The sequence below is a fragment of the Gymnoscopelus braueri genome (assembly GCF_963280865.1).
Source record: "Gymnoscopelus braueri genome assembly, chromosome: 2".
Classification (NCBI taxonomy): domain Eukaryota; kingdom Metazoa; phylum Chordata; class Actinopteri; order Myctophiformes; family Myctophidae; genus Gymnoscopelus; species Gymnoscopelus braueri.
In genome coordinates this window covers 43,079,233-43,151,321 of record NC_137604.1, presented here as the reverse complement: position 1 = coordinate 43,151,321, position 72,089 = coordinate 43,079,233, and the positions used below count along the sequence as shown (strand labels likewise).

The window sequence follows — 72,089 nt, the reverse complement described above, 5'->3', positions numbered from 1 at the left end:
ATTGTCCAAAATAAATAGCCTATAAAAATGATACATGAGAGACACAAACGTAGCCTATCTGGGTATTGAAAACCTCAAGCGATCATAGGGATGCGTCCGTGACGTATATACCATGCAACCACTTAAACCTTAGATTTCAGATGCTAGAACTTTTGAGACACTGATGGAGAATATTATAGTATATTGTGGGTTGTATATTGAGATGGCAGGTATGTCACATTAAAAAGGACAAATCAAACAAATGGGACACTTTATTAAAACACAAAAAAGATCGCTACAGCCTCAGTAGTTAACCAGTGAAATTACGGTATTTTACAATGCCTCTCATAGAGATTGCATTGAGAGCTGCAGTTCATCGTTCTAAAGGACCTCGAGTAGCGGCGCTGTGTCAAAAGTCGGCGTGAATTTGTAGGCGCCCCTCTTCCGGCCGTGTATGTCTATGGGGTAGGGAAGAAGGATGGCTACTTGACAAAGAACAGCATCACCCTGACATAGAGAGCCACTGTCCTGAAACTATTCGAGTAGGGCTTGGATGCGAGCAAAGATCTGAGAAGATTGAATAGCTATGAACACGTTTTTCGCTATCACTCAAAGTGGTGGGGTACTTTTTTCAATCTAAGAGATAATGCAAAACTAAACACTGAATGCATGAGGATGGAATAGAAGTTTATCAGGCCAAGAGGCAGAAAAGTGTGGTTAGAATTTAATTTCAATTTAATTTAATTAAAGCATACAGTTAATTTAAGAGTATCCATTAAGTCTAGTGCATTGTCAAGGCCCCGTACGTTGTTCTTTATTACTACATTGTTCAGTGGAACAGGGAGCTCTTGGCTTTACTGCTGGTATGGCTCTATATCGATTTTTATATGATTTAGTTTTACTGGTATGTGTTCCTGTTGTCTCCTGACAATGTGAGCACATTATTTATGTTTTCTTTGTCTCATACCTGTCCTAATGCTGCTACCTTTGAGCTGTGATCTATGTAGTAAAGGTGATCCACAAATAAAGATTTACTATTATAATTATAAAAATGCTAGGTCTGGTTCATGGCTGTTTTAGTACACGTTGCAGAGCAAATCAAGAGAGCTTCTCTTTTCTTTCTTATCATATGACGTAAATGACACGATTGGTAAAAAAAAACAGTCGTCAACAGGAATCAGTGTTACACTCTTTAGAACACATAATTCACTCAAAGAGAGTACATATTCTCTATCCAACATTTGTCTGAAACTAGTCTTCTATTAGACAATGTCTGATAAGCATTGTGAAAGAGGGAGTAATTTGAAATGTTTTATTACTAAAAATGCGTTGTTCTCAACTCTGGCCCTGAGGATCCAGATTACTGTTGGTTTTCATTGTATCAATCTAAATTTAGACCTGTAATACAGGGGGAATGTAATTAACTGGACGAAACACTAGTGCTAGTTTTCTAGCTAAATTATTCTGGATTGCAGTGGTCTAGTTCCAGGACTGGAGTAGTGAGTCTCTGCTCTAAATGATGATGTCCAGTAATAACTTCAAATGGGAATCAGGTAGAACTGACATACAAGAAAATGTGCCCGTAAGATGCACACATGGAGTGTTAGCAACTGAAAACCTGATAAACTTTGTCCCCCGGGGGTTCTATACTCCTGTTTTCTCTCTACACTAAATATCTTCACAGAAAATAGCCACGCTTGTAGATAAGCTTTTTGACAGATGTTTGCCTATTTTCACTGAATGTTCACCTATTATGACATGCCCAGAGTCAGACTGTATGCTAGTTCATGTGGTTACATTCTAGAGGACCATACTCGATCACTGTTGCATCTGCATACATGTTGTGATTGTTCCTGCATGCTTTATCTCATAAAGCTGAGATGTTGTCTGACTGCTGTCTGCACAATTTCCGCCAAATCTCCCGGACCGGATCTGATCAAGAAAATATGCTAGAGAAATATTACAATCTGACCTCGTAGATCAACTGTTTTCACTGAATAGATTTAGTGTAGAGGGAAAAAAGGAGGGGACCAAGTATAGACCCCATGGGGGAACCTCGGTCAACAAAGTATATAGGGGCTAAATTAATCAAATAAATTAAGAAAAGCCAACATACCGTATAACTAACTTTCACCATCAATTTCACTCTTATACACATACAGGATGGCCGTGTGCACTGCTGTTTGCACAAAAGCACATCAACAAATACCATTTGAGAAGCCACCAGCACCAAAACAAACCAAATCCAAACAAACACAACAACTTCATCTTTGTCACTTTCTGTGCCTTTGACCAAGGTCCCTAATTTTTTCTAACAATTTTTGCATACGGTACTTGGGAATAATCGTTTTAAGACACCCATTTGCTCCAGACAAATGATACCAGTATGTTTTTACAAGCAGCCTGTGTTTCCTGTTTTTGCCTGTTTGTCAGTAGGCCTATGCTGTATGAAGAAGTTTCTAGACCAGTTCAACATCCAAGTAATTTTATTCACTTAGTCCTTCTCTTTCGATGTATATTTATCAATTGGAATGAATAATTTGAAAAACCTTTTTTCAAAATTCCTCCAGTGTCATATCACAGCTGTGACACCTGCTTTAAATCAGTGACAGTGAATTTAGGATACAAGATATATAGAGATCAACCTTCCATTTTATGTTATTTAATAAAAAAAACAAGAACAGAGATTAAACAGGGAGCTTCTATGCACAGAGTTCCATCTTTGCACATCATAATAGAAATGAACAAGGTAAGACTTTCTTTATCAGCACGAAAATGAAAAATAATCCATTGAAAACTAATCTGAAAAAATTAAGAAAAATCAATATTGCAATAATATAAATAAAAGGCCCCCAATACACCTGATAAACATATACCAAATGCAATGCGACTTTTAGTTAATTGCACAATATCTTGTAAAAGTGAATATACTGAGTGACAGTAGGATATGTATTCCCTTGATCAGTACCAGCACAGTACTGGTTAACATCTAGACTTCATTGTGGGAAGTCATACGACTGCCATTAGAACAAATATACATGCATTTCACTATATTATTGCCTTTTGACTTTTTAAATACTGTTTTTTATAACATCATCTATTTCTAGAAAATAAGTGTGTAGTTGTTCATTTTCTTAACATATCTATTATTTCCTACTTTTTTGTCCTCTTTCTTTAAATCACAAACATCACACACAGGCGTCTCTGTAGGCCTTTATACTGTACACACTAAAACATTCCAGTATGCTCACAGGAATAGCTGCTGTACCATTCAAATTTCACTTGGCATCAATAATCATCACAAGGAGAAACTGTAGGAGGCCATATATTTTGACCTCTGGGAAAGAGTTAATGGGAAGTAAAAGGTTTTAACATAGGCTACCTGTGTACTTCACTCCTGCACAGCGGAGGGAGGGGGGCGCACACAGCAGTTGGGCCGTCTGACATTTCGCAGCATTGACCTAAAAATGTTCTGCTGCCTCCTCTTTTTCTTCCTGCCATGTCGCGGAGAATCGCCCGCAGAGATGGACTTCCTGATCGAGGACTGGAGTTTCCTCTCCTGCTCCTTGATTTTACTTACCAGATGGCTCTGGATGGCAAAGCCCAGGCACTCTAGGTCAACACCAGCCCCATACACCTCCCACGTCATCCCTTGTTCGTCCCAAACCACGTCTTGAACATTATTTTCTTTGTCATCCACCTCTTCTTCCTTTTTCTCTGGCTTCAGCTCAGTCTTGCCAGGATTTTTTCCCTTTATCGATGCTTTTGCTCCAGCCTTGGTCTGATCTTTTGAACAGATAGACTTTGGTTTGTCATCCGTTCCTGTCAAAGTGGTCTTGGCTGTAGATATAGACTGAGACAGAGCATTGCTGTCACCAGATTTGGACTTGCCACTACTAGCTGCCACTTCTAATTGTGACGCGCGAGCTTGCTGAGCAGTGGGTGTCTTGGCAGACTGCGCTGGAAGAGACATTACTTCAGATATTGTGGCCTTAGGCATACACTGGGAGTTGACCGTCTCCCCTTGATGGGGACCTACATTGGTCAACTGTTCCTTTTGGCCACTGGGTTCGATGTTAATCTGATAAACAGGATGCAAGGGTAAAGGACCTCTCTGGATGTTGCATAGAGCTGAGCCAAGCTCCTTAGGCTTGGCCCCTAGCCTGAAATCCTGCTGCATGGAAGTGGCCTCAGTGTGGAGGACCACACTGGTGTTTTGATTGGGACACAGCTCTGCCTCTAGGGTGAGTATCTCCGACCTAGGATCCATAGAGGTGGGTGGTGAAGCCATAGGAACCTGCAAGGGATCCATCTGGTGTAGGCCCACACTGCTGTCCCCCTGGTAAGCTACAGCCAGGCTCAGAGTGTCCTCCCTGTTGATATCCCTGGCGCTGGGCCTGCGAGGTTCTGCAAGAGGCAGCAGACTGGGACTGGTGGACACAGCCTTATTGCAAGTATTAGCTACTGCCTGCACCGCTACATCCTGCCATTGCTTAGTAGGGGTGCATGACAGGGAGGTCATTGTAGAGGCCTCGCTATAGAACTTAAAGGAGGACTGACGCTGCTCCGCAGAGACATCAGTCTCAGTCTGTCTGGATTCCTCAGCCACCAGCCCATGTGCTGGTGTGTGATGTTGAGCCTGGGGTGGTGAAGAGGAACCCTGTTGTGAAGACATCGGCTGGTGTTTATCTAAGGAAGTGTGTGCATTTTTGACAGGTCGCAAGTCCTGTGGTGTGTGTGTGGAGCTTAAATTCGTATTTGTAAGTCCTGCATTAGTGCCGAGGCTCCTGGATGGAGGTGTGTTGGTAGTAGTGGTGGTGGTGGTGGTGGTGGTGGTGGTGAGCAGAACTGCAGACTCCACATTCGGTTTAGTTTGAAACATCTCTTGCATTTTGTATTCCGTTTGAGGAGGCGCTGGGGATTTCGTCTCAGGGGTACAAGCTTTAGAGGCCTGCGGGGGGCACTGCAACTGACCAGGGCTGATGGCTGAGCTATATGAGGGGCTATTTATACTATCGGGCTCTTTAGATTTCAAGGGGAGAGCAATGTCCTTGTTTGTGGAGGATGAAACCCCCTTTGCGCTACACTGCTGAGGTGTCAGCACTGATGCAGTATGTTTTGATTCACAGGCTTTGTCGAGCTTTTGATTATTTGAAGAGACATCGCTGTTGCTATTCCCCTTAAGTAATTCTTTTTCTAAGGACCCTCCACAGCCCTGCGGTGTAGGCTCTGCACAGATCTCCTCTAGCAGGCTCGGTCCTTTCACTCTGAAGTCATTTGACGGCATGTCAACCTTTGATGATGTAATGGCAGGCGACAGGGCAGCATTGCAGATATCCTTCTCCTCTTTCGGGGTTAACATCCTCAAATTAGCATTACTATCCCTCTGGCTCTCTCCCACTCCACTCACATCTTGACCTGCCAGCAATGACAAGTCTGGTATCTGTTGGCTGAGGCCCCCAATCATGTGTCCAGATTTCTCCTGGTTTTCATAGGCAGGGGTAAGCGTGTCTGAGACTACACCTCCAGCTGATTCTGCCCCCTTTTGGGTAATTGAGGTGTTATTAGTAGTAGTAGTAGTAGTAGTGGTGGTAGTCGTCATAGTGACATGTACGTTATCCTGCCCGCACTCTATAGAGGAAAGGGTAGAGGTTGGACAAACCTGTGTAAGGTTTAGGTTAGGTTCCTTTGCCCAGTTGGCATTAGACTCCTTATTACCCAGAGCGTCTACAGCCAGCTGAGGCACCATCTGGACTGTCACTGTCCTTTTTGGGTTAGTTCCCATCCTGAATCCACCGCTTTACAGTCTCTGTAGTTAATCCAAAAAGTTGAAAAGAGGTGTACGATATCCTAGATTCCCTAGAGCAGGAAAATATAAACATTCTTAGTTTCATAAAGCTGAGTGTGTTTCATTACATCATACACAAAATATTAATAACATTCATCACATGTACCAGACTATATTCACTGGTCAACAGGACCATCATATCACTTCTATTCTGGATAGTTTTGCAGTGACAGTCTGCATTTGGAAGATCATACTCATTAGAATAGAGTATACAAAGGACAATATGAATCCACACATATCAAACTCTGATCTGACCAAACCTATTTTCTATTATAATTCAGTCTCCACAGCCAAAAATGACAGTTAAGTCATTTGTGTTGACAATCTGACTGAACTGCTGTTGGGCCACACTGAGAGAAATGTAATAGTGTCCCACAGGTGTCTTCTAGTTCAAAATAGATAACACATGTATTAATCATAATGTATTAATCATAAATGTGACTGGTGTCATTTCTTAACAGCCCACTTTAATTATTTTCTCTCTCTTGTTGATTAACATGCCAAGAGTGTGTTGTAGGAACTTGTGACGATGTTATTACAGCAACATAAATATGCAGTATGTACATCATTGATATAAAATACAATTACATTTTTTACAATGCATTGTATTGCAACTTAAAATAAATCCATAAAATCCCTATAAATAACACACATTTTGCCATGCATGGTACAAATGACATGAGGCATCAATGTTTCTGGATATCCCTTTGGCTATTATGTTGCCATTGTCATGTCAGATTATTATTTCTTCCATAGACCTAGTGAAAAATGCTTTATAAGAACGGAGCATTAATTTCAGCAACCTGTCCTGCCCACCTCATTAGGGACTCGATGTTACAGAAAACTCCAAAACATAGTGGTATGAATACATGCAAATAAGTAATTCATGTGCAAGAGATATCTGAGTATTCACTACCCACATCACAGTCACACAACCTACACATACTGTAAAGAGAAGACACATCCTGATTCCTACACCAACATGGTGCCTTGCTAACCTGGTGTTTTACATCCAGAACCAATTAAGAATTTTAATTCAATTGCAAGTATTGATGAGTGATCAGTTCCACCCACTAGCCTTAGCCTGTAAGCCAACTAATCGAACAAAGAACACAATCTCCTCCCTTGACTTAAATCCCGTTTGCTAACAAGAAATTGTCAAGAATGCTTGTCTCTTGGCAGCCATACATAGAATAGGTTTTGTGTCATAGGCTAACATGCTGTAGGTAATGTCTAACTCAGTGAAAATAATTATATTTATAATTCATTAATAATCCACGTATGGACAAATGCATAGATTAGAAAGCATTTGTAATTGTGAAATTAACAAAAGAATGAAACAGACTTATTTTCAGCTAAGCTATCTATATTCAATGTAAATCGTCGCCTACTGGTAAAGGCCATAAGCTACATTTAGAAAGGACCTCCTGACTATACATATAGCCTTAAAGAACAGAATCTCCGCGTGTAAAGAGCGACTGGAGCAGCAGACAGGTCTATGCCTATACACGCTATTAGCCCCGTTTGGAACCTCACTCTCCACGATAGCGCAAAGATGAGGTTCCGCTGCAAAGTGTCCCGACAGAGGTAGAGTCTGGCAAAAGTCAGTGAATATTACCCCTTTTGCAACATCGTATCCAAAAAGTAAAAGGCAGTCCGAGACACCTACAGATGTTTGAAAAATAGTCGGTAAGTTAAATTTAACCTCCGGGGTGAAACAACCGAATAAATCGCTCATTTAGTCAGCCTGTGCCATGTTTTCCCATTGTAGCCAAATCGGGAGCAGTACTTGCACCTGCCGTCGGGGGGTTCACCCGGGTTGAATGGGAAAACATGGCACAGACTGACGAAATAAGCAATTTACATACTTATGTATGTATGGGGTTGTTTCAACCCCGTCGTTTAAATGTAACTTTCCGAATACTTTACAAACATCTGTTGGTGTCTTGGACTACCTTTACTTTTTGGATACGATGTTGTGAAAAGGGTAATATTCACTGACTTTTGCCAGACTCTACCTCTGGCGGGACCCTACGCAGCGGAACCTCATCTCGGCGCTATCTTGGAGAGTGAGGTTCCAAACGGGGCTAGTCTATGTCTATGCCTATATCCTATAGCCTTCACATCTCAGCTACATGTGTCAGTTTAGATATATGATGATGAGGACCACGGACTCCAAACCGATAAGATCAGACAGCGACAAGTGATGCTGATGAGCTCGCCGTGCCAATTAAGAGCAACGCTCCGCAGCCGCCCATCAGCCCATCCTACTCTCGCAAACATTCCACGAGCGCCACCGATCCTGTTCTGATTTGACCTTGCGGATGCGTTCGTTCATCGTCAGACACAATAGAACAAGACTGACGTCGGATGGATAGAAAGGGACACTTACCTCGAGAGCCGTTACGTCCTGTTCATATTATGTAGTCTTGGAGTGTGCACTGGAGATGGGTGACAGTATAATAGGATCCTATCGTGCGCCACCGTGTCGCCGTGCAGGTTGGTTGGTCTCCCCGAGAAGTGGATATCAAGTCAGTGTCGGTGACATCAAGCCACGCCCTCTATCAGAACCGGTCTGAATGTGGGTCTCATGTGGGAAAAGGTAATGATGATAATTGGGTCTAACATTCAGCCAGCCAGGCATTATCGATTCATTCTCTCGGGAAGAGTGCGAAGCTCTGTGGTGTAATAAAGTAACTAAGTACATGTAGGCTACATAAGTACTGTACGTAAGTAAATTTTTGAGGTATTTTGTACTTTCTTCAGTATTTACAATTTTCAATACTTTTACTTCTACCCCACTACATCTCAGGGGAAAAGTGTAGGCTATTTTTACTCCACTACAATTATATGAAAACTTTGTTACTAGTAGTTACTTTGTAGATTTGGATTATTATTACAAAACACACTAACCTAATAGCTACAAGCTACTGAGCTTGTAGCTATTTTCAAAACAATGTTTTACACATTTTGAGCTTTTGAACAGAATGGTACATTCTGCACAATAAGTACTTTTACTTTTGGTACTTTAAGTATATTTTGATGCAGATACTTTTGTACTTTCACTCAAGTACATTTTGAATACGGGACTTCTACTTGTAGCACAGTATATCTACAGTACATTGCAGTATCGATACTTTTACTTAATTAAAACATGTGCTCTTCCATCACTGGTGAAGCTTGGACCGTGATGCATCTGATCACCTCTTCACATTCGCTCTGCTTACTTCACCAATTAACATTTTATTAGAGATATATTGCAGGCTGTATGAGAAAAATCAATGTCACCTTTCCGGGGTTTGTGCTGTCTGCCCACTATACCCACTTACATGATTATGTCTTAAAGTTCTATAAATAAAAAACATCACGTGGATGCACCCATGGGACGTATCATCAGTGTTATAGCCTGGGGTCGACAGGTGTTTCGGATCTCGCAACATACATCCTCGCCCAGTTGACCCAGCTCGGGGTTGATCAAGCCCCCGACTTACGTCCCAGCTACCCACGGTCAGTCCTCTTAGGGCAAGACAGGGCCCCTCAGTCCGCTTCTCCGTGGTGGTACTGAAGGCCTGAAAGGCCCTTCTTAAAGGCCTCACCATGGATTTGTTGGGCTTCTTCCTCACAGAAGACACAGGCTGGGGCGCCAACCCATACTGCTCCTGGGTACCGTCTACATTCCGGCTGTCAACCGTCTCTCCGGTGGTTGCCAGACTGTTCCTGGTTGTCACGTAGTCTATTCCTATGAGCCACTATAAATAGAATAACTATAAATAAAAAACATCACGTGGATGTTTTTGGGACCTATCATCAGTGTTGTAGTCTGGGGTCAACGGGTGTTTCGGGTCTCACAACATACACCCTCGCCCAGGTGACCCAGCCGGGGTTGATCAACCCCCGATTTACGTCCCAGTAGCTACCCACGGTCAGTCCTCTTAGGGAAAGACATCCTATAACGCCCAGATGTCTGCAGTGTGTTGACTGATAATAAAGCCCTTTAATATTTAAATAGGACTATTGGCTACACATGATGAGAGAAAATGCACTGTGCGTGTTCAACGATGCAAACGGTTCGTCCACAGTCCTCATTGGGGCCCTTTTGATTAAACCGTTATAATGAGGTTGATACTCTGAGGCTTTGTGGCTTCCTTCGAGGAATTAAGTATAGCAGCATAGGATTGATCTTCTACCCTTGAAAGCCCCAGGGAGGTGATTAGGTGAGACTGAGTACACAGAGCCTTTCCTCCCTTAAGTCTGGCCACACCAGACCTTAATTACTGTCTATTACACCAGTGGTTCCCAAACTTTTTAGCTGAAGACCCAAAAGAGAAATTAGGCATTTACCTGAGACCCGAACTAGTGAAAATAGCAGATCTACAAGCTCACAACACGTCGCATCGTGCCTTGTTGTGAACTTGTAGATATGCAATTTTCACTCATTTTTAAAGTCTTCCCCCCTCTAATGCATGGATTTGTTTAAATTTTTTATGGAATTCTTTTGAAAAATAAATAAATATATATTGCTTTTGAAATTTGTGGTGATGTTATACTTTGAAATCATAAAAATTAAAAACAAAATGTAGGGAAAAAAAAATTATGCTGTATTTACTCTCGACCAAAAAAATGGATCCTGACCCACTGTTATGGGGACCATTGTATTACACAACTGGTGGCCAGCTTAATGTATGCACTGTAGCCTAGGATATCACAGCATTCAAGTCTTCCATGTGCTTTAGAGCCTGAGCTTCTATGGTGGAAAAAACTAATGGTTTCACGATGTAGAAATATTGAGGTCACTTTGTCATGTAACAAGAGAGTCATCTTGTGGTGTGATTAGGAAAAACAGCCTATGAAACAATTAACTGAAAGCAGGAGCGTACACACACACACACACACACACACACACACACACACACACACACACACACACACACACACACACACACACACACACACACACACACACACACACACACACACACACACACACACACACACACACACACAGCTTTTATTTAATTGTTATCGATAAAAGGGGGTCTTTAACCATTTTTGGCATCAATAAGTGGGTGCTGAACATAGTTCTTCAGAAAAAGGAGGGGTGGAATTTAACATTATGTTCTGTTAGAAAGTTGAAGCAGTAGGCCTATAATGTTTTTGAATTAATTATTATTAATAATAATAATTATAACTAGAAGGTACTGTTCCTGAAGAAACAGTGTGGGATCGCTAAGAATGTTGATGGTATTGAGTATTGATAGTGTTAGTAGAGTTAAAGGTTTGAAAGGTTTAAAGGTTTGAAAGGTTCTAAAGTTTTGAAAGGTTCTAAAGGTTTGAAAGGTTTAAGAGGTTTGAAAGGTTTGAAAGGTTTAAGAGGTTCTAAAGGTTTGAAAGGTTCTAAAGGTTCTAAAGCTTTGAATGGTTCTAAAGGTTTGAAAGGTTTGAAAGGTTTGAAAGGTTTGAAAGGTTTGAAAGGTTTAAGAGGTTCTAAAGGTTTGAAAGGTTTGAAAGGTTTGAAAGGTTTGAAAGGTTTGAAAGGTTTAAGAGGTTCTAAAGGTTTGAAAGGTTTAAGAGGTTCTAAAGGTTTGAAAGGTTCTAAAGGTTTGAAAGGTTTGAAAGGTTTAAGAGGTTCTAAAGGTTTAAGAGGTTCTAAAGGTTTGAAAGGTTCTAAAGGGTATTTACTTTAAATTATTTTTAGTCACTTTATTTACTTTAAAGTATTTTTTACTCATTTTTACAACTTTTAAGTATTTTTACTATTTTTTTCAACTTTTAAGTATTTTTACTCATGTTGAGTACTTTTAAGTATTTTTACTCAGTATAAGTACTCTTAAGTATTTTTAATCAAGGTACTTACTTTAAAGTATTTTTAGTCACTTTATTTACTTTAAAGTAGCTTTTACTAATTTTTACAACTTTTAAGTATTTTTACTCTTTTTATCAACTTTTAAGTATTTTTACTATTTTTTTCAACTTTTAAGTATTTTTACTCATTTTGAGTACTTTTAAGTATTTTTACTCAATATAAGTACTCTTAAGTATTTTTACTCAAGGTATTTACTTTAAAGTATTTTTAGTCATTTTATTTACTTTAAAGTAGCTTTTACTAATTTTTACAACTTTTAAGTATTTTTACTCTTTTTATCAACTTTTAAGTATTTTTACTATTTAAAAAGTGAAATATCTCTAAAAGTACAAATTATTTCAAAAAATTCTAATGGTAGCCAATATGTCCTAAGTAGGCTGAACGTTATAGATGGGTTTCCGCGCGACGTCATCACAGAGCAGAGTGCGCAATCTACGCATGCGCGGGGGAGAACGAACCGGAAGCGCCATTCACTCTATTGTTATTTTCGGGATTTAGATAGGCATAATGCTGCTATTATAGGCATAATAGGCATAATGCTGCTATTATATACAAACAGATCCAACTTCCGACAAATCATTTTTATTGAGTAAAGAAGATATTACAAACTGCATCATTTAATCTACTTTCATTAAACCTGGTGAAGACCATTTATTTTATGGGTAATAGGGTATAGGATATTTTTAGGGTAATAGCGCCCTCTACAGCAGGGGTGGGCAACTTTGTAGATGGTGAGGGCCACAAAATTTCCTCAATCACTCTGGGGGGCCGCATTGTTTATCGGCAGGGGGCCGCATTGTTTATCGGCAGGGACCCCCCCCCCCCCCCCCCCCCCCGGTTGACAAAACGGTCCGGGGGCGGTGCGCCGGTTCGGACCAAAATGCCAGGGCTGAATTTTGGTCCCAGCCCGCCCCTGTTTATCAGCACTCTCGCCAGTAGTACCCCATTACTCAAAAAGCCCATAATAGTCACATATGTGATAAATAAGGGATATTAACTATTATTATTTGTTATAACTTTGTTTTTATTTAGCATTTAGTAATGCTTCTATCAACTTACTACAGCTGTACTGCTAAACAAAACTTCACATCTCTGAGTATGCCTTTCAGAGTATTGCTGTAACCTTGGCTTAAAATATACAAAAATGAACACTAGAATTATAGTTAATAAGGCTGAAGCCTTATTAATTTTTAATTTTTAATTTTTAATTTTTAATTTTTAATTTTTAATTTTTAATTTTTAAGCGCTCTCGTTTATTTTAATAGAACTATTAAAATAAACGAGAGCGCGCTCTACTGGTGGACTGTTGTAATTAAAATGGTTCATGGAAAGTTGCATGTTTGGAACAGTTGAAGGCAATAGTTCACCATTTCCGATATGTTTAGATTACTTTGTTTTTCTTTGTGATAAAAAAAAAAACTATAAAAAAAAAAAATAAAAAAAAAAACTTTTTTTTTTTTTTTTTTTTTTTGGATTTTGGCCTGGGGCCGCATTGAGTGACGGTGCGGGCCGCATGCGGCCCGCGGGCCGCCAGTTGCCCATCCCTGCTCTACAGGCTCATCCCGCCACTGCGCGCGCATCATCCTCTCATGTTTACAAACAGGAAACCCATCTATAGAGTTGGAACGGAGTTTCTATCTAAAAGTATGAATTTCTCCATTGAAATGAATGGGAGTTTTTTAGAAGTAAAAAGTGAAATATCTCTAAAAGTACAAATTATTTCAAAAATTCAAATGGTAGCCGACATGTCCTGAGTAGGCCGAACGTTGAAGAGTTGGAACGGAGTTTGTAGCTAAAAGTATGAAGGACTAGTTAGGGGCCAAAAAACGGTGTTGACAATAACAGTAGTGTGATCGCTTTAGCGATCCCACAATAATAACTATAAAGGTGATCACCAATGAAAATCCAAAGATAGCCGAACATTTTAAAGTTTAAATTAAGTTTCTAGGTGAAATTATGAAGGAGTAATTAGAGCACAAAATAAGTGTTCTACAAAAATGGGCACTTTTCCCCCTAGACTCCCATTATAATTAATGTATTTTCTTTATTTTTAAAAAGTTAACACCATTCTACATATAGCTGAACATGTTAAAGTTTGAATGGAATTTCTAGCACAAACTATGTGGAAGAAGTTTGATAGTGAAAAAAATTGCGGAATTTATAAATAAATATAAAGCGGTAAGAACATTAGTGTGCCCGCTCTGCAGCAAGCCCACAATTACTTAGCAAAGTTCCTTTGCATAGCTGAATGCAGCAGACACATGTGGTTCTATGTGGTTAAAACGTGTTTGGGGCTTTTATGTGAGTGCAGATTATTAGGCATGTAAACGATTCACTCAACTCACGATACGATTCAAATCACGATACGATTTTTCACGATTTTTTTAACACAAAATTAGTTTGTGTGAGACAAATCTTTTTTTTTCTCTCTTACGGTGAAGGTGCATATTCAAGTGCATATTCAAGTGTTTAGTAGTGTTTTTCTGGCCTATAATGAAGTCAGCCTCTTTATAGGCTAACATACATGCATTTGCATTTGAACTTTACAGATTGCTATAGTAGGAGAACTTCATGTAGATTTGTCAGGAAAGTTTCATTAGCTACACCTCCAATATTTCTTGACTTTGCTTAAAAATGCATTACAGTTTGTCTAAAAGCCATTAATCTAAACTAGTTGTCTTATACCTTGTGCTACCAAAGGGGGAGGTAGTCATCACTTCTCCATTGACGGGCGACCCGCCCCCCCCTTCTTTACCCCCCCCTCTCTCTTTTTCTACTCTGTACATATAGTGTTTTTATATTGTGTTGATATTGAATGTTTTGGTGCTATTTTATACGTTGATGAATTGAATACCTAGGACCCCAATGGAAGCAAGGACTCTTTTGGTGCATCCTTTTAGACAAAGTGTTTGACTGTACTCTGTTTTCACATTTCTGCCTAATCAAATATTCAATCAATCAAAAAGTATGGTATCTGCAAACAACAAATAAGGAAAATTGTTAAATTACATACTGACAATAGTATAGTGTTAAATCATATTATATTTCATCTTTATCAGGTCTACATAGCCTATGTAGAAAAGTGAGAAATGTGAGAAAGAACACTGCCTCATATTTATCTGAGTTAGAGATACCAACGCTAACGAAAAACCTATTGCTCCCAAAAAACGACATTGACTGCCGGATTAGAATTACACAAGGGAGTCAAACACAAAAGGTGTTCTGTTCTGGGTTCTTTTGAGCTTTGGCACAGGTACTAGTGTTGGCACTGGGAACCAATCAGTACAGGCCACAAATGGGGACAGACTCTCCCCCCAATAGTCCCACGCAGTGAGAGGTCAGAGATGAGAAGACTCTCACTCTATGGCCCAATTCCAATCCGTTTACAGTCTCACTGACTTAGGCACACGTGGTTAATGTCAACAAACAACAGTTGTGATTTCTCACCGTTCTGAAAGGGTGATGGAAGGGAGGAGATATAATTACTAAAATAAGGGACACAAGATAAGAAATGAGCAGTAAATAGGCCTATATACAGAATTTGGAACTACAAGTGTATACAAGAAAATTCTGTTCCTGAAGAAACAGTGTGGGCTTGCTTCGAGACAAAAAAAAAAGAATAGTATAGGGTACAAATTGTCAAATTCCCAGGCAGTGCTCTATTTGACTTGGTATCTCTGACTGTGTTGTACTGTATGTGTGTGTAGACTTGACTCCGGTTGATCAGTTCCTTTGAGTACCAAAGTAAATGTACTCAAATATTCCAGAAACTGTCAAGCTTTAAAAAAAACATGCGTCACATTGAAGATAAGCTGCTGCTGCACAATTAGGTTCACAAGATGGTTGCCATAAAAATGTCATAAAATATTGTTCAGGGCCGTCAGTGGGGTTCGTAAATCACAGGTCATTTGCCGTAAGATATGGATCTGTCTGACGCAGATCAGTTGAGGACACACAGTCACAATCAAGAGTGGAAAGGGAACTGTACGACCATAGCATATCATGTACGTATATATCTGCTGCTATGCTCACGCACCTTATGTCTTACCTCAGGTACTTACCGCACCGGATAGATATCCGGTACCATGTGTAAATATGTAGATAATTTGTTTGTTGTTTGTTTTTTATTGATCTCTCTTCCCCCTTGCCCACCCCCTCTTTCCTTTCTCTTATGGAAATAACAAAAACTAGCAAAAAAGCTAGCAAAAAAACTAATTTCACACACTTTTATACACCTGTAAACTTGTGATGTGACAATAAAGATGTTCTGATTCTATTCATGTCACTAATTGTTACATGGAGCCACTTGAGTTGAAACAGGACACGGAGTGCTATACTTCCAGAGTACTAAAGGTTAAATCGTTCAAGCCATTCTGTACCTCACGATTACATTCATAAAGTTGAATACACACACATATACACAGTAAAATCGTCAGTGATAATTTAACTCTGAGAGTGCACGCTCTCAGTTACAAATGGATAAATTAACACCAGCTCTTTTCCAACCTAATTTACTCTAACATAATTTATTCAGATCATACATGTTGCTAAATCTTGAAATGTCATATCTGACATGAAAAAGTTTTTGAATACCTGAAGAGAAGTATAATGATCACTAATCTATCATTCTCTAAATCACTCATAAGAGAGGTTTCATACATAAACAATAAATGTCAGAATTCTTCTTGGCATGAATGAGCAGCTGTCTCATTTGATCAAATTAACTAAATAAGATTGTGTCATATTTTGGACTGGAAATTTGGTTCTATTGAATTAATTTGGCTTATCACTCACCTCAAACGTAAGTTATTGCCATGTGTACCATATTTTAAACACAAGGATCACAAACCTGCCTCCCCTTTCATTTAGCTACAACCTAAATGCTGCAGCCATGGTTTAATGCAGAAGTTAGATATTTTTTTATTGGAAACTCAATATAAATGCTTCATGCCGATTATATTTTGTGGTTTATAACTGAGCAAACATCAGACTTGCATTAGTAACTGGGTAACTGAAGATCCTGATTTTCTTGAGTTGTCATGGATTCTTGTTCTAGAGTAAACTTATGCCAAGGCCTAAATCTCCCCAGTTTGCTCATTGGAAAGTTCAACATGGTGGTGGCACCACCAGAGATGGTGTCAGATGCCTGAAGAAGGTAAATAAGGTAAATAAAGTTGTCCCTATTGTGCAAGTGTAGACGGTACCGTGTGCGAGTTATTTTATTTTATTCTATAGGTGTGCTCAGAAAATGGGGCTGAGTGTGTTTTGGGGCAAGTCTTCTGTTTACCATTGCTCAGATGGCACTGGTGAACCATGGCGATGATGGATGGACTAAATAAAGTTTGTAAATGGACTATTACAATTTGTCTCAAAAGCTCTCAGATTAGAACCATTCCCATGCATGTTTTTGGGCACAAATTTTCAGGGCATGAAAGTCAAGGCATTAACATGCCTTAACTGCATGAATGTGATAGATAGAGAGTCGTCTCATTATTACCACAACTTTGGCGTTTGTTCAGCAGTAGGTGGCGGTGCAGGAACATAAGGCCGTCCTGGGCACAGCGTTGGAGCAGAGTGGTGACCCGATATACTCTATGGTGGTGACGCGAGGTTAGAGCAGCCTTGGATCCATGTACCGTCCATCTGCCTCTTTCTGTTGAAAAAGAGAAACATTGTGGGAGCATTATTCATAGGCGGGCACGTGAAACACTGAATTCAATACATAGAATTCACATTTATCTTTAATATCAATCGTCACTGAATCATGTTATAAGAGGACACTTCAGTGGCGTAAGTCAGATAACTGCACATTCACTTAGGTATTTGTACTTTACTTGAATATATTCAAATTTCCAATACTTACTTCTACTCCATCTCAGAGCCAAATGTTGTAGTTTTTACTTATTACAAAACACCCTAACCACTTTATATTTCGGCCATTTGAAAATGGCAGATCTAGCTCACATGCATTGCATCGTAGATCTGCTATTTTCAAAAGATTTTTATACATTTGAAAACTTGAAATGGAACGTATTCTGCATAATGAGTACTTTTACTTGTAATAGAGTATTTCTACATTGCAGTATTGATACTTTTACGTAAGTAAAACAAATGAGTACTTTTTCCACCTGAACGAATACCAAAATGCTCGCCCCAAAACACAGTCGTCCCGGGGCAAATCCGGCGGTATTCACCTCAGGAGGCTCAGGTATTCGGATCCTAAACGTAACCTCAGTAAACTATGCCTAAATCTATAACCTTATTCCTAAACGTAACCTCAGTAACTTATTTCTAACCTTATTCTCAGTAAAACAAATACAAGAACCACTGGTCCGCGAAAAAAAAAAGGGGACTAGAGTGTTTTGGGGCGAGGCTTCCGGTTACCATCTGAACGTGTCCCACCACCACAATGACGTCACATCATCAGCGTGTGGGTGAATGAATGAGACTTTGTCAACAACAGAAACGCAGACAGCCAACACATAAACGCAGGTAACTTTAACCATACGATCACTTAACACTGTCACATCCCCAGCTGTGTGTGATAGTGTTAATGCTGTTGCCACACAGCAGTTTAACGTTGGCAGATTAACTCCGACTACACTTTGGTGTACTAACGTCACTATAGCATGCTAGCAATGCTAACGTCATGACAACCTGTTGTTAGCTAGCTAACTAAAGTAGTGGGTCGTGCTACGTCGTGTCTGTGCTCTGCTATTATAGATGGCATTAAAACACTCGACTTAATCGATACTTATTCGCGCGACGCGACACACGTCGACACTGTGGTTTTCATTAGAATGGTTTAGAATACGTGTCTTTGTGGAGTGAAATACGTCCAGTGTAGTAACTCCCCAGGCAGCCAAGCTGATGTACAAGTGATGTTCTTTCTAATATAGTTTACCAAAGCAGTCCTTGATGATACGCCAACTCAACATAAACATGATTTCGTCCAGATAACGTTTAGATACAGCCAGTCAATTCACTTATGGTCGCGTCAAACCTTACTTTGGTGACATCCACACCATCAGTGGATCAACGAACAATGTCCACTGACATGTCATTGGAGCCATTGTTATATCATGAATTCCACGGAGACGCAGACAGTCTGATCTGGCTGTGCAGCTCAGTCTGCTCGATGAATGGACGCAATGACACTGACAGACATGTTTTTGAAGTACGGCATTTAAATGGTTGCAGCTCATGATTCCGACCCATATCAGTTCCTTCCTGACACATGTGCATGTTTCCGGGAGGTTCTCTTACCTACATTTAAATTAAGACACATGGATCTGCCTTTGATACACTGACTGTGACAGTACTTTGGCAGGGTGATCATCAAGGGATGCACAATGTATGTTAAAACCCATTAAGACCCGAGGCAGATTCTACAAATGCCTTCTAAATCAGCAGTTCTCATACTTTCAAGATTTTTCAAAAATGTTCAAAAATAGCTGAAGTACAAGCTCGCAATGTGGCACGAAGTGACGCGCTGTGAGCTTGTATAGCTGCTATTTTTGAATAGCCAATGCAAAAATGTAAAATGACACAGTTACTTTCCCGGTTATAATGGGTTTAAAGTGATGTGCAGGCTCAACTGCTGCTGCTGTGTGGTTCATCAGACAGTTGGTACATCTAAGGTATTGATTTGATAATTTTTCTCCCCTGTGTGGATTTATTCTGTCCATTGATTTAATACTATTACTGTTTGTTGTAGAAATGCTGGGGTACATCTGGCAGTGTTTCTACACATCCTTCCTTAGATACTGGCTGAAGTGGCTCATCAGACATGCAACGGGGAAATGTGAGCTGCAGAGAATATGTTCAGGGTGCCAGCCTGGGGCCATCAGGACAACAAGAGCAGGTGAATTAAGTTCCATCAGCCTGTTGCTTTTCGGGACCGTACCTATGTTCCCCAGGTTCTATGTTCCCCAGGTTCTATGTTCCCCGCTTTCCTAGGAGAGCGGGGAATATAGGACCTAACCTAAACCTAACCCTAACCATAACCTTAGTGGGGGAACATAGGTCCGGGGAACATAGATATGACCCCATGTATGTCTTCCATTTTATTTGAATTTTGCACTAATTGTTATCCTCTTTTTTTTTGTCAGAATATTCTCTCCAGTCATCAAAGAACAAGGTGAGACATTTTGATGTTCCCACATATACAGCACTGTGTTACGGTATAATTTAAATCTAATTATTATGTAAGTGAAATAAATCTGTCTTTACTCTACTCAGTCCTCCTGAACTCGGCTTAACCACTTAATCTTATATACTTCATTGGCTTCATTGAGTCCCCCAGGGGTCTATACTGGGTCTAGGCCTGCTTTTCCCTCGACATCAAATCTAGTCGCAGAAAATAGCCGATCTACAAGCTCGTAATATGCATGTTTGCGTTGTGAGCTTGTAGATCAGCTACTTTCACAGAAAGATTGCCCAGAATAGGCCTGCACGCTAGGGTTCATGTGGTTAAGACACAAATTGAATACTGTAGAATACTGTAGTCATTTCTGTTAGTGCTTTTCAGCCTCTTTGAGACTTTGAAATGCCTCATATTCATGGCTGTATCATGGGATTTATCTTTAAGTCAAACAACAAAAAATTATGGAGCTTGCACAAAAACAATGTCACACACTGTTTTACACCTGCAAACCTGTGCAATGATTTAAAACGATTAAGAAATATGCCAAATGGATGACAAAAAAAGCCTGAGGCTTGTTTACATTGTGGTCTATTAAACATTCAACACTCAAACATCTGGACAAAACAACAATGCAACAAAAAAAACTACCACAACAATATAGAAAATCTAAATATACAGATAACTCATTATAGGCGATAAGTTTCATTTCAACATTGCTTTGCTGTGCCACCTGCCTTTCATCTCGCAATTTCATTCTCTCCCTTTTGAAGGTTTTAAGAGGGGCTTTACAAGAGAGTGAGGATCATTTGGAGTCGTGTGTGGATCAGATCATGCGAGAGAAGCATGTCAAACCTCAGAAAGATCCCACGTAAATGATATTTTCTTTCCCTAAATCTTAATCTGACGTCATCTTAACATTTTTAGAATTATTATCAATTCCAAATGTTATTCAATTTAGTAGTTTTACAATGTTTGCATTGTTAATATTCCATTTCCCTGGCCTGCATGTCCCCTCTGTTACAGGTTCAAGAAGAGTTTGCACCTGTGTCTCTTACAAATAACAGGATACAGCACCTTGTACACATCTGTGGAGGAGCTTAGAAAGAAGGTCTTTGACTCTGAGAATGAAGAACATGAGGCCATGCTCCTTAAGGTATGAAGGATTGTGCTGTGTTTGAAATCAAGATCCTCAGACATTGTCTGGTCAATTTCTTTATCTTTAGATAGAGGCACAGGAAATATAAATAAGAGAGAAGGAAAACATTTATTATGATCTAGACAATACAAAATATGAAAAATGTTAGATACTGTACATGATGATAATGCAATGTAATAATGTCAATGTTTTCATCACTAAATGGGGTTTCACTAAAAGTTGGGATGAAAAAGGAAAACTGCATATTCCTCCCATTACATTGAGTGGTGAAAATGGTTTTCCCTGTGAAGCCAAGCTTCAGTGAATTCAAGTGAACCTTCTTGATGACTAGGCTGATTTCACAAGTAAAATCAAATGATATAGAAGACAGTCAATTCTGAATGCTGAATTGAAAATGTTATATAGTAGCCTACATTAAAGCAGTTAGTCATGAGACCTGCATTGTCAGCCATTTTCTAGAGTGAATTATTTAAATAAGTTAACTTTTAACTCAGTTTTCATTCACCTCATCTGCGTATTCCATATTAACCACATGAACCGTAGCATCCCTATTTTTGGGGTGAACATTTGGTGACAATAGGACCTAATGTTACCAAATGTTCACCAAATATCTTGGTGACTTTGTTGATCACCTATTGAATAGGTGATCTATAAACTCGCCAAGATATTTGGTGTAGAGGGGCAAAAGGAGCGGACCCAGTCTACAGCCCTGGGGGACCAGTCAACTAAGTAATTGGGTTTAAGTGGTTAACAACTTAAACACTGTTGTGTTTGTGATCTTAGCTCTGGGACCTGTTGATGCCAGCCGTTAAATTGGAATCGAGGGTAAACAAGCAGTGGGGTGACATTGGATTCCAAGGAGAAGACCCTAAGACGGACTTCAGAGGAATGGGCTTGTTGGGACTGACTAATCTCGTGTGAGTTGATGAAGTTGTATGATTAATTAGAAAGATAGATGAGATCGGAGAGACCCTACAGTACATCAATACCTTCCCTTTCTCAGAATGTGTTTAAATGGAGAGAAGCAGAACATTTAAAACATTGATACACCATAGAAAATGTAATTTGATTTTGTTTCACTCACCTACAAACAAAAATAATAGTGGAATGTGTGGTAAGAAAAAAGTATATACATGTGTGTGTTACACCATGGCTCTGAACATTCATATTCTATGCAGTATGCAACACACCTTTTACTGCAGTGGAAGGTTAATCATTCTGATTTGACTTTGTTGCAGTTTCTTCAGTGAAAACTACACAGACGAAGCGCGTCAGGTGCTGTCTCATGCAAGCCACCCAAAACAGGGGTAGGAAATATTCATTGACATGCCACGATCACCGTCATGTGTAAACTATAAAGATTATGTACAGTATATGTTTAATATTTAACTGACTTAACTGAAGCATTGCATAGACTGTACCTGTCTTTCTTAGGTAGAATTCACACTAAGCGCCTTTTTTATATTAAACTATGAGAAATTACGAAATTGCAACCACATACCGGCCAGGTTAGAAGGCAGAGCACTTTTCTCCGGTGGACTGGATTTTAAAGTTGAATATAGTTAAATTCTTTCAAGTCTTTCAGAAATTGGACTTGAACCGCTTTTTATTAGCTGTCCAATCACCACTGTACACAAATGCAGAGCTGCTCGTCCAAGATGATGGTCTCGCTGTGCCCTGCTGTCAGCCACCCACACTCCAGACTACCACCAGCGTCCCTCCTCCTCTTCTGTCTTAACAAAACAGTATATTAAACCTATTATTACCTAGTGTAATTACATTGTATTCGCTATGTACCCTGTGGAGTTGTCTTTTCTTAAAGGCACACCTATTAATGTCACATTTAATAAGCGAGTTGTGTTCCAGCAGAGTGAACTCCAGGCAACCCTGACAGGAAGGGAAACGCAGACCTCTGTGCTTGTCTCTGGTAGCTGGTCTATAAAAGATACATTTTTGGTGATAAATATGCCATACAGTTGCACAATCTTGTTTACATCCACATCTATACTTAGTAGTTTAAAACATTGTTTCCGTAAGTTCCATAGAACTTAATATTGAGGTCTGTTTCCGTCAATAGCAACGACCGCACCCCTCCCCCCTTTTTTACTTTTCAGCGGAAAAAGCACTCTATAGTGCATTTGTTTCTTCATAAAAGGCGATTAGTGTGAACATACACTTGCTCCAGTTATGCTCCAGTCATGGAGCATTGTATCTCATGTCACACATGATTGAGCTAAACTTAAAAGCGCTCCATATTCCAGGTACTCTTATGCCATTGTTGGGATCAACTTGACAGAGATGGCTTACAGCCTCCTGAAGAGTGGTGCTCTGAAGCCCCATTTCTACAACACTGTGGCAGGAAAACCTGAGCTCCAGCACTTTCATCAGCTATACTGTGAGTATGTTTGGCTGTTTCACATGGAGGGTATTGCATCAACGTTGCTAATGATATCTGTGCTTACCTGAGAAAGCCGGATCAGAATTAACGTCCACTCCCACTTTAGGCTCAAGGCATTCCATTAACACAAATTAAAGTGTCTCATCAACATTAAGACAAACCTGAACCCAATCCAGCCCAGAACAGGAATCGAAAAGATGGTATGACGCAAAAATAAATGAATAATACAGTGGTGTGCTTATCAGCAAAACCCTGCTACATTTCTTTGTCAGAACGAGTCGCACATGAATTCAAATCTGTTTAGTTATTGGATACTACAGCCGGCCGTCTACTCAGGCTAGATTTCCCAAAATATTCAACATTTTGTTGTACAAAAAGTGCATTAATTTTAAATGTATTTCCTAAATAATTGAGACGGATTATAAAGATCAATATATCGATTTAAGTAATTGTTCATGTTTTAATTTTTCCTTCTATAGGTTACTTGGCATATGAATTCGATAAGTTTTGGTTGGCTGAGGAACCAGAGAGCATCATGGAGTTTAACCATTACAGGGAAAAGTTCCACAGCCAGGTGAAGACACACCTACAGGACCCCGATGTGTCCCTCACATTGACTGTCGGCCCTAAAAGCCAACATGGTTTACAGGAATAAATATCAGACCACTGCTGCACCGTGCCCCTATGACATTCTTTTATATTGTGTAGAAACCTAAGAGGAAGCCGTTAACTAACCAGTGCTGCCCAAATGTTAACACAAAAAGTCTTAGGCAGGGCATCCCGGTGGTTCGCCTGGTGAGAGTGCATACCAGATAAATAAGGCTATGGTCCTTCCTGCAGCTGGCCCTGGTTCGAATCTGACCCGAGGCGCTTGGCTTGCGCTCTCTCTGCTCACCATTTCTATCCAAAATACAGCAGAAATGCAAAAAGTCTGAAAAAAAATAAGAAAGTCTTGGGCCACTCAAGATAACACTCAACGTTCTCCATAATTTGAAATAAATAAAACCCTAAAAATAGATGTGGCGTTTAGAGTAGAGCACAAATGTAAATTCTATACCTCAAATAGGACCATTCCAATAGCGAACAGAATAAATGGGGAAGGAGATTTACTGTAGCAGATTGTAGTGAAAGAGGGTGATGTAGTGATTTGTATTCATAGTGATGGTTTGTGCACTTTTCAGTGACCAGGGAACAAACTGCGCTGCATTGTTGATGATAAACAGGAATAATGACTGAAAAAGTTAATGTAGCTTTGAATTTTATTTAATCTTATATTGAGATGTCTCGTGTATTTATATAAACAATGCCTGTGTGTTGTCATCTTTGTCCTACTCAGGAGGTCAGTATGTATGTCAAAGACTTAACAAGAGTAAAGCAATGAAAAAACATTAGAATTTCTTCTTTGATGCCCTGTTGCTTTAGTGCCCTCCCTTGACGGTCTGTGCATGATTAAATGTGTCTCAACTGATACCATTAATACCATGTGTTGTACAAGGTGGTGCTGGGATTATAACATTGTCCTCACCCATTTCACACATTTGTATTTGACCCAGGACATTGACATGGTGTTTTTGCCTTTTTTTAATGCTGTTTGTATTTGAGGATACTTTTTTAATATTTCTAGACCAAAATATGAATTACTTTGTAATGTCCGACACCTCTTGTTCGATGTTAATAAATACATGTTTTCATGTTATGCTAGACCGTGTGTTGAGAGAGAGAGAACCACAGAACAAATGGTTATAAAACCCACAAAGCACACATGGTTTATTTGTAAGACAAGTCAAATATTATTTAAGCTTTACATTGTGTTATGGGCATCAATAACATTGATTTATGTATTATGTGATGGCTGCATCTCAGTGAATTTTGCACTAAGCTGTCCTGTTTGAAATTGGCTGATTGATTTGGCAGTGTTGGTCTAAAAGTGCAATGTCAACTTTCCAAACAAAGTAAGCTTAACCTGCTGCACGGAACGTTTACTCTTACAACACTTGGAAAGGGCTATATAAACTGCTCAAAAAAATAAAGGGAACACTTTGATCCCTTAATTCTTTTGAGTTTTTTCATGAACTGTGTACATACTGCTAACGAAAAAACTCAAAAGAATTAAGGGATCAAAGTGTTCCCTTTATTTTTTTGAGCAGTGTATAACATGTCACAATAAATATAAAGAGGGTAAAACACTTACCTAAAGATAACATACATGATCTACAGTATTCTAAATCACGTATATATGATCTTGTGTGCGTGTATATACAGAGTGATATAGATGGATAGATATAAATATATATAGATTAGTCGGTGTCAGACAGAACCCTTGTATGTGTTACTTTTCAGGGAATTGAAAATAAGCTGTGTTCCAATGGATCCAGTGTAGTTATTTAGTCACAAGCTCTTAATACTTTCACTGGTTAAACATTTATAAAACCCACTGACAGACTTAACCACTTTCAACCTGGCATCTCTACAGTATTTGGGGATTTTCACAATGTGTTGCACTGCGACATGTGAGGTTGTAAATCGGGTACTTGTGCTACTCGTGCATGACACTATACTGTAGGACCAAGTATAACATGATACAGCATTCATTTATGAAAGAAAACAAATCCCAACTGTCCTTCCTTGTTCATTATTGGGAGGATTTCATACACCAGAATATAATCCAAAAAGGGCCCAACATCTTTCCAGATACAAGGTTTCTGCCCGACAGTGACGATTACTTTCCACAGTGTTGTATTTAGCTTATAGCCAACTAACCAGTAGCCAACTAATGGTAGCCTGTCTGTTATTCCTTTTTGAACAAAGGCATTTAAATGTGGTGTAGTGATTAGTATTTTTTAAATCCCGGATACAAGCAGCCGGAATGAGTTTTTTCAGACGGGTGGCTGGCGTCTCCCTTAGGGATCGATAGGGTGAGAAGTCCAGTGACCCGGGAGAGACTGAGTAGAACCATTGCTCTTTATGTGGAAAGATGCTTGCTGAGTGTCTCCCTGGGAAGGTCCTTTGATCACGTCCCAGTGGGAGGAGGCCCCGGGGCAGACCAAGGATCCATCCTGGCTTTAGAACGCCTCTGGATCCCAGCATGAAGTGGCTAATGTTGCCCGGGAAAGGGAAGTCTGGAGCTCTCTGCTAGAACTTTTGCGCCTACGATCCGGCTCCAGATAAGCAGTTGAAGATGGATGGATGGAATTTAAATGTTTTTAGGCTAAAATGTGTCCGGTCAAGCAGACTTTAGCTGAAACAGGAGCATCAATTGGTATCCTCAAGCCTCTTTTTTGTGACCATCATCGCCCTCTTGATCTGCTCAAATGACACGAACATCACTACATTCCAAGACCCCAGCCTCAGAAATGACGGCACAAATCTACACATGACAGGGACAACAAACACACAAGTCTGTTGGTCAGAGGTTCACATTTTGCACCTGTTAACTGTGGAACCAGAATGGTGCTATAATCTTGCCTTACAGAGTGAATAGTGGAAGAAGTACTCAGATTTGTTTTACTTAGTAGAAGTAGCAATACCACAATGTAATATATATATATATTCCATACAAGTAAAAGCCCTGTATTCAACGTATTTACTTGAATAAAAGTACAAAAGTGTTGGCATCAAAATCTACATGAGGTACCAAAAGTAAAAGTAGGCTACGTACTCTGTATGCAGAATTTGCTTTTTATGATTTATAATTTTTATGAAGAAATGAGAACATTTACAGCACAATGCCCAAAGATGTGGGTATTGAGGGTATTTGGGAATGACAATTTACCCTTTGTAGAAAGCTGTTGGCCCCTCTTTGGTCAACATGGTCCATGAACAGTTGATGGCGCTGCGGTACTGGCCGGGTGGGGAGTTCATGTAGCGCGTCTTCACCACGTCAACCGGAGAAGCAATCACTGTGGTCACAAAGCCAGCACCGAACGCAGATAGGAAATGACACGGCAGATTGTCTACAGAGAGAGAATTTAAAGAGAAGTTATTTATTGTCCTTATTTTCTTTATCAACAAATTGAAAAGTAGGCGAGCCATACATTTAACTCATGTAGTGCAAAGTGGGTGGAAAAAGTACTCCATTTCTTTTTACTTAAGTAAAAGTATCAATACTGCAATGTAGAAATACTCCATTACAAGTAAAAGTCCGGAATTCTAAATTCACTTGAGTAAAAGTACAAAAGTATTGGCACCAACATGTACTTATCTTTTGAAAATAGCTATCTACAAGCTCACAAGAGCTTGTAGATCGGCTATTTTCAAATGGCCGAAATATAGGGCTGAAAATGGTAAAGTATGTTTTGTAAAATTGTAATAATAATCTAAATCTACAAAGTAACTAAAGTTTTCAAATAATTGTAGTGTATATCTATTATATATCTATATATTATATTATATTATAAAAGTATAATATTTGCCTCTGAGATGTAGTGGAGTAGAAGTGAAAGTACTGAACATTTGAAATATACCAGTAAAGTAAAAATACCTCAAAACTGTACTTAAGTACAGTACTTGAGTCTTGAGTAAATGTACTTATTTACTTTACACCACTGCAATAGAGCCGCATACTTTTAACTTATGTAGTGCGTGGCATAAAAGCTGAATCACACAATGTAAAATTATTAATTAATTTGGGGTCTTTGTTCTCAGCCGAGCTATACAGCAAAGCAATGTAGATATCATTATGTAACCATGATCTGATGGGGCAATACTTTCTCTTGAAGATAGGCCTAAATGTTTATTAACTATTTCCAGTACTACTGTACTACTGTACTGTACAAGGCTGCCTTCTGTTATCAGCTCAGAGGATTCAATAGTCAAAAGAACAAGAGGGTGTGTAGCATGACAAGAGGGTGTGTAGCATGTGGACCAATCAGATGTCTCACTCAGGGTTGCCAACCGCCCCTTGAAATAAGGAATCGTCCCTTATTTGGAAACTAAAAGACTGTATCGCTTATTGAACTGATAAGGGACACACTTTGTTCCTTATTTTTGGGGATCAATCAATGACACACATCTTACAAGTTCAAACAGCTCATATACATACACGTGTACTATAATACAGGGTGTTAATATAATAAATGAATACATACAACTGTACATATAGTGAGATTTTATCTTTATCTGGGAAATGAAAAATAAGAGACACCTTTAAATTTCAGGTAGCTGGCAAACCTACTGTGTGTGTGTGTGTGTGTGTGTGTGTGTGTGTGTGTGTGTGTGTGTGTGTGTGTGTGTGTGTGTGTGTGTATGTGTGTGTGTGTGTGTGTGTGTGTGTGTGTGTGTGTGTGTGTGTGTGTGTGTGTGTGTGTGTGCACTAACCAGACAGAAGTTTGTATTTCAGGATGGCCTCCTTGATGAGGTCGTAGGTGACCAGTTCTGTGCAGTTGACCAGGGCATTTCTTGTGATGTTGGGTAGTGTGCCTGGAGAAGCAATATGGCATAAAAGGCCGATCATTCTACATGTGATATAGTATACTACTGCCTCTGTAGTCACCTACTGTAACAATCACTAAGCATTCCACTGCTGCAATTAATACTAAACCAGTACTATGTGGGATTATTGATGTGCTTCACTATAGCTGAATCTCTCTTTTCCCCCCCTTGTGTACACAAATGCTGAGAGGGAGAGTCCACTTTCGTAGCAACGAAAGTGGAGAGATAACAGGAGAGATCACATTTAATGCAGAGATGGGGGTCTTACCACCAAAAACAATTATCCATAAAGGACATGGCACCAGTAGAAAATAGTCCCTTTCTCTTTTTTCTCCACTTTTGATTGTTCACTGCCCTACAAAGCAATAGAGTAAAAACTGTGTGAGTAGGGTATCTCCTGTCCTGCCATGTATCATTGAATCACAACTGGATGGTATACAGTGTATTTAGGTTTTTAGTGCATTTGAAACAAATAGTTCATAAAACAGGGAAAAAGGTTCCATAGTATGACCTCCTAAGTAGATTTTCTATGGCTGATTTTGAACATTTGAATACATAACATTTTCAATGCGGGAAAATGAAGTCCTTGACCTTTACTGATGTCCTTATCCAGAGTGACAAAGAACAAGTGAGCAGGCAAAGGTTTCACTGGCTCATGTACATTGCAAAATGAAATACACGTTGACACTAACTACATCCTATATCCAGTCATGTGCTGCCTCTCCAGTGTTCTGTGTGACCTCTGGGGCCTGCAGTATACCTTTCCAAAGCCCACGCATGCCCTCGTTCTGGAAGATGTGTTTGTAGGCCTGCATGGTTCCGGTGTAACGCCGGGCCACTCCATCCAGGTTCATTTGGGCCTGGAATCGAACCTTCACCACATCAGTGGGCTGGGCGAATGACACTGCCATGGCTCCCGTGGTGCAACCGGCCAGGATACGTATCGGTATGCTTGCGTCTTTGGAAGTGGGAACATCATTAGTTTGAGTCCCTCATGTCATGACACTATGAAGTTTCTTTGCATGAATATAATCATTTATAACAAAACCTAAAAACTGGTTTCATGCAATGTTCTCCACTATGTTAAAATCTATTTTCTTAGACGTTTCTTAGGTGTCGATTACAGTGGGAAAATCATTTCTATCCTACGCTCCAATATTCTGACGTACAGAATCTCCATTAATTGTGAACAGATTCAGACTCTTATCAACACTTAGCAGGTAATCATCACACAGTGAAAAAGAAAAAACATTACTAACAACCTATTTACCTGATATCCAAACATTCACATGGTTCAAGTAGTACGAATGTGTTGTAAATGCACAGTAAAGGAATAATTTGCTTTGTTTTCAGATCACACAGACAGAGGTTCAGCAAGGACAGCAGAATGAATGGTAAAAAGAAGAGGAAGAAAACTTAAATAAGGTAATCCTAATCATAAATGATAAGGTCCCTTGCATAAATAAGAAATAGCAACATTGTGTGAGTCTGTTTTTTAAATAAAATAAAACTGAAATTGTACTAATTAGAACCCCAAACATAAAACACTGTGGCACTTTTCTGTCATCAAACATGAGTCATGAGGACCGGATTATGTCCGGATAATGGAAATTCAGCACAACAAAATGATCTTGAATGTTTTTATCTTATATCCTCCATCCCTAATGGTAACTGTTGTCACTTACTGTCTTTGCCACCAGTGTAGAAATTCTTGACGTTGTCATAAAGGCCGATTCTGATGGAGGCGAAGCACGTTTGTCTCTGTAGCCCAGCAACCAGACCATTATAGACAGACCTGGGGCCCTCCGTTCTTATCATGGTACTAATTGTCCCAAACACCCCTCTGTAGCGGATGTTTTTGGCCGCCTCCATACTTTTCTCTCCCTGAATCTGGAGGAAGTAAAGAGATGATCAGTATTAGACAGAGACAGTCCAGAAGTAGAGATTGAAATTATACAACCTTTGTAGTGGATGACAGCATCACAGTACTCTGTGACAACTGTATTGTCAGCTTGCCATTACCAAGTACAATAATTAGTCAAGGGCAATAGGGAAATATCATTCATTTTTGTCAGTATGATAAAAAAAAGAGGTGTTTATAAAAACTCTACTTGTATTAAAGTACTAGAGATGGATAAACAAATATCCTTCCTAAGGTGTCTTTGGTACTGAGCAGATAATGTAGCCTACCTGCAGTCTGACTTTGGCTGTGTCCAGAGGGAAGGTGACCAGGTCCGCTATGCAGGCAGCTGCCGCAGCACTCGCCATCTTCACCCCCAGAGGAGGGGGCACATCTAACGGCTTAAATCCCACCATGGTTCCCTCTTACTAGTAGGGGGACATGCACATTCATACATACAGCATATGGGGTTAGGGTTGTTACAAAAAATACATCATATACAACTTTGCTTATAAAACAGTCAGAAATCAAAAGCTAGTATTAGGTGTCAAAAGCTAGTATTACTTCAATAATCGTCTCGAATTAGTTTTATTATACTGTAGTTTCAGTCTAACAACTACTGTATCCATCTCCCCATCAAAGTTCAGATTGCTATGTCATAAAACAATAAAACAGAAACCCACTTACACTTAAAAAGTTTCTCTTAAAAGGTGTTAAATCCTTTAAGTCCTTCCTTGTTCGTTACTGGGAGGATTTCGTACACCAGAACATAATCCAAAAAGGGCCCAACATCTTTCCAATCTGTATTTATATATCCTGTCTAGCTCACCTTTTTATGACATACTCAGAGAGGCGGTGCTGTGTACAAGACCTGTACAAAATCAAAGTCCACTTCTGTTAGAAAGTCAATGTTCAGTTTACCCCACAGTGCAGTGCACTACAAACTTGTTCTATTTTGTTACATCAAGCTGCTGACGAAGGCTCTGATGAAAGCTCTTTTCTTTCATCAGAGTACACCCACTGAATGCTAGTGTGGCCCAAGTTGTTACTCCAATCCAACCCTTGATGCCAATAGGGGTGGACACTCACAAGGCCACTGAGCTGGTACACTCGCAACTAAGGAGGGAATGAGACGAAGTTCACTTGTTTTACATGTATACAAAAAAACTGCTATCTTTCTTGAGCAGAGTGAAAAGGCTGGTTTCAGACTGTAACCTGATTGTCTCAGAATAAAATATTTGATAATATGTTATAATGTCCAAAAAGTATTTCTAATTATTCAAAAAAGAAAAAAAGAAATCCCCACATTTTCACAATTACAAAGTGGCATTTAGGCATGAATAAAGAATGTCCCTTGTGCTCAATAATGAAGTAATTATTTACTGCAGGGGTCTTCAACAGGGGGTCCTCAGGGTTAATACAGGGGGGTCGCCAAATCTCTGTGTGATATGATAATTATCTTTACATTAACCACTTAGCATCTCTTTTCTGAGGAGAACTTTAGCCAAAAATAGCAGATCTACAAGCCCACAACGCCGTTGAGAACGTAAGAGAACGTAGAAGAAGAAGAGGCGTATTAGAACCCATTTATCGCTTCAGTTTTATAGTTACAATTCCAATTTTGACTGCTCTTTTTTGTTTTTATTTTATCACTTCCAATTTTATGTGTTTATCATGTATCCTGTATTAGCTCTTTCCCCTGATTGGACGTAATTGGTATCCAAAACTGATAATGATCCGTTACTGACCACACTCAGTAACACTCTATAGCGGGGGTTTTCAACTGATTGTGAACCAGGGACCACCACCCTGACTAAGAATCAACCTGGGGACCACTGTTGTGTTGGGTGGGGATATGAGCTAAGATTAGTGCTTTGGTAACACTTGCTATGCATGTGTCCCATGTCTATACATCTTCTCAACCAATGGTCCACGGACTACACGGACACGTGATTATATTATTCCTAATAATGATGACTCAATCAGGCAAATCCGGTACACTTCTCCCTTTTCTGGACCTCCGACTTCCCAGTAACTGACAACATTTACATGTCATCAGAGGTCACCAGGTATATGCACTGTTCCGTGGAACAAGAAAAAAAAAAACATTTTGAAAACATGGTCAGGGACCACATGCAATACCTTCACGGACCACAAGTGGTCCATGGACCACATGTTGAAAACCCCTGCTCTATAGCAATGATTACCATGAGAATATAGAACTACATAACATTTATTAAAACAAATCACTGATCACTGTAAATAAATTACCTGTGATTACTTCCCATTGTGCCCAACCATTACAAATTAAAAAACTGACTTATGTTATGATACATGTACTGTTGATGTAGAACTAGCTAAAATCCCAAATAAGACAGTTTAAAAGTGAGCCTGCAAATGTATAAATGCTGGGAGGGAGAGTCCATTTCTTATACTAGGCCAGATATAGATATAAGGATAATAGTATCTGATAAGTGACAACATTTTATTGGTTGTCAATTACAAAGCATATCTGAGTGTCTTGCAACACGTGAGCGGGTAGGGGTTCAGTGTCTTGCAACATGTAAGCGGGTAGGGGGTTCAGTGTCTTGCAACATGTAAGCGAATAAGGGTTCAGTGTCTTGCAACATGTAAGCGGGTAGGGGTTCAGTGTCTTGCAACATGTAAGCGGGTAGGGGTTCAGTGTCTTGCAACATGTAAGCGGGTATGGGTTCAGTCAGTGGTGTGTTCTAGATTTTTTTGGAGGGTATACTATGATTATTCCCTGCCTCCCACACGCACGGCATGCGCACATGCGCGCGTCTATAATGAATTAAATGTAAAAAAATTGCACCAGCGCGTGTGTGGCCCACAAGCAAAATGCTTTGTACTTATTTTCTAGTGTTTCTGATGTTAATCACCTGAACTCAACCACTTCCGAGCTGCTTTAAGCCTTAGATGCATTTTCAATGCAAAGCAAGGATTATTACCATGTAAGAGCGCAAGGATTGTTATAAATAGATGCTAATTTGGCTTATCAGATATAATAGCAGTGTTAACAGCAAGCATTCATGTATCTATTACAGAATAGTATTAACTTGGCATTGAAGACACAAACAAGCCGGGGCTGCAGCGAAACTCTTAAACAGATCGCTTTGAAAGAACTGCTTCTTTTTTGGCGGTGGTCGTGGTCCCATCTTCGTTTCCAAGTGTCAGGAGCAGACTGAACTAAAACCAACATTCCATTGCCTTTTATGCTGTGCTATGACGCGCATACACGAATACTAATGAAGTACTCTAATCACTGCCTGATTAGAGTACTTCATTAGTATTCGCGTCGTTGAGTGTAACATGTAAGCGGGTAGGGGGTTCAGTGTCTTGCAACATGTAAGCGGGTAGGGGTTCAGTGTCTTGCAACATGTAAGCGGGTAGGGGGTTCAGTGTCTTGCAACATGTAAGCGGGTATGGGTTCAGTGTCTTGCAACATGTAAGCGGGTAGGGTTCAGTGTCTTGCAGCATGTAAGCAGGTGGGGTTCAGTGTCTTGCAACATGTAAGCGGGTAGGGGTTCAGTGTCTTGCAACATGTAAGCGGGTATGGGTTCAGTGTCTTGCAACATGTAAGCGGATAGGGGTTCAAGTGTCTTGCAACATGTAAGCGGGTAGGGGTTCAGTGTCTTGTAACATGTAAGCGAATAGGGGTTCAGTTTCTTGCAACATGTAAGCGGGTAGGGGTTCAGTGTCTTGCAACATGTAAGCGGGTATGGGTTCAGTGTCTTGCAACATGTAAGCGGATAGGGGTTCAGTGTCTTGCAACATGTAAGCGGGTAGGGGTTCAGTGTCTTGCAACATGTAAGCGAATAGGGGTTCAGTTTCTTGCAACATGTAAGCGGGTAGGGGTTCAGTTTCTTGCAACATGTAAGCGGGTAGGGGTTCATTGTCTAGCAATATGTGAGTGAGTGGGTAAGGGTTCAGATGGTATATTGCAATATGTGACCAGGCAGGGGTTCAGTATCATGAGTAGAATGAACAGTACATATGACCGTAGCAGGGGTCAAACTGGTGACCTTTGTCTTCATGCAAAAGTAGCTACAATCTACTGTAGTTCTTTTCACCGGTTTGCACCAAAAAGTATAAATAAATTTAACTAAACTGATGTCTGTTAATGCAGGGCTATTAATTCAACAAGTTGACACAAACACCCTAATTAAGGCATATACACAAAATACCCTAAGATATGTATGTGCACTGTGTGCTTGCATAAACAAGAGACTGTTTTACGTCATTAACATCGAAATGGAAACGGGTAAAAAAAACTAATAAGCGTAAAAAATGGACAGAGGGAAAAACATTGGTCAACAGAGCTATGACGCGAATACGTGTCTGAAGTTCATTCAGGAGCAGATAAGAAGCCTTGCATCACAGAGTTACTTTCACTTAGCAGCTCAGCTGTAAGAACCATTGCCCCCATTTCGTAACATTGCTTCCCAATCCTACGCCAGTGCTGAGCAGCACAGATATCACTAACCGGAGTCGTTAAAGAGGGATTTCCTGAGTGCTACAAATGGATAAATTAACACTGAGCATTTTACTGTGTAACGTAGAGGAAGTGCATGGAAACTATGACTGCTAGTACAGATGGCTACAGTATATTCATCAGAGGCCCATTCCACTGTAGTTTCTCAAAGGGGAGGAAGTGCAGATGAATAGACACAAATAAAAGCAACCATGAGGCAAATATTGATACAAATGACCATATTAGCTGACAAATCTTAGAAAAGGGGGGTGGAGGGGCAGATGGCTGATCTTTCACAGGTTGAAATTATAGGGAAAGTGAAAAAGAGAATTTTAGTACAAATGGCTGCACAAATGATATAAACTAAAGTAGATCACAGTTATAGACTATAATATATAATAAACTAGAAAATGTGCTCCTCGGAGCACAAGTCTCCGCCAGCAGACCCGTGCTATTTTAATAGCACGGGTCGTCTTGGTAGAACGGGTCGTCTTGGTAGAATGCGCGTGGTTTTTGGTGTTCTGCAGGGGCGACTGAATATGTAGTGTCTGCATCTAAAAAATGTTCTTCTTGAAGCAATGTGTCATATGGGAGTCCTCGTAATTGACTGGTTTGTTCAAATGCTTGTCTATCTTCTTCATCTTCATTGTCTTGAACAGTTTCAGCAGTTGATTGGTGTGTTTGATCTATGACAGTTTTCTCTAGTGCTACATAATGTATTTGATCAATGTGGCCAATTGTTACAGTATTAAGATTTCGGCCTTGTTGTGGGATCAATTCAACTCTATAGTCCTCTTCTGTGTTACTGTTGTAGATGAGTATGCTTTCTTAGCTTTGGCCTTCTGCGCCTTTGCTTGACCAATGTTAGGTGTTCTCAGAGACACACACACACGCACGGACGGACGGGTGATTTGTACTGGAAGGTACTGTTCCAATCAAGACTGATTGATCCTGTCTTACCTCACTTCAAAAACATAAATGGCTTTTTGAAGTGACACACCTATTTATAGGATTTTATTTCGTCATGCGTCTCGCTAGCCAATCAAAAGCATTGGTGACAACATATTGTCACGTGTCACGTGAAGTTTGACCAATGTTAGCTTGGCTAGGGGGGAGGGGAACACACAGCGGGACGAAGCGAAAACATACTCTCCGCCTCCGGCGGAGACAATAACAATCATAGAAAGAAACACTTTGTTGTCTTACTATTCCAATCAGTTACATCAACTACAATCCAGGAGTGTGTATTTGTGCACCATCCCTCAGGCACAAATACGAAATGTTTTTGTGTACCCATCCTTCAAGCTTCATTTGATCATATTATGAACTTTGACCCTCAGATAAGATGCATGCTATGACCTGTGGAGGAAGGAGAAGGAGAGGTCAATTCATGAAATCACAATAGACTGGTCAAAACAAATGACATCAACACTCAAACCTGTTTCTGACCATTTAGGTTGCAGCTGGTGTTTCTGATTAACCTTTTAAAAATAGCAAAAACAGAATAGCAAAAACAGCCCATCAACAAGCTAACAACCCGCCACAATGCGTCATGAAGTGGCCTTGTAAATTGGCTGTCTTTACCATTTTTTTTTAAAAAGTCCTGAATTATAACTTTTTTCGACCCCATGTTGAAAGTGGTTAATGATTGCTTACCACGATATCTCAGGGGGTTGCACTGAATTGTACGTTTCTAGAACTGGGCAGAATCATCGGACAGTCAGCTGTGATTGGTCAACCTCAGCCACATCCCCAGATGTTTGGCCCATGAGAGGCCAGGGCACAGAGATAGAGACAGAATGAGGAGAGAAAGGGAGACATAGATAGTGGGAGAGAAAGTAGAACTTTGTAATGATCAGTTCTGCATGGCTGCCACTAGGAGTGCAACAATACCAGACACACGCATGCATGCATTCAGCTGCCGAGTGCCGACAGAAAACCTCACCTTCGAATACTGTGAACTGGCACTGCGAAAAGGTGAAAATCAATATTCACACATATTTCAACATACTTTTTAAGCAGGTGGTAAGTCATGGTAAATGCACCTGCCACTAGAAGTAAATGTGCAACATCAATTTTGCTTTTGATCAGCATTATGCTTATGATACGTGACTAGCATAGAAAAATGTATGTACAAAAACCAAAAGATTTCTAAGAATGCAGACACTCATGAGAGACTTCTTGTCCCTCCATTAGTTATACAGGTAATAATCCTGTGGCTTAGACATTTACCCTATTATACTTTGTTGTCCGGGGTCCCTCAGGGGTCATTCCTTGGTGGCCTCCTTTTTCCCTCCACCAAATCGCAATGAGACACATTGTGAGCTTGTAAATTGGCTATTTTCACTGAATGTTTGCCCATTGTGACATTCCCAGAATAGGGAGGGCTAGGGTTCAAATGGTTAATCTTACTGCATGTTACAGGGGATATAAATTCTATTCCAATTTTCACCACCAGATGGCACTCAGAGTTTAATACTGCTAATTCACACCATGAAAAAAATGCTTTGAGACAGTGCTATCATGTAGCATAGAATCAATCCTACTATACTTTTAATTAGCTAAAGTAGTACAGGATGCTTCAGAATTATGAGCATGTACAACTGGACACTTAAACACACAATACAGGAACAACATAAAAACAGCAGTGTAAAAATGTATAAATAAAAAAAGGGTAAAAACATGTTTAAAAACAAAAACAAATAAGGGGGGGGAGCCACCTTTTGGAGTGCAGTCAACATCTATAGTGTGGCACAAGGCAAGCGGGATACAGTACATATTAGTGGAACTCCTGTGTTGTAAACATTTCTTTTCCATACAATTAAAGAAAGTGCAGGTGCTGGTTAAAGCAATATTTGTCTTTAGTATCATTTTTTCACTTTGATTTCTTGGCATGTATACCTCCATATGAGCTCCTGAAATGCCAATAATATCTGGCCAGGGTAGCCTCTATTACTTTGAAACACTTCAGTGGATCAGCTTTTTGTATAATCAGTTAGGATCAGCAGGATGTTAAAATCAGGAACTCGTGTGACGGTATAGGCTACTGTGTACTTTTAACCACGGCAAAATATCACTTTAAGAAGAGATGTCAGGTTTGAAAATTCATTGTGGTCGTCCACTGAACTTTCACAGCATCATTCAGATGTCTGTATTGTCATCTAATGAGTGTGACAGGCAAAAATGAACAGTGAACAAAACCTTAATGGCCAAAAAAAATTAAACATTAGTTGACGTTTTGCAATGTTAGCACTGATTGTGAGCAGACTAATTAAAATCCCAGTTTAGAAGTGTACTGGACTCAGTGGACATTTACTTCTACATACATAGCCTAAGTGTACACAAGATTACAATATTAACGTTATCAAGTACGACTAGCTCGGCTACAATATGTACACCAAGATTTAAATTAGAGCAAAATCCATAGTCTTTTCCTGCTTCCCTCACGGCTGGATAGAATCCACAAGTTAATAATATCAGTCTTTCTACGTCTGGAAAAATACGCTTCCAAGAGTTTTTCATTCACATTCATACGGGTATCATACACATAAACTTTATAGATTTAATTTCCCCAAAGGCCTCCTCTAGAACTGATTGGGACGTTTTCACACCAACAACAGATTGATTGATTCACGTTTCCAACTGGTAACGGTGCAGAAATGGAAGCAGTCTTGTCCGAGCCCTCAACCGGACAGAGAAATCTCATAGTCACTAGTGGACAGCAGGGGGCGCCCTACCTTCCTAACGTTTTTGGCATTTGTTATGCGGGCTCCAATCATCACAGGCTTTTCAAAGTACTGCACCAGGGCATGCTCCGTGAGCACAGATGCGAGGAACTGCTCAAAGGTTATGGCCCAGTCCTTGTCGATGCTGGTGCTGTGCGGCAGCCCGGGTCTCTCGTTGGGTCCGCCTCTACCGTGAGGCCTGCCGCCAGAGCCTGTTTCACCGGCATGGGGTCCGAGCCCGCTGCGCACCAGCACAGTGTCCTCGGCGATGTCCTCGCACTGCAGTTTGTCGTCCAGCTCGTGGGATCCGGCGCTGAGCACCGAGTAGGATGACATGGACGTGTCGTCCTTGGTCTCGTCATCTGAGATGAGCATGGCTGACGACGTCCCCGTGTCCTTCAAAGACGAGTCCTCCAGCTTGATGTCTTGCATGGTGGGGGTGGCGGGTAGCTGCTCGCATCCTCCGTCTGCCACGTTCCCCGCACTGCCGCCGATAGGCATTGGCTTGCTCTCCTCCACGCCCTCAGGGAGGTAGCGGTCTCCCTGGATGCTCTGCGGGAACATTTCAGTCTCCTGGGTGAGAATGGAACCCATGGCATCGCTCATGTCAAGCTGGTCCAGGTTGCCCTCGTGGTCATGGTGGTCCTTGCCGACGGAGCTGCAGAACAGCTTGCCCACCTCACCCATCTCCAGCAGCAGGCTGGTGACAGTGGCTGTGGCGTGGTACAGCTGCTGCTCAGCCATGTCCTCGCTGAACATGCTGTACAGCGTCTTGCACAGCTCGATGAACTGGCTCTGAGGGAGAGACGAAAGGTTCACTTTATGACACACAGAAGGGGAGCTCAACCACGCATTATAAGCAGCAGGAAAATACAGAGTAGTAGTAGAAGAATTAAATAAAAAATATTTTAAATTAATAATAAATTAAGTTAATTATCTTTCCTTTAAAAAAATTAAACATGTTTAAATCTATTTTCAAGTGTGCCCTGCTTCATACTAAAGCATTTACGCACATTTACATCTGGGAGCTGCTCAGTACAACCACAGTTTTATATTTTTGGCCATTGAGCAGTTTTTCTGGAGCAGTTTTGGGGTTAGGTGACTCGCTCAAGGGCAGTTTTACTGTTTGTTGTCATTCCCATTTCAAGATGGATTATGTTAGTGCTAATGCGTTTTTCCTGTTAAGGTAGCCTACATATACGCTGCTATATCATACAGTATAACATTCTATTTAATATTCTATGTTTGCCATGCTACAAAAATGACTGTTTGTCAAATGGTACAATAAATCTTTGATTAAGGAATATAACATGCATTTAGCATTCTGCATTATCTATATTTCATTTTCATGTTATAGATAGACCTTTATAGATGGGTTTCCTGTTTGTAAACATAGAGGATGATGCGCGCGCAGTGGCGGGATGAGCCTGTAGAGGGCGCTATTACCCGCAGCATCTCTGGCCACTGTACATTCAGAAAATAAATGGTCTTCACCAGGTTTAATGAAAGTAGATTAAATGATGCAGTTTGTAATATCTTCTTTACTCAATAAAAATGATTTGTCGAAAGTTGGATCTGTTTGTATATAATAGCAGCATTATGCCTATTATGCCTATAATAGCAGCATTATGCCTATCTAAATCCCGAAAATAACGAGAGAGTGAATGGCGCTTCCGGTTCGTTCTCCCCCGCGCATGCGCAGATCGCGCACTCTGCTCTGTGATGACGTCGCGCGGAAACCCATCTATTGATTCAGAGGGAAATTCAGGTTCTCAGGAAAATCACCTATTATCAATTAATCAATGATCGTTTGATTAGGTTAATAACTAACAACGAATGAATGGAATTCATTAAAATTTGCATTCATACTAGCTAGCGAATAATGTATTGATAAAAAATAGGGGAAAAACACTCAAAGATTTAGATATAATTATTAAAGGTATCATGACATTCATTTTCACTTTTTTTATTTTCAATGTTTTATTTGGGGTTTTATGACCTCAATTACACCCAAAAAACCTGAACACTGAACATTCAGTGGATTTTCTGTGGTCTGGGGTTTTCTGAATAATTAGGCTGAAAAGTAATCTGAGCTTGGCCCTTCGACAGTGAGGTCACAGTCGATTAATCCCGCCCACTCTCCTCCTCGCCCCTCCCCTCCCCTATCCTTTCCTTTGGGGGGGGCGGAGCAGAGGCGATGATTGACAGGCAAAATCCCTCACCAGCGACACCCGCAGGCAAAGATTTCTTTTTTCATTGCAGTTGAAAAGGCTTTAGAAATGTGAGAGAAAAACACCTGCCATGGATCACTGGAATGGAATTTTCACTTAAAACTTTTTGTACACTTTTGAAGGACCAGGACAAAGACTTTAAATGTGGTGTAAAAGTGAATGTCATTAAACCTTTAAAAACAAAAACATTGATTTCAGCAGGTGAGATTAACCACTCAAACCCTACCCAGGGTCCCCCAGGGATCTATACTTCCTCCCCTTCCCCCTCTACACCAAAGTTCTTCACCGAAAATAGCCAATCTACAAGCTCACACCGCATTGCAACACAATGCACTATGAGCTTGTACATTTGCCATCTTCGCAGAATGTTGGCATATTATGCCATGCTCAGAAAAGGGACGTTATACTGTATGACAGACTAGTACAGCAAACACGGCTTACCTGGTTCAATCTCGGGAGGTCTTTTGAGTTTTCTAGTTTAGGCTTGGTCTCTTGGTTCCACAGTTTGAGATAATGGCGGTAATCAGGGGTGTGCAGTTTTTTCACTGTAACATGTAAACAGGACATGGTATTCACAATGGGTGTTACACAATTAATTATAATTTAATGTAATTAAGACATCTGTTGTCTGCTTGTTTTTGTAATGTCTCTGTTTGAAGACCTTTCTCACCTTTTTCATTCTTAAATGTAACTCTGACAAAGCCATCATCCTTCTCATTTTTGCACTTAGGGTCATGACCTGTGGACAAAAGGGAAGATTGACAGGTAGCCCAGACAAGATAAACAAACAATCACAAACTTGTTTGTTTTCCCATTGAGCTGAACATATTGTGTTTCATGGCATCTTTACCATTAGAGGTTTCTGGGGTGATGTCTTCAAAGAAGTACTGGGTTGCCTCAAAGGCAGAGTCGGGCTCCTCGTGTTCATGGCTGACCTCTGGTAGAACAGAGCATGGAAAACAGTAATTATTTTTATGATCATTTTCAGGAGTTTCAGCGTTCTACTGGACAACACAGTGAAGAATGATGCGAGATGTGACTGTTAAGTGTGTTCAGAATGTGTTTGGCTGTGTGCCTGTGTGGTAACTTAAGCATGCTAACCGGCTAACCTTCCAAACGCCCTGGAGACTATCAGAGGACTATCAAAACCTTAATGGAGAGGAAGCCACAAGAGTGTGTTTGATTGAGAGCTACATTTGAGGCAAACTGTGTTCATTGGAAGCGTATTCAATGTCGTGTGAGCATGTGTGGCGTGCATGCGTGTGTGTGCATTTCACAGGATATGGTGCTGACTACGGAAATTCTGAAGTGGAAGTGCTGTGGAAGTCCATTTGCTCAGTTAAGCGAGTCAGCGACTCATTTCTCTCTCTCTCTCTCTCTCTCAGATAAACCTCTTTCTCTGCTGTGACGGTGCTTTAGCAAGTACGTCATTATCCTGTCATGCTTTCTGTGCCTGTAAGTAAGTAAATTTGTATAGCACTTTTCACAGAGAGAACTCACAAAGTGCTTTACATACAACAGAAATAAAAACAATAAAAACAAAATATTCACAGACGCTGCAGCTCTTAGTCCACGAGGAAGGGCATTCCAGAGTCTAAGCGCTACAGACTGAAAGGCTCCGTCACCTTTGGTGATTAACCTGGTACAAGTAATGACCAATCGACCCTGGTCAGCTGACCACAGGGTCCTGCTGGGCACATATGGTTTTTGCAGGTCAGTTAGATATTCAGGTGCCTGACCATGCAGAGCTCTAAAGGTGAGCACCAGGACCCAATAAAATAACAGGAAGCCAGTGCAAAGAGGCTCTGCCTATGTCTGTCTCTCAGTCTGCATCTCTACCAAGGTCTCCCTCTCTCTCCTCCTGACTAACCCCTCCCCACCATGCATACACATGTGGCGCACACACACACACACACACACACACACACACACACACACACACACACACACACACACACACACACACACACACACACACACACACACACACACACACACACACACACACACACACACACACACACACACACACACACACACACACACATGTGTTACATGCACTCACCAGGTAACACATGCATCTTGTACAGCAGCTTCAGTTTCTCAGTCAGGTCTCCATGGTACAGAACACCTAGGAAAAACGCAGACACTCTGTAAGGACGGGATGTTTTTGCAAAGATATGTAAAATACATCTTCATATATATACAGTAGACATTACATTTAAAATGTTCATACTGTAGCCATTTTGCTCTAATGACTGTATGTCATATGATGTCAATAAAACAGTTCTTGGTCCACATTTCAAGGACATATAGACATATATGATAAATACTTCACTGTATGTACAAACACATACACACATGCATGTGCCCACACACACACACACTTTAACATGCAACTTCACAAATATATGCACACACCCCAAAGCACAATCGTCAGTGTTCATTTCACTTTGAGACTGCGAAAATGGACCTGTAAGTGTAATGTCAAAAACTCTTGCCGATTTTAGTGCACACCCACAGTCCTTTGGAACCACTCACCCAGGCCGTTGATGAACTCGCGGAAGTTGATGAGGCCATCTCCGTTGTGGTCCAGGAGACGGAAGAAGTGCAGGGCCAGTGGATCAGAGTGGGCCCCGTTGGCCCAGGAGGACGAACAGGCCCTTGAACTGCTCCAGGTCAATACGGTACTGTTCCAAGTATGGCAAGCTTGGGTCATGGCGCTCTGTGGGGTTGCTGCTGCCGCCCCAGTAACAGCTGGTCAGGTGTTCAGCCTAGAGAGAGAGAGAGAGAGAGAGAGAGAGAGAGAGAGAGAGAGAGAGAGAGAGAGAGAGAGAGAGAGAGAGAGAGAGAGAGAGAGAGAGAGAGAGAGAGAGAGAGAGAGAGAGAGAGAGAGAGAGAGAGAGAGAGAGAGAGAGAGAGAGAGAGAGAGAGAGAGAGAGGAGAGAGAGAGAGAGAGAGAGAGATGTGATGAACCATCTGAACTGAGTTGACTGGGAACATTTGTTTCATTAGTTTTTTGTAAAAGTGGAGTCGAATTGCAATCTTATGCAATCTTATGCATCTTACTTGCAACGTGATTCTACCTAGCTAGCTGCAGACTGAACAAAGGGGAGAATTTCAAATGTGGACCACTGTGAAAAAGCACACAATCTTGGCAGAACAAATTAACATTATCCCCATGTACACAGCATCAGCATTGTGACCGTGGAATTAGGGGAAACTATTTCACGCTCCAGTGATCATTATCATCATAAGCACACAATCATCAATACTGTGTCAAATTAATTTCCAGTGTGGTCGTACACATCTGTGCAATGAGAACAGTGTTAGATTTACAGCCCATAATTATTCTTAGTTCCTGTAAGCAGTGGTGGAAGAAGTATTCAGATTTTTCACTTCAGTAGCAGTACTGTATTCAAATGTTTACTTGAGTAAAAGTACAAAAGTATTGGCATCAAAATATACTTAGTACCAAAAGTAAAAGTACTAATTATGAATAGCCTATTAAAAATCTATCAAAATATGTCAAACCTTTTCAAAAATAGCCGATGAGCTTGTTGGATTCATTATAATTCTTTTGTGAATAGTCCAAGAAAAATCTAATTATTCATTATTAGATAACTCATATGAATAGATAACTCATATGAATGAATAAAATATAGGAAGGTAGAAATAACCCTACTCCAGCTGCACAATCAAAAACGTTGAATTCAAACAAAAAAAAAAAAGTTTAACAGTTCACACAAGAAAGACTAAGATTTGTGTGGAACCCTCACCTTGAAGAGGACATATAGCTCCTCCAGTTCATCGATGCTGAAAGCAGTCTCTGTTACAATAGTTCTGACCTGAGACACAAAAACATCACAATATAAGATCATGTAAGAATTGAAAGGGGGCACATTGGAAAATGTGTTCTTTAACTAGACACGAAAGGTTAGATATACTTTAGGGTTAAAGTGATTTAACTGATGTTGATGCTATATTCATTATTTTTTTCTGGAACCCCCTCAAGGACCCCTGGGGGTCCTTGGACCCCACTGAACTACAAAACAGCCTTCATGTACCAACCACATGACAGTCATTACAAGTAGTAAAAGCTCAAGCAGCAAAACCAAGACGACTTCAAAGTTTATATTCCGCCCTGACAAGAGTATGGCTCGTACAGATGTGGAAACGACACTACATGTTTGCTGTTTGATAGTTAATCTAAGGCCTTGTCATCATGACCCGTAGCCTAATTAGCCTTTACATGAAGGCAAAAAGCAGGTCTTGTGCATTTTCACAAAGGATTGCCGTCAGTCTGCATTTATGCGAGATGAGAAAATGTCACATGTCACATGCCAGTGAGATGGGGTGTTTACCACGTTGCGTTTGATCGTATCCTCAATGGTCTGGATCACCTTCAGTCTCTGTTTGAAACGCATCTGTTCGATCACATCTGCACGGATAGATCCAAATTTCTGACAGACAAATAGAGTGAGAAGGAGACGTGAGAAAAGTAGTTTGATGCTGTCACTTTGAAAGTTATCTGTCAGTGGGAACAGTCAAAAAACAAGCAAGACCAAAACATGTGTAGATTATGTGTGTTTGGCACACAGAGACACCAATAGTTATACAATCATCAGGACTACGATACATCTGCATAGAGAAGAAGTTGAGTACACACTATGTTAGTACTTTTATTGGCAACATTTTGATCTGAGTTGGATCAGGTCAGAAACTGGACACATACAGTACACATAAACACACACACACACACACACACACACACACACACACACACACACACACACACACACACACACACACACACACACACACACACACACACACACACACACACACACACACACACACACACACACACACACACACACACACACACACACACACACACACAGGAGATATTGTATTGACTTACATTCATTCCATATCCCTTACCCTAACCATAATTTAACTTACATCGTAGGAGCTGCGGACCAGTTTAAAGATGTCCACCTCAGGATGTGGTTCTCCGTTATCAGTCAGGAGGGAGTGGAGGTGGGGGATGGGAGGCAGGGTGCTGTCCTTATTGGTCACACTGTCCAAGTACCTACAATACAACAACCAAGGAACATACCACATGAATAATACAGTTTCCACACATCATATCCTCAGAATGTTAGAAAAAAATGAACAGCATATGCTCAGTTTAAATAAAGATAAGATACAAATAAAAATGAAAGATCTCCTCTTACATGTGATGTGACCCTTTTCACAGCAGACGTTTTGACGCGTCACAGAATGGTAAACTCAGCTGAAGGTAATATGAGTCATTCTGTTTGTTTTGTTTTTTAACACATTAGAGGCTGCATTCAGCAAATCATTTGTTTCTGAGTGCAGCGTATGTTTTTGCTTTCAATGGGAGTGCCCCGTATATTTATGCGGACAGCTCCTGTACAGTTAACTTCATGTATTTGTTGATGACATGTTTAAATGTGTTAATATTCTATGCTAATGAATTGAACACATAGGACCACAATGGAAACAAGTCCCCAGGACTTTTTTGAGTAATAATTTTAGCCTAAAAGTCTCTGTGCTGTTTAATAAAGTATTCAAATCAATAAATAAATAGCTTTACCTTTTACCCATCTATGACACATCAAAATGTCTGCTTAGAAAGGGGTTTTCAATTTGAAAACAGAATGCTGTGTGTATTAAGTTGACTGAGTTTTTATCTATAGTAAAAACATGTCTTGTGATCCCCAGGTTGAAGTACCGCTAACAGTACAATCAGGCCAACCGTGATATGAAGCCAGATTTAGGTCACCACCAGAGGGAGACTGTCACTAAGACTTGTCATAAGAGGCTAGTGGGATTAGGTTGAGATATTCTGGTCATATGGTTTTGGAGTTCATTTAATACCTATGTAAGGGAAAATTACGGACCACTTTGAGAACCAATGACCGTCCTAAACGACCTAAACCATCAATGTTATGTCATCCTTTCCCCCCTGTCCCGTCCTCCCCTCCTCCTCACCTGCCCAGTACGGTCATGGCCTCTCCGTCGTCTTTGCAGCCCAGCAGCTGGTGGATGTTGGCGTGGAGCACGGACAGAGCGAGCTGGAAGATGACCTTGATGCCCTCGTAAAAGAAGCAGTCCACCACCACCACGGCGCTCTCGAAGGGCATCACGGACAGGAAGAGGGTGAGGAACCAGGACAGAGAGATGGTGGAGATCACGCCCAGGTCCTGCATGCAGTCGTACAGCTGGGGGACGTACTCCCTGGCCAACTCCTCGAACACCCCCTGGTCCACCAGCGCTCCTATACGGCGGACAGGCCATCAATAGAGAGAGATGGGACGCAGGTTAGTACAGCCATTCCCAACCTGTGGTGGGCCGTGACGGTATTGCAAGTGGGGCCCCAAATAATTGGAAAACACTAAGCTTTAACCCATTAAGACCTTCTAAATCTACGAATGCCTTCTAAATCAGTAGTTCTCAAACTTAGTTTTTAATGTTTTTATGGATGATTTATCTGCACAATTGAATGCCTGTAAAACAGGGTGTATCATTGGTGACTGTATCATCAACCAACTCATGTTTGCAGATGACTTGGTGGTCCTATGTCCAAGTAGTGCTGGTCTCCAGCAGTTACTAAGAGTGTGCTCACAGTATGGAATAGATTTTGATATCAAGTACAACGCAAAAAAAGAGCATAACTCTGATCGTGAGAAGTAAGGAAGACAGTAAGCTGGTATTTCCTGACTTCTATCTGTCTGGTATGACACTGAAAGAGTGCAAGGAGACCAAATATCTACGTCATCTTATAACAAATGACCTATCTGATGACAGAGATATTTTTAGACAGCGCCGTAAACTATATGCCCAAGCCAACATGCTTGTTCGCAAATTCAATTTCTGCTCAGTTCCAGTGAAAATCTCACTTTTTAAAGTTTACTGTACTCCGTTATACACTGCCCACCAGTGGCGACACTACAAAAAGGGCAGTCTGCAAAAAATTACAGTGGCCTATAACGACTAATGAGGCTACTGCTCAAAGCCCCAAGATGCTGTAGTGCCAGTCAAATGTTTGTAGAAATAAATGTACCCACTTGCCCTGCTGTATTACGAAACCTGATGTATAGATGTATGTACAGGTTAACAGACTCTGTGAACAGCATCATTGTATCACTCTCTAATCCTGCCAAGAGCTCGGTTAGGCTGTCATCTAAGCTATGGAGACACTGGCGCTCTAGCCTGTATGTGCAGAAATAAGGCTGAAATTCCTGCCTTGTTTGTATATGCCTTGTTGATTTATTGTTTTGTTTTTGTTTTGTTTTGATATGTTTTATGTGTTCTTCACTATGGACCCCCCTGTGTGTGTCTTGAATAAAGTTTGAATTGAATTGAATTAGCAGATGTACAAGCTGTGAGCTTGTATATCTGCTATTTTCTAATAGCCAACAATAAAATCTAAAATGACACAGATGCTTTCCTGGTTTTAATGCGTTAATAATAAAATAATATAACATTCATATTTTTTTAAATGTATGTACGATGTACTGTAAGATAGGTGGGCTGTGATATTTTTTCAATTGAGCCGTGATCAAGAAAGGGTTGAGAACCACTGGGTTAGTACTGTATATAGTTGCTGTCGGGCGGAAACGTGATATATGTCCAGAACGGTTACTTTTCAAGAAATGGAAAAAAATAACCTGTGTTCCAATGGGTCCAATGTAGTCAGTATTTAGTCACCAGCTCTTGTTAATACTTTTCCTTGGTTTATTTATAAAACCAACAAACAGACAGACTTTCTGTCTGTTTGTTTTCGTGACACTGTCATGCAACAAAGTTTAAAATAGGGCATCAATTTATGAAAAATCATAAAAACAAGAGGCAAATATGGAGAGGCAGGGTTTTTGGCCTACAGCAACAACATGAAAAAAAGGAGAAAACAAATTACTCATCTGAGCATGTGAGGTATAAAAAACATGCCCAAAGTCATTTTTAGAGAAAACAACATCTCATCAACACGCACACGCACTGACCTACAACTCTGGTGTTATAGTAGTCAGGCAGCATTCTCTCACAGAGTGCCACCAACAGCCAGAAAGCCTCCTCTTCTTTGGCGTAGAGCAACAGCACTGATGTGACGATATTCATAGCCTGGTGAGAAGATGCACAGCGTTAAGACAATGGTACATACATAGTGTTAGCAATGTTGGCTAAATGTGTGTTGTTTTGGATGCAGAATATCCATTTTCCTTTTGTTTACTTGCAGAGTTTTCAAAACACTACAGCTATTATTATTTGCACGGTAATCTTTCAAGGCAGATTTAAACATTTCTAAGAAAATCTATCAGCCCCATCGGTGGATATTTGGATAGAAGCTCTCCTAGGTGGCAGGCCCTAGATTCAAGATTCAAGAGATTCAAGATTCATAGAAGAAGAAAGATGAAAATGTACATTTGCAAGGGGTGCAGCCAAGCCTGGTTTCCTGTTATTCAGGAATTGAAACAAACTTGCCTCAAACTTGAGTTTTTTTTTTAATGTGAATTGCGTGTGTATCCTATGTGCATATTTTCTGTCTTTTGTTGCATGTGTGCATGTGTCAGTCACTATTCTATCTGTCAAGTGTGAGTGTGTGTGAGTGTGTGTGTGTGTGTGTGTGTGTGTGTGTGGCCTTTGTGCATATTCTTTTGTCTTTTGTTGCATGTGCATGTGTTAGACAGTATTTATCTGTGGCGTGTGTGTGTGTGCGCGTGCGTTTGTGTTCGTGTACCTGACAGTAGCCTATGTTGGGGTTCCTGAAGGCGTATGCAGTAAGCACCCTGCGGAGGGCAGCGATGCCCATCTCGTTCTGGAAGGCCGGGTGCTCAGGCAGAGAGCGATGGAGGTCCCTCTCGATCTCCTCGGTTGCCAGGTTGTACTTGCCCATCGACTTTTCCACCAGGTCCTCGTAGTAACCTGGATGGGTGGCCATCTCATTGATCGCCCCTTAGGAAACACAAACATACAGTCTCTTTCAGCACATTGGTTTTTCTTTTATTGTGTTGGTGGAATGGTTTGTTATATTGTTTTTAGAGACACTTTTGTTCAGCATTTTATTTTTAAATTTATTTTATGAAACATTCATTCTCTTTACTAAAATTTGTGCATATCCCTCTGGCTGCTTCAGTTTATACTGAACGTAAAAGAGCATTTCACCTGTAACAATACATCTGACCCACAACTGGCTCACAGAACTCTGCAGGGGGTACACAGTAAAATCCTCAGTGTTAATTCATCCATTTGTACCTCAGAGAATGTACAAGTGTAAGCAACGGGACCCTTTGGTTACATTTGTACACTCTCAGAGTTAAATGAACACTGAGGATTTAACTGTGTTAAGTGTTCTCCTGAGAGCAGGGCTACAGACGTCTGTGAACATCTCTCTTGGACAATGATTAAAAGAGCTGCTGGAACAAGCACAGAGGCCTGTTCAACCGGTCCCTGACATTCCACCCACCACACCTTTTCCCAGACTCTTTTCCCCAGAGGGACTTGTACAACGAGCCTCAGTACCTTGATCGCAAGCTTTAAACCTGCCCAGGCGGTACAAACGCACAGAGACATAATACAACATTAGGGATGTGCATGACTGACCAAAATAAAAGTTGATTATTCTATTGCTATTTATAACGATTATTGGATCACAATTATTATGTTTAGGTCACAAATTCACAATAACAGCATTGGCCTATCAACTGTTTTTCAGAAATAAACAAAGACAGTAGCATGTGCAACTTTTACATTATTGTAATGAAACCATTGAGAAAACAAAACTTCAACAGTGAATGTATTCTGGTATCCTCATGAATAATTATGTTGTATAGCCTATACCCTACTAGCCTTGTACATTAGGCTAACTTGACTATGCTAGTGCAGAACAGAAATAAATGATACTAGGCATACTCTAAAATGTAGTTACTATGGGCAGGCTTTGGATGACAGTACAGCCTTTGCAAATAAATAAATAAAAAAGATTATTATATATTTTTTATAATAAATGTTTTACCTAAAAAACGATTTGAATAAACTATTTTCTGACTCATCTCTATACGATATTCATTCCTGGAGAAGATTCAGAGTGGATGTTTCAAGCCTTTCACTTGTTTCATATTTCATGTTCGAATGCATGCTTGAACGAGGTATACTGTACGCTCTCACTTGAGGACGCTAGGGTTCATGTGGTTAAGGTGAAACCCCCTGCGTCTATGGCGACCGCGGCTCGTATCACTCTAGGGTGGGCGGGAGGGGCCGTTTACTGTATGACACGTCCCTGCTCAGGTGGTGGTTAGTACAGTATTACAGGAAGAATAAAAAACTCATAAGGGTACCTGGCTAAATCAGGTTAGATGACTTAAAACTGTAAGAGATAAACACTGCCCGAAAGTGCTGTGACACAACGCACGTAAACAGGAAGAAGAGAGGGTTTCAATAAACCAACTAAATCTGTTTAGTACATTGCTGCAGAATTAAAGCATTTTATCTTCATATTTGATATGTCGCACAGAAGTAGTGAAAATAGCGAGTTAAAGTGAAAAGTGGTTAAGTCTGTTGGTGGGTTTTATAAATATTGAACTAATGAAAAGCTTGTGACTAAACAATAACTACATTGGATCCATTGACACACAATAAAAAATGGTTTTGTACATACAAGGTTTCCATCCGACTGAAAGATATACGCTATGGCCTCTATGTGTATATTGTGTGTGTGTATATATTGTGTGTGCGCGTGTGCATGTGTGCTCTTAACACGACAGGAATTGCACATCCCCATCTCTGGCTGTTTCTGGGTGTAGCTACTTTGAGTCTCTCGAGCTTTGGAGTTTCCTGATTTCTCAGGGTTTTTATTTATTGATTTGAACTGCACTGATTAATTTCATTTACCTTCCTTGCTGCTGTTATCTCATCTCATGACTCTGTTTTAAAGGGACAACCCAGAATGGTGAGGGAGTGACAACAAAAGGCAAGGATGGTTCTGTGATTATAATGTAATTTCAACATCTTTGACATGTATGCTGCATGTAAGCTGTTGACATGGACAGTATAAACTAGATCTTATAAATAACAAGTTTACTCCAATGTTGATCCATTTAAGCCACTGCTTTAATCCCATTAAAGGCCTTATTCCAGTGTATTAACCTACTGTATGGAGGACTGCAGTAGCAATGCTGAATAGATACTTACAAATAATCTGTTTAATACATCATATAATGCAATTACAAGGGTGCAACAGAATTGGCGGAAACAAAAAAGATAGTTTCAATGTATTGTTCATAGTATAATGAATTTAGGAGTTACTTCCCCATAGATTAATAGTGCAGCTTATTATCTCTATATTAGATGCAAGTAAAAGTGAAGATTCTAAGAGAGAAAGAGAATAATATTGCAGATTCCTTTTAGTCCAGCTTCCCAAGGTCCAACAACTAATGCATTTTAATGAAGGCATGTCATTTCTCTTAGGAATGCACTCAGCCAGCCATTCAGTTACAGTATGTGTACTGCCTACCTACCCTATACTGCTATCGGCCCAATGCATAGGGAATTTATTTGTATTTTATATTTGAAAAAGATCTTCCTCCTAGTATAATCATAATACCTGATGATCATGTTTTAGGGGGAATCTAATCTAACGTCAACATTAGGGATCATCTATATCTTGGCATGTCTGATGCTGCGTTCACACTAGCGACACATCATTTTCAATGGAAGCCAGTGACATGAAGTTACAAAGTGACATTTGTCACTGTGTGACTACAAATAAGACTTGAGCTGGACGTTTTTAAGAGCTCCAATGAACTCCAGTGAAGCGTCAATCAATCATGCTTTTGCATCACAATTTCCACTCCCTGTAATTCCTGCCCCGTTCCATAAATGGAAGAAAAACGAATTCTTGCTGTTAACCACTTACCTGTGCTATTTAACCCAATATTTTTTCATCATCTAGTATATACTGTATATCTTTATGTGTTCCATTTAACCTGTTTAACTCTACCTCTATCTTCTCACGGAATACTACAAAACAATGGAGGGTGCACAAGAAGAATAATTTCACCCACAGCTTTACACCTGTAAACCTGTGACAAAATTAAATTGACATAGATTTTACAATATAAATTGCGGTCCAAGTGATAGAAATGCAATTAAATGGGGGTCCGTAGCCTAATGCATGTCAAACTGGGGGTCCTTGAAATTAAAATGGTTGAGAATCACTGCTAGAGCCGTACAAAATCTTCTCTTATGGGGGTCCCTGGCATATCTTTTGAAATGGGGGTCCGCGGGCTAATAAGTGTGAATTTGGGGGTCCTTGACATGAAAAAGTTTGAGAAGCACTGATTTACGCAGTGTGGCTTGAGCGACACTTCAACGGTGTCTGCAGCAGTGTAGCTGGCCACACTTGGTCGTGTCATGTACTGCAGCTTTTGTCACCTTCATAACTCTTGCTGTGCTTTCACCTTTGCTTGTGGTGCGATAGCATCGGACGTTACAGTACAAACAGTGTGGCTTCCACCACACGGCTGTGTGTTGGTGGAGACTTTGTGACTGAATGCGAGCAGCTGTGTGGCTGTGGTTTCCACAGGTGCGTGTGGGTGCAACATGTGCAGCACTGCACCGAATGGGAGGTGAGGTGTGACTACTGTGTCGTGTGAATTACACAAGTTCATTCTTGTAGTCATGAATAGGCTAGACCTCTGCCTCGGGACCCCAGGTTGAAAGTGGTAAATATCGGGACACATTGGCTGCATAATTGCTGATAACGATGTTGTTAAAAAAGTCAATTAGTCAACAGAGTGTGAGCTTGTACCTGTATCTGCTATTTTTGAATAGACAAAGTATAAAATATGGATAAAGTGGTTAAAATTATTTTTATGCTATAATAACTAGGCCCCACTTTGAGAACCACTGCACTAACTGACATTGCAACGGCATCGGTGCAAAGAAAGCACAATAACAAGTTGCGCTGGCAGCACATCCTGTTTCAATCCCCAGAATGCTTGCTCACCGGAAAAGAGAAGCCAGAGCTCTCCTCTCATGTTCTCAGGGATGCCCTTGAGCACCAGCTCCTTGGTCTTCTCTGTGCGGTACATACACACCCCCTGGCCAAACTCTGTAAAGTGGTTCTTCCATGCCTGCTCCTTCAGGAACTCCTTAGCCTGAGGGAGGACACAAAACGAGATGGAGCACTCTGTAATGGCATTTTGCAACTTTTGTTTGTTTGTTTTATTGCAGGTTTCCACAGAGGCCTGTCAAGGAATGTTTGTTCCCATTATTATTATTATTATTATTATTATTATTACTACTATCATTATTATTTGTATTATTATTTTTTATTTCATTATTATTATTATTATTTTGTTACCATTAACCCTGAATTAAGAGAGGACCTTCAACAACAGGACCATCATGAACGGTTGACGCGGGATCTCAATAATTGGATCTTTTTCTGTATGAAATTTGTTCTCCCCTGTTTTTAGTTTAACACTATATTTCAAAAATATATATTTTTTTCCTTTGTTTTATAATGTTATCACCTCTGTTATCATCACTCCTCCAACACAATGGCATGGCTCTCATGAATACAGTACTGGTAATAACCACTCCCCACACATTTTGTGCCAGGCTTTGTTCACCACCACTAGTTCTATGGAACAGTCGGATTAAATACATTTTCTGTGTTCTAATTTCCTATCTCTTGCTTCATGTATTCTCTATCGAGTGTGCGTCCAGCAGTGATTTACTGTATATCCTTGGTCAGAGTGACACTTTACTGAGGTTAACGACTGACCAGTCTTTGTTTATAGACAGTGCCTGGAAGAAATCAATATATCTTTCCATGTAGCTTTTATTTACAGGAACAGAAATGGGGCCCATTGAATCTCCTATATCCACTTACACATGGATATACACTTACGCATGCATACACACATTTAATGTATTTATTTATTTATTTATAGTGACCTTTTCTTGGGTTCTTGCAAATTAACCTTCAGGGTTTTCAGCACAAGACACCAGAGAAGTGCAAAGTGTAATTAAAATTGAGTCACACTACATTAGATTGCGTCTCGTCATGCTTGACCACATTACACGCCTTTGACCATTTTGACGCCAAGATATCCTGAACTCACCAGTTTGGGGTTAAATTCTTCTGGCGAGCGGCGGCGGTACATGGTCATGAGGGCCTGGGTGGCAGTCGGCACACTGTTGTCATTAAGGTTGAAATGGCGCTCGCTATCTGACCCCAAACTGCGTTGGGGGCTGGAGGAGAGCAGAGAGCCTGACTGGGAGTACACCTGAAGGGAGACACAGCTCATTATTGTCATAATCAGTGGCCTTTTGGACATGCAGTATGATGCATACTTGAGCTGTGAAGACAGCCGTTTGACTGAAATATTTACTGCACTGAGTTGCAGTTTTTTGCATGTCAGAGTTACGTTGCATATTCTTATATGCTTATTTCCTTCCCCTTACTACACTTCTAAAGAGCCTCAAACACGTCATTTTCCATAGTAGTTACTAGCACTATTGGTGAGTACACAGCTCTATGCACCGATCCAATATCATGTAATTTATCATGCTCATTTACAATACACAGGTAAACAACAACGCCAGCGGAGACAGAGTGTAACGTTAGTCAGAGATAGCAAAATGTCCTTGTCAAAATGCTCTGTATATATTAGGGTTTAAAATGAGCCAGGCCATATAATGATAGCAATCATACCACATCTTAGTATAGTAGTTAAAAAAACGATCATATCTTTTTTCAAACGCACTGGTACAGATTAGTACTCTCTGTCGACCAATAAGCAAGTTCAGGTATCAGAATCGGTATCATAAAGAAATAAATTATTAAGTTGTTTTATTTTAAATTGAGGTCCCATCAACAAACCACATTTATTTTCAGGGACAATAGAGATTTCACTTACCTCGTCATCGGAGCTGGTGAGACTGCCGGTGAGCTCTCTCTCCAGATAGATCTTGGAGGTGGTTTGCTGCAGGAAGTCGGAGATTCTCTGCACCAGGAAGTCACGATCCTTCAGGTTGGCGAACAGGAAGGTCATGCGGTTCTTGGTGCTGATGGACAATGGGCTTGGCAGAACATTGGAGCTGTCCGCCTTCTCCACGATGGTGACCTAGAAGGCAATGGTGACATAAGACATACCAGTTACCATCTCTGCCATGGTTTTCTTCCCCAAAGCGACAGGATGGCATGCAACATAGACACATTTGAGAGACAGACAGGAAGACAACTGCTTTACCTCACGTAATGGGATGATGAGGCTACACAGGGTTTCTTCCTTGCTGGTAAAGCAGATGTAGTTGGTAGACACAAACATCTGGCCCAGGATGTGCATCTTGTTGAAGGGGGTCCACAGGGTGCAGTCCGTGTGCCCATCCAGTTTCTCGTCTTTGGGTAGACGGAACAGGGCTCTGTACCGTTCGCTCTTAGCTCTAGCATCCAGATCCCTGAAGGTAAATAAGTAGTAGAATACAGTCAAATACATCCATCTAACTATTCATTCACAGAACCGATGTCTGTGTATCTGTAAATGGCATAACTCGGGCACTGCCCAGCCGTTCAACTTCAAACATGCCGTGTCTCGCTGATGACCTGGGTATATGCTAGTCTGACAGGTGGTTGTCCAGAACGCATATACAGTATACCGATATATCAAGATCCCTGAAAATAGCAGATATACAAGCTCATAGCGCGGCATGAGCTTGTAGATCTACTTTTTTTTTATCGTGATTTTTTTTGCTATTCTTTGAATATATATATATTTTTAAAGCGAACATATTTAACTCAAATCTTTAACTGCTTCTTCGGGGTCACTGTCACAAAATGTGAGATGGGGGTCCGCAGCAAAATATGTATCATTTTGGGGGTCCTTCACGTGAAAAAGTTTGAGAACCACTGCACTATGGGTACCACGCCGAGTACTCTGACAACGGGTACAACGAGTACTCTGACAACAAGTGCAAGCGGTGTTGTAAAACCAGGTGGGGCATGCATTCCCAACTTGCATCGTTGCACCGGTTAGGACAAAATATAGGCAATAGTCTGGTATGAGACAAAGTGGCTATAGGCATCTTTACCACCATTTGCTATCCAGAGAGAATTTTTTATTTAATGCACCCTGAGATAACATGCAGGAAAATGATTATACAGCCTCATGGGAATGATGTTACTTTACAGTGAAGCTAAGACATGCTTGCAGAAAGAGTGCTGCATATGCAAAACTGGAACCACACGGCTCATTTTATTGGCTTGGCTGACGGCTGACACCTGCTCTTTGCAGCTGAAACCGCAGTGTTTTCCATAATGTATTCCGCTACAGCTGAACTTTAAGTGGGCAGTTAAGTTTTAAGACTTTACCAGCTGACTAGTAATACTCTTCTACCATCTACTTCCAGCTGACTAGTAATACTCTTCTACCATCTACGTCATTTATTGCCAGTCTATAATTATATAATTCAAGTCTGTCTCACCGCAGGTTTTCTTTGATCTGGAGCCCAGATCTTTTGAAAAGGCCTTTGTTATCTCACCTGCACTAATTCTTTGTGTTCATTAAGCCTGATTTATGATGTGGTGACAAAGTGTAATAAAAAAATAAAAGTACATTTCAGCTGGAGATAGTGCAGACACTTTTCATCTGAAAATATGCCGGGTTTGTTGAGCAACGCCTAGCATGACTCTTCATCACTGAAGCACGCATAAGACCCTCACCTCTTGAGTGCAGACACCTTCTTGGGGGACTTCCTCTTGAGTTTGGGCAGCGAGCGGTCCTGCTCGAAGCCCTTGTTGTCCAGTAGCTGCCGCATGGCGATGTTGGCCAGCTGCTCGGCCAGCTTGAAGGTCTCTTTGATGTTCAGGAAGACAGAGAAGACGTGCTCGCTGGAGCGCGTGCTCACCTTGATGACATCGGGCAGCACCAGGGTGGAGCTCCTCTCCAGCTGGGTGATGTCTGCCCAGCGCACCACCAGTTTGGCTGAGAGAGAGAGAGAGAGAAAGTGAGAGATGTGGCAGTGGGACGGTGGGGTGGTGTTACAGAGAAAGACAGATGTGAAAAGGGGGAAAGAGAAATACAGAACGACAGACAGGGATAGAGAGAGCAATAGACGGACACACACAGACGGACAGGGGCGAAAACATAATCTCCAGCCTTCGGCCGTCTGGCCTGGTGGAGATAATAATTGCATCGGTGTGTTATTCATTATTTTGTATGAGAGAGGCTGTCAGACACAGATACAATACATAGAACAACTTCATTTCCTCTCTCCTTGCTAGCCCCTTGACACAAATTGACTGGCTCATAAATATTTCCCAACACACTGATCTCAATCCAGCTGACTAATTGGTGTTTTATTGAAGTGTGCGTGTGAGAGAACAATATGGTCACAATGGAGGCAAACAGACATAATCAGGAATCAATTTTCTCATAAACGCAGCAATTATTTTGCACAACGGCCAGATGCTATGGTTTATAGAATGTATTGTTCAACTAGAATTTCAAAGACATTTGGTGTGCCTGCAGTTGGCCAACTTTCTTGTGCTTTTCCTTCTCTGGGGCGTCCGTACACACACACTCACACACGCGCACACACACACACACACACACACACACGTCCTACCCTCTTTCCCTAGCAGGTAGGAGTAGAAGCAGACGTGGTTGATGCTCAGGTAAAGCCAGCCCTGGCGTGGCACCTTGCCCTTCCAGTAGCTACAGGAGTAGTAGTTCACCAGCTTCTCCTCTTCAGGCATTCCAAACAGCTTACGGAACTTAGCCATGGCCTCCTTGAACTTGTCTGTGTCATCGTCCTCTTTCACATCGTGGTTCTTGTTGTACTCTGCTATGATGCCCTGAATAGAGGCAGAGAGAGGGTGATAAAGCTACAGTACGTGAGGGAGGCACAGCTGTACTAGATGTACAGTAGGTGATTCACACTAAGAGGTTCAGCTAGTTTTGGGTGATTGTTTAAGGAATGCATAAGAAGAGGTCTTTGATCCAGCAAGTCTCTACAGTTCTGAATTGTTTACACATGAATCTTTACCAATATTCCACAGAAAATTGCACATTGTAAGATGAATGTGCTGTGAACACTGAAATATTTTCCTTGTTTATTGCAGTGTTTGCCTGTACATTATGTAGTTTTAATTCTCAAGTTGAAGCACAATTTTATTTGTGTTAAATCCATATTGCATTCAGGACAAACACATCTTGAGCTTCTAATGAAGCAGAAATGTTCTTTGGTGTTCATTTGTAAAGTTCACCTGACAGATTCTTTCTTTTTAGTAATTTGAAATTTGAAAATGATAGTTATTTTCTAAAGAAAGGAGCTATTATCCACCCCTCTCTTAACACAAAAAATATATATATCCTATGCTAGTCTTTCCTACCGATGAATTCACCAACTGACTGATAAAGCAACTTCTGAATGGAAAACAAACTTAAAAGCTAATAATAACATCCGAGTCAACATGTATTCAACAGTCACCTGGACTTTGCCCTTGACAAAGGTTGTGATGTCATTCTCATTCTCAAAGATGGAGAGCGTCTGCAGGAGGTTGTTCTCCAGCCACTCCCAGTGCTCAGTGATCTCCTTACGGGACGTCCCTGGAGGAACAGGTGGAGGGGAAGGAAGTGAACCATTTACAATCTCTTTTATAATGTATGTATTTAGCTCAGCTGGTGTTCTTAGCCCAGAGGGACATACAGCCCCAAAAAACATGTTATACCAGCTTGCTAGCATAGTAGTTTGTATGATCTATAGACTGGTTTCCCACTGGGAACGTACGGTAATTTTGTGCTTGAAGCAATGATTATTGGACGACAGTAACACGGTATCACACGGTTTACATCCAGATTTGATTGGCCAACAAATGTCATCTTGTTCTTCAGCCATGATGAACCCCTGAGAACATCTGATGAACCATTTTGGGGTTTCGTCACACTGGTTGAGAAACACTGATCTACAATGCAAAGTAGCTCCGTTGCTCAACCTCGACCTCTGTGTCTGCCATGTCTAGCAGTTGGCAGCAAAGAGTTCTATAAAGAGGCTAATGAAGATCAATTCAGACTCTCTGTCCATAATCTCAGGCTTTTAGTAGACGCTCTCACCCAGAGCGACTTATAAAGTGCAAGATCAGAAGAGGGGAAAGAAAACACTTAAGTGCTACAATGTAACATAGGATAAAGGTAAACATGAAAGCCAGCATCTGTCTAAAGAACATGCAGAAACAGCATTCTTAGCATTTTTTGTGGACAAGCAAACATTATGTCCAACTCTAACATCTATCTATAACAGTGGTTCTCAACCTGTGGGTCGGGACCCCCAGGGGGGTCCCCACATGATTTGGGGGGGTCCCCAGATGACAGTGAAGTGATGATTTAAGGATTTTTAAGACTTTTTTAATACCTAAAAAGAAAAAGACCAATACTGCAGCAAGTAATCCACAAACTACTATAAAAACTGGTCAAACATTGGCCAAATTGTCAAATAATAAAAGAAAGAGGCGAACATTGTGAGAATAGGGGGGGGGGGGGGTTTATTCCACAGTTTGGCTGGACGAAGAAGAGTCTAGGACGCTCAGAGTGTTGTGGTGTCGTAGGGAAGGGAGGGACAGACGTGTTAGCTGGTCTACAAAGTGTGCAGGAAGGGATGTAAGGGTGGATCATGAACTGAAGATAATGGAGTGTCATGCCCTTGATTGCTTTGTAGGTCGTCACCAGTGTTTTGAATTGTATGCGTGCAGCAACCAGAAGCATCAATATGCACAGCAGACTCAATGCAGAACATTTACAGTAAGACCACATCACTTGGGTATGCTGCTATGGCACAGGAGGTTTCATGTGTAGAGTGAATCTGATGATCCTTGACATACAGTACGTGAAATGTGCCGTTTGTACTTGTCAATGTGGTACAGAGTTTTATAACGAGAAACAATAACCAATAATTGTTAGTAGTTAGCAGAGGTTAAACGTGGGGGATTGCCCAACAACAGAAACCGATTAAATTAAGGCAGTCTGCTGTGAGTCATCATCCTTCCCCATCCCCTGCATGAGCCCTGAGTGACAGACTACTCCCCTCTCTCTCACTTTGTCTCTCTGGGCTGCAGTGGGTTCAGAAGTGTTATGGGCTGTGAAGGTTGGGTGGAGGGAGGGATGGACAGAGGGATAGCGGAAAGCAGAGAGGAAGAGTAGGGAAGAAAGGAGAGAGGGAATGTAGTGAGTGAAAGACAGCACGGGAAGGAGAAACGGAGGAAGTGAGCTACAATCATTTCAGGGCCCGGCAGCACTTTTGTAGGCTAGCTTCCATTTCAGACGTAGAAAGGTAATGAAAACCATGTTTTTATCATTTGGTACAGTTGGCACAGCAGGGAACCACTTAAATGCAATATTGCACATTGTGATTGAAATGTTGATTTGTTGGTGCTGAACGAACAAATTATGAAGAACAAATACACCCTGAAATTGCACTAAATAATAGAAGGCCGGAAAGTGAGACTATGTTTTTGCTCCTGTTTGTCTGTCTGTCTGTCAAACTGTAAACAGCTAATCTCCGGCACCGCTGGACCGATCGGCGTGAAACTTTGCATGCACACTCTCAGAAGGCCAAGGAAGAACCTCCACCACAATGTTTTGGCCTGGTTCGCCAACCCGGCCTGGCAGAGACCTGCACTCCGAGGAATGCACTTTTCTAGTTTTTCATAATATGGGCATCAAGATGTCATTTCATCAGGAAAATTCTAGTACAGAAATAACATCAAAATAACATCTGTATTGAAGATGGTTAAGCCAAATAAGGCAGAGCATTAATTTTGTTCATTTCACGTTGAGCCTTTCATGACTCACCTTATCATGCCATGGAAAAGTCTTAAACAATAGACATGCGTTTCCAAATCTCGCATGCTGTGTGTAATTGCCCCGACCATGTAAGCATTGTGCAAACAAGCATGCAAAATACAGCACACAAGAGAATGCTCATTACTGTACATACTGTACATACACCCCACACCCGATCCATCTTCTTTCAATTTGCATAATTTTTATTTGCATAGATTACTGCTAAGACTACCATCTTTCTTACATGTCAGCTCTTAGGGAAGGCAAATTGAGGCAAATTGAATCAGACATGCCCCCTTCCTATATAAAACATTGCAACTTTAAGGTAGCGGGTAAGTGATTTTCTTTGGTTCAAATAAGTGTTAAATAGCTCTATATTGTGATAGTAATTATTGCTATAGAGTGTTTGTTCAGTAACAGTCAGGATAGAGAACTCAGACAGGATAAAGATTAAACAAGTGAAATTGGAAGTGAAGACACTAATAAATGAGCAGACAAAATTGGAACACTATAAAAATGAGGCTGATAAATTGGGTAGCCTACTCTCTCCTGATTTGGCAACCCACCTGAACATGTATTTTCTGTTTATTTAAGAGCTGGAGAGATGGGGAGACTCCTACTACAGAACAAACACTCTATACAAAAACACTCTACAAAAAAACATTTTTGTTTTAACCAAAGAATATCACTTACAGTACCTTTAACTTTACTTCATACTCCATTTTAACCATGCTTGATTAATTGAAAACACATGTCCCTGGTTCTGGTGACTGATATTGTCTTTCTAATGCATGTGCGTGAGGATTTTTTCAATTACTTTAAAGTGAAAAGGCAGATGACACAAAACAGCAACAACAAAAACAATAAAAGGAATCATGAATATTAATAATAATGAATTCCAGGACATGACGTATCCTGTCATATTTGAACATTAATGTGGCCCTTTAAAAGCACTGGGGCATGATGTAATGTTTGGCATTCAGCTGCTCAAGTGGGGATAGACAGGATATGAGGATGTAGTTTTAAGTGGTATTGGGGGTGGGGTGGGCTTCATGAGGCCTAAAAGAAATACGGGGACCCTTTCCATAAATCACCGTTAGCCTCTATGTCTGAAGAGAGTTGTACAGGCTGCAGCAAGCATTTGGATCTGTATCGTTACCTTAAAGATGCTCAAGGTCTAGAGAGGTTCACAAAGCAGCCTTAAAATGTATTTTGACATCTCTGATATTTTCCCTTATCCAAAGTGAGATCAGACTTACAAGAACCAGAGCTACAGTGTGCCCAGACAATATTCCTGTGATCCTAACCTGATTTACTATCTGATTGAAGCTTGATTTATATGATGGTGTCGCACAATGCGACATTAGAGCCAGAACTCAGAGGAGAAGAAAAAGTGGGGTTTCATACCATGAGCAATGATCCAGTAACCTAAGGAGTCCGGTGTCTGGTACAGGATCCTATATGGAGCAACTCGAGCGCTGGAGTCTAGGACCACGTCCAGGGTACCCACCAGCAGACCTGTGGGAAGAGCCCAGAATAGAATGAGTGAACTGGTTTGACTGAGACGGTGGTGTCACAGACAAAGACTCTACAGTATATTATACGCAGTAATAATTCACACAAACCAGACAGACTTTAATTACTCCATTATGTAGAGCACAAGAGTACAAAGAGTATCCAGAGAGAAATTGATTAGTGTGAGAGTTGCCTATAAAGCTTGATGAATAGTACATTAATGTCCATGATTTATTTAAGAACGTGCCACCCCAATCATATTCCCATCAACATCCCTCCTCTGTGTGCTCTGAAATGTTCTCGAAACCTCTAAGTGTTTTCTTATAAGCTATCACACAGCACAGGCTCTCTGTCATTCATGATAATTCTCAGTACAGAGACATTTTTCTCTGTGAAATTCAAAAGTAAATCAGGTTGTCATGTTGGAAAACAATAGCAATACATAAATTGACAGGAAAGAAAAGTCCCCTTTCTATCCACTTCCCCCTGTGATTCAATTTAGATTAAAACATTTAAAAGTTCAGTAAAAAAAAAAGAGTGGAAAACTTCAATGGCAATGACTCAAATAACGCCAGTCAAATAGCTAGCAGCTGTGTACCTCCTTACTCAGTGCTGAACAGTGTGCTGATGTTGTTCAGCATACAGTGTGTGACTGATCGATGTGCTGCGAAGGTGAGTGAGGATGAAGTCACCTGAGATAAAGCAACAGCAGCCTCTAATCTAATGGACCAGACTGAGACAGATAATGGAGTGCCATAATGCACTGGAAGGGTTTTTAACTTACGCCAATACCGGCTGCTGTTGTGAATAACGGCTGTATGCTAGAAAGCAAAACAAACCCAGGCTAAAATAAAATGATAATAATAATAATAACAAAACATTATTTTAATGCCATGCAAATGGTTTGTGTGCCTGACATTTAGCATGGTACCCAAGCTTTGGAGTGTAGCTCACATAGTTTTTGTTGCTAGGAATTTGTGTTCAACATGCACTCAGTACAGGACATTACTGTATAGGCTACCCTCTGAACCAGCAATAAAATATGCAAATCAGTCACACAATTGTAGTTGATGAACCCACAACAGAAAAATGCTAAAAGTGAAAAGCACCTCCAGAGAGGCCAATTACAGTGCACATACATAAGCAGAGCAGGAAATTATGACAATGCCCTGCTCAAAGTCAAAAGTAAAGCTACATTATAAATAGACTGTCGCTGACAGCTATCCTCCACAGCTGTGAATATTCCTGTGGGTTAGACGCAAGCATGGGTTGAGTTGCCATGGGAGACGAGACCCACACAGAAATAGAAGATATAGATGACTAGAGACAAAAAGGGAGCAAGTGGAGTCAGTCAAGAGATATTTTTTTTTAAATAAAATACATTATGGTCAACTTTTGGGTCACAACCCACCCGCAACACTGATCTAATGCTCTTTGTAACTCGTTTGTGGCAGAATCAATCACTAATGCATAACTAGACAAGAGACCACTCACAGACTAAGCATTGTTACAGAGGTGCTGCTACTGAAGTCAACACAGTCTGGCCTACTATGTCACATTTATGTGGTTTGACACGAGAAACAGAGGTGTTATGCACAAGAAAGGAGACCACTGAAGGGTGCGAGACCACTCTCTTTTCATCCTCTTGACAGACTGATACTAGGAATGAGTGTGAAATTCTCATTTTGACTTTTCTGAAGATCCTAAATGTAATCTGTCCTATAAGGGTTAGGGTTACATTGCAGTCAGGATTTTAATAAATTAATAAATTTATTAAACAGCCTTCAAATATATTTAGATCTCACATTGATTTCAATTTGCCAAACACACTATGCTTTACAAAATCTCCTCTGTAACGCATTGGTTTTCAAACCTAACCAGCCTGTTTATGTGCACATGTCAGACCTGAGTTGACCTCCATAAAGCCTGACTAGTTTCTTCAAGGCAAACACTCTACAGTCCATTTCCTACCATACAGAATCATCAATGCATGAGTTAATGATTTCCTTTCCATAGATGATGTATGAGTTGGCGTGCACTGCCTACTGTACATGTCAAATGAAATAAGCAACAGAAACTAAGCAGCTGTAATGAGAAATGTTTCCTTTGTTATAGAAATGTCTGAAGAGGAAGTCTTAGCAAGCATACAGTACTGCACAAACAGCAGTCTCCAGGCAAAGAGAGGAGGGAGCCACAAACTCATGTGATGCCTTGTGCTTTTCTAAAATAGGAAAACAAGACCAGAGGCAGGGCTGCCTAGTGCCTATTGTTAAGGTAAAGCAAAACACTGTTGTAAAACAGCAGCATCTTTAAAAGAGTATGGTTATTTGTCCATTTAATAACAGACAGAATGAAAAACAGCAAATGAGAAAATTGTCTTCTATTGTTTGTTTGTTGTTGTCTGTTGTTGTTTTCTATGTTATCCAATCCTATTTTTATATAGTAAATATAGTGGTATAGTAAATGTTCTCTCACAGCCTATATTCTGCTTGTGAGACAGCATTTGGTGATGTAGGATGTTTCCATGGAGCACACAAAGGTCCATATTCTGTCCCCAGATACAAAAGAAAAATCAATATGGTTTCAGATAACAGCAACCTGATCTCTTCTTGGATCATCATCACGTGTCCATTTTGTTCACGTTTCGCTGCATCTGCAGCTGCAGTGTGTTTACCACTTTAACATCATGCTGCCATTTTCTAAGTCATTTGATAAAAGACACCAGTTGTGTAGTAGATAATAATAATAATGTTGTCCACCCTGTGAAAGATATGAACAGGTAAAGAAAGAAAGAGGGTCAAGATGAGCAATTAGCTACCTGAGATTAGCATTGATTATATGGAAAATGTAGTTCAGTTCAAGCCAGGCAAACGAGAAGATTGCTCTCTGCATTGTGAAATGTCAGATAAGAAAATGACTGTCATGATGGTGAAATTTTGAACTCTGAGCACTTGACCATTTCAAGAGTTGTCACGCAGAATTTGCACTTATGCTTGTGTCTAGGTCTATGCTTGATGATTGCAATTATTTATTTGACTTCATCTCTCGAGCATTCCAAACCCAAATCACATGCACGTGCACGGTCTAACATTGTCCTGTGTACAGACAACACCATAACCAATAACATGTCAACTTTCAGACGAAAATTAGGCTATGTCTCCTTTGCAAGAGCCAAATCCTTGTCAAGGTGGAATCTACTATATTAATTGTTATGTTCAGATAAATTTGTCTTAGATGTTATGAGGCAGCTTAAATTGGAAGTGGTTGCCACAGTCTCACAGGATATAAATAACGACCATGAATTCTTAACAGCTTCTGTCTGCCGCTGCATTCAGTTGGCGTTTCTTATGATCAAAACACACTTAACACAGAATGCATTTATAACACATTTGAAAGGTATGGGATGGCACAATTGTATCTTGAAAGACGCACGTTGGTGTTAAAGGGATAGTTCACCCCCAAAATGACTTTTTTCCTAGCGATTAGGCACCCCATGCGGACCGGCAGCGGTTCCGGTAGGAGACACAAAGAGTCTCCTTTGTGTCTCCTACCGGAACAGCTGCTGGTCATCAAATTATTGGCTTAGGAATGCGACAAAAACTAAAACATATGAATGGAAAACATAAGTTTTCCATTCAAGTCTCCGCGGGGTGACTAATCAATAGAAAAAAAGAAAAAAAATTTGGGGGTGAACTATCCCTTTAAGAAGCTAGTGCCTATCTGAGCTGTGCATCAGACAGACATACACGTCATGGGCCCTCAGCTAACTTGGACACCCACAATACCTGAATGCTTAAAGGTCCCAGCGTTATTTCAAGCTTGGCCTTATTAGTTGACCTAATATAAGCTCTTCCCTCTGTGTTGCTGCTACTTGCATTCCCTAGTCCCCTGGAAGGAGTGTTTCTGGGCAGTGCCAGTGAGCCGGGCCCGCTCAGTGCCAACTGGCACACAGAGAGAGTCCGCTCCTCCGTTTACATAACAATGACATCATCCCCTCGCACCACTCAGTGCACTTTGTGTTGCTACGGTCGCATATTCGACGGAGGCAGGCGACATGAGAGGGATGGTTATGGAGCTATTGTGATTGCCAGTGTGAGAAGGGGTCATTTTAGCCAGTGACAAAGCGGGACATTATTATTGAACTATATGGTTCAGTTGACAACATTGTGTTTAAGTCGAATTCAAGATTTCAGCTCATCCTCGGTTGATTTAAAGGTAAAACAGATTGGTCCATCGACTGTACCACTAAATGACTGAAAATGAAACAATGCCAGGCAGATCTTCACAGACATGTGAAAATTAAACGAGCACTAATTATACTGACTTTTATCACATGTTCTAGATTATTTTTAAAACCTCCATAGACATCAAATCTTGAGGAAATCTAATATCGCAATTGTCTAAGGGCGTCTACTCTGCACCATGAATTAAACATTGACAGACCGAATCCGGGTCAAGGTGTACAAGACAAATCTCACTGTGGATTAAGGGAGAAAAGTGATGGTGTGCCCTACCAAATGAATCTCACCCATTGATTCCCATAACCTTTTCTTCTTCACAGGCATAGTTCAAGTTCAGTCAAATTGAGAGGGCAGATGTAGTCTATTGCACCTTGCAGCATTTGCTTTATATACTGTATCTGCATTATCCAATCTGTTCTGTATTCCATAGTTACTATATGAGTTGGTTCACATCATCGCCTACGATCCCTACCTAGCACTCATCTTTAATTGTGTATCAGAACTTGTGAAAAGTCAAGGACTGGACTGTAGCTCTGTAACACATAAACTAGAAAAGTGCAGGTCTCCACCAGGCTGGGTTCCCTACACCAGGGCCCACGAATTTTGAAAGTCAGTCTTCTCAATTATAATTTGTAAAGATATTTTTGGGGGCTTTTCTGCCTTTATTTAGAGAAGTGTGACAGGAAACAGGGAGAGAGGCACAGGGAGTGACACGCAGCAAAGGCCGCCGGGCTCTGGAATCGGACCCGCAACTCGCTGCCGGCTACATTAGAGCCTGTATGTGGTATGCGCCTTAACCACTAGGCCATCTGCACCCCAGATTGTGAGGACTCTTGATCACATGACTGCACAGGTAATGTGTACCAATTTGTGTGAGTTTTGGACAACATTTGTAGTAGTACTAACAAAAAGTGAGGTTTTGAAGAAAATGCGAAAATGGCATCAATGAAGTCCGGCACAAATGGCTGGGGCCTGGGGAGTTGCATCATGATACAAGGAATCCAGGGGGGACGTGTGTTTGATGGTACAATGCACGGTTCAAAAGTTATAGGCCAAAACGTGAAGTGGCCTGTTATAGCTCAACCGTAAGGCCGATTTGAAAAAGATTGGGGCAGAGGTTATTCCATAGCCTTCTGGGAGTGTGCATTCAAGGATTCATGCCAATTGTGTGCCTGAGAATAGCTGCTCACAGACAGGCACACACACACACACACACACACACACACACACACACACACACACACACACACACACACACACACACACACACACACACACACACACACACACACACACACACACACACACACACACACACACACACACACACACACACACACACACAAGGATGGACACGAGTGGAAACCTAGCCTGGCAGAGACTATATGCAGGGGTCTAATGTGGCAATGTAATCTGTTTAAGAAATCTTTGTTGGTGAAGCACTACTTTGAATATAATGTGCGAGAATTGATTTTTGTTTTTGCTCAGCAAACTGTCACATAATCTATTGTCTGGGTAGTGGGTAGGCTATTGACAATCCAATAACAGGAATCAGACTCTTGAAGGGGACACTAGTGTTCACTTATAAAAGCACACCTGGTACAGTTGGTGATCGGACACGTGATTCTCCAGACGTCAATCTTCTTGACATAAGAGTAACTACATTATCTTATGTCCAGAAGATATCTGCGAATAATTATGGTATAAATACCCTCCGGAAAAATCAAGAACACACCACTGAACTACAGTATCAGTGTCACTCAATCTCCTGCAGTGCATGGTTGCGTATGTACGCATCCGTACACATATCCTCAGTGATGACTGACAGTATATAGCCTACAAATGGAACCAAATGAACCCTTGATAGCCTACCTATTAAACTACACTGAGAGAGTGCAAACGGAACCAAATGGGCCCTTATAATAGCAGCATAGAGAAGGGCCGGTAGGCCTATAGGACAGTGGTTCTCAACCAGTGGTCCAGGGACCTCCAGTGGTCCTTGAGGGGGTTCCAGGTGGTCTCCAACCAAATGAACCCTTATAGAACTTTAACTCTTGTGAGTCTAAAATGAAACCAAATGGACCCTTATGGCCCATAAGGGTCCATTTGGTTTCATTTTGCTCTCAAGAGTTAAATTATTGTTAAACATCTGCATTACTTATTTAAAAAAAGTTATTTTGATCAACGTTGGCCTGTCATCTCTCCTATTGGTACCAACATCAATAAAGCATGGATGGAATTGTGGACAAAATCGTATCCCAACAATAACAAAATATTCAAAGTCTTGGGTCTGAGAGGCTAAATCTCATCAAATGGTGGTCCGTGGCTCAAATGCCGAATAAATAATGGACCTTAATATGAAAAGGGTTGAAGCCCACTGCAATAGGAGAAGAAGAGGGATGAGAACTCACTCGCCAGCCCAGGCTCCACACCACCATCTCCATGGCCCTTAGATCTATCCATCTTATGGAGATAGAGATATATCTATCTTATAGAGATATAGATCTATCTCTACCTTAAATATATTATACAGATAGATGTAGATATCTTATAGATATAGAGAACTCACCCGCCAGCCCTCCACCACCATCTCCATGGCCCTTACGCTTCTGCAGGATGAAGTACGGGTTGGCTCGCTCTGTGACCCACAGCGCTCCGGCCAGCAGCACGTCCAAGGGATTCACCCACATTATGATTCTACTTAATTAAGATAAGATAAAGGGCACATTGATCTATGACTTGCGACTGCAGAATGAATCGACCTATTGGAATTTCGGGTTTTGCTGTTGACACATAATGGCACCGCATATGGTCCGCTGTAGCACAAGTCTATTCTACAGGCCCCGATATCTCGTTTCTATGTGCAAATTAACTGTCCGAGCGAAAAAAAGAAAAGAAGACGCACAACTGAACGTCGATATAATATAAATAAACCGTTCCAAGGTAATTAAGCTACCATAATAAAGCACAGATCGGCGTGCACGAAAGATCGGTCGGATCATATGGCAGATTTCAGCACAGCGCAGCGAAGGCTTTTAAATAAACATCATTCCGTGTTACTAGTAAAGTGTGTAGGTAGTAGAGATAGAGATAACCCCCATGGTCTCCTCCTATCATTCGAGAAGCGCAACCGATCAGTCTTTGTTGTCCACCACCATCATCATCATCTTCTGTGTACGGCAGGTGCGATGATTCAACAACACGCACAGTGCTGTGCGCTGCCACAACGCGCGCCCCAGCTACCCTGATACCAACCAAAAATACAATCTAGCCTACTGTGCTCTCCACACACACGCCCGTCCGTTTTCTTTTCAAAAATATGACTATTACACCCCACACAGGCAGCCAAACAAGTCATTCCCTAGACCTCCACTATAATAATAGCGTCGCTGCCACACGCATAGTCGCACTCTAGGCGTCACTGCGAATACCAAAACGCTCGCCCCAAAACACAGTCACCCCGGGGCAAATCCGGCGACCACGGAACGGTCAGCGCTGGTATTCCTAAACGTAACCTCAGTACTGTAAAACGGTGCCACAACCTAAACGTATTTCTAAACGTAACCTCGGTAAAACTATGCGTAACCCTAAACCTAAACTTATCCTCAGTAAAATAAATACACGAAAACAAGAAGAACCGCTGGGGCAAGCGGAACGCGGAAAACAAATGGGGGCGAGCGTGTTTTGGGGCGAGCGTTCTGGTTACCGTCACAGCCTGGCCACCTTACGTCACCGTGTGGGAGGAGGTGGGGATGTACAGTATGACACAGAGGTGTCAAAGAAAGAAAGCATGAATGAACAGTAGAGAGGAGACACAATAACTCCACAATGAGCAAAATTCAACAGCAAAACAAGGGAATGCACGGAGGGGATTAACAGGGAACAGGGTTATTTTAGATAGATAGATAGATAGATAGATAGATAGATAGATAGATAGATAGATAGATAGATACAAATTCACAATACAAGGTGTCAAGGTCTACTAAACTGGAAGACTCATTAAGCAATAAGCACTGAGCTTGTTTAAGATGAGATCCCCATGCACACAAATCATCCCCATGATAGATAGATAGATAGATAGATAGATAGACAGACAGACAGACAGACAGACAGACAGACAGACAGACAGACAGACAGACAGACTAACAGACAGACAGACAGACAGACAGACAGACAGACAGACAGACAGACAGACAGACAGACAGACAGACAGACAGACAGACAGACAGACAGACAGACAGACAGACATAGATAGATAGATAGATAGATAGATAGATAGATAGATAGATAGA

The 72,089-nt window shown here is 40.8% G+C and overlaps 4 protein-coding genes across 4 annotated transcripts; 1 reads left to right on the top strand and 3 right to left on the bottom strand.

The window, feature by feature from the left end:
- Positions 1 to 2,836: 2,836 nt before the first annotated feature.
- gprin3b (GPRIN family member 3b) lies at positions 2,837 to 5,764 on the bottom strand (the record flags this gene model as incomplete). The annotated part of the gene is made up of 1 exon (XM_080457076.1): positions 2,837 to 5,764. The coding sequence occupies one exon, from the start codon at positions 5,762 to 5,764 to the stop codon at positions 3,371 to 3,373; it is 2,394 nt and encodes a 797-aa protein (XP_080313202.1). The 3' UTR covers positions 2,837 to 3,370.
- A 12,298-nt stretch (positions 5,765 to 18,062) lies between these two features.
- elmod2 (ELMO/CED-12 domain containing 2) lies at positions 18,063 to 25,093 on the top strand. The gene is made up of 9 exons (XM_080414813.1): positions 18,063 to 18,182; positions 19,408 to 19,554; positions 19,802 to 19,830; positions 20,607 to 20,704; positions 20,860 to 20,989; positions 21,776 to 21,909; positions 22,231 to 22,299; positions 23,254 to 23,387; positions 23,870 to 25,093. Exons 2-9 carry the CDS (start codon positions 19,410 to 19,412, stop codon positions 24,043 to 24,045), a joined length of 915 nt encoding a protein of 304 aa, XP_080270939.1. The 5' UTR covers positions 18,063 to 18,182; positions 19,408 to 19,409; the 3' UTR covers positions 24,046 to 25,093.
- Positions 25,094 to 26,371: 1,278 nt separating this feature from the next.
- Positions 26,372 to 31,136, bottom strand: ucp1 (uncoupling protein 1; the record flags this gene model as incomplete). Its single annotated transcript, XM_080452248.1, has 6 exons — positions 26,372 to 26,757; positions 27,163 to 27,343; positions 28,707 to 28,808; positions 29,581 to 29,778; positions 30,506 to 30,710; positions 31,011 to 31,136. The coding sequence occupies 6 exons, from the start codon at positions 31,134 to 31,136 to the stop codon at positions 26,643 to 26,645; spliced, it is 927 nt and encodes a 308-aa protein (XP_080308374.1). The 3' UTR covers positions 26,372 to 26,642.
- A 6,610-nt stretch (positions 31,137 to 37,746) lies between these two features.
- Positions 37,747 to 71,134, bottom strand: tbc1d9 (TBC1 domain family, member 9 (with GRAM domain)). Its single transcript, XM_080450029.1, is given in 22 exon segments — positions 37,747 to 39,732; positions 41,610 to 41,713; positions 41,839 to 41,907; positions 42,019 to 42,105; positions 43,234 to 43,299; positions 43,710 to 43,816; positions 43,818 to 43,942; positions 44,948 to 45,016; positions 45,533 to 45,631; positions 46,134 to 46,263; positions 47,190 to 47,475; positions 49,202 to 49,319; positions 49,936 to 50,150; positions 54,202 to 54,352; positions 55,325 to 55,489; positions 56,123 to 56,329; positions 56,456 to 56,663; positions 57,925 to 58,186; positions 58,830 to 59,058; positions 59,694 to 59,812; positions 63,449 to 63,559; positions 70,367 to 71,134. Coding segments are annotated over 22 exon segments (3,885 nt in total). The 5' UTR covers positions 70,488 to 71,134; the 3' UTR covers positions 37,747 to 38,895.
- Between the last annotated feature and the right edge of the window lie 955 nt (positions 71,135 to 72,089).

What these genes read in the sequence shown, in the direction of transcription:
- elmod2 (XM_080414813.1), top strand. Translation starts at nt 19,410, where the DNA reads ATGCTGGGGTACATCTGGCAGTGTTTCTACACATCCTTCCTTAGATAC. An exon ending in CATCAGGACAACAAGAGCAG is followed by an intron (nt 19,555 to 19,801) that starts GTGAATTAAGTT and finishes TTTTTTTGTCAG; the next exon opens with AATATTCTCTCCAGTCATCA. An exon ending in AAACCTCAGAAAGATCCCAC is followed by an intron (nt 20,705 to 20,859) that starts GTAAATGATATT and finishes CCTCTGTTACAG; the next exon opens with GTTCAAGAAGAGTTTGCACC.